A 71,117-nucleotide genomic window follows, 5' to 3' on the forward strand; every position below is an offset into this window, starting at 1 on the left:
GTCTTCACGGCGCTTCTCCTCTGTGTCTGGGTCTCTCCTCTTCTGTGTCTTGTAAGGACCCTGTCATTGGATTTAGGGCCAGCCTCATCCAGGAGGACCTCATCTCAGACCCTTCACTTCATCACGTCTGCAAAGACCCTGTTTCCAAATAAGGTGTTGTTCCCAGCAACCAGGGATTAGGACGTGGGCATGTCGTTTTTTTGGGGGGGTGGGGGGGAAGGGCACAATCCATCTCAGTCCAGCCCGTAAGCAGTGTTCTGGGTCGTCCTTCCTTCCACCTGGTTTTCGTGACCTCCCCTCTCTGCGTCCAGGAGCTGTGCTTGCCCGATGCATTCCACGAGCCACAGGACAGGATGGGGAGTCGCTAGCCTGGCCCCAGCCCTTCAGGATTATCGTGTTAGCGACTCCCCCATCCTGTTAGCGCCCCACCCAGATTGCATTAGCAGCGGCGGCCCTTGCAAATGTGATGAGAGACTCGTACATGCAGAATGCACACGGCTAATCCGATTTTGCAAATTATATTACTCGTTGGAGGAACAGGTTTTCCGGTGATAAAACAGATAAACACCGGATACAGTGCCTGCCAGGGCGAAATCATATCCCGTTCTGCCTCAGGGTGAGGCCGGGCCCAGGGCGCTGGCCCACGCCAGACGCTCGCCAGGGACAGGATGGACATGACAGCTCTGTAGGCACCTCTGTGCACAGGGTCACCTGTCAGAGGACAAGTAAGAGGGTCTCGGCTGTCTTTGCAAGGAGGAGACTTCGGGCTCACCCCGTGGAGATTCTGCTGGTAGCAGGGCCACCATTGGGTCACCACCTCCTGGGTCAGCGTGCAGTGGAGAATTTATCCTCACCCAAAGCACGGTGGCCTTTGCCCTCAGCTCCTAGGAGGTCACCTCCAAGCCCTTAGAATGCCCTGCCCTATGGGAATTTCTTTGGTCACCTGGCAAGGTAGACAGAGACAAAGTGATTCACCATCGGGGCTTCGGGTCATGTGGAATCTGAGGTCGTCTGGGACAGCTGGAGGCTGAGTTAGCTACGTAGATGGGCAACAAGGTTGAAGTGATGTAGCCTCAGTGAGGACGCTGGACACCAGGACTCAGGGTCTCCCCTGGGTGGCCTTAGTCGGCGAGCACTGTCGCATCACTATCAGGAGATGACGTCATCCCAACTCCACTGGGGGGCCTCCTGGATGGTCCAATCTCGGACGCCTCCTGAGCCCTCCCCATGCCCCCCTCCCCTTGGCTGGGTTTCCTCTGTATCCTTTCATCTTAACACGTGATAATTGCTTCTAGCGAATTCTGTGAGTCCTTCCTGTGCATTTTCAAACCTGAGGGTGATCTCTGGGACCTTGGACGTTGCAGCTGGTGTCAGAAACGTGGGCAGTGTGGTGTGGAGTCCTCCCTACCTTGGTGGTCAGCCCCCTGAGGACATCCCCGCCACCATCCAGCGCCCCTCTGATGGGGTCATTTTTCAGCCAACACGACCGTCCAAATAAAAACCAAACTTCAGAGCTCAAGAGTCAGGATGCCACCAAGCCTCCGGGGCTTCTCGGGGATGGGTTCACAGGCCCCAGAGGAGGTTGTCCCAATTCTTTGTAACTCTACTGCTCTGCACAGTGGGAGGGAGGGGGGACACGTTTCCACTGTGGCTGAGAGATGCCGAGACCCAGTTCCTAGTGGGGCCTGGTGGGTCCCAGTTCACGCACCTCAACGTGGAAGTGATGCTCACTGAAGTTATGGGAAGCCAAGGATTCGAGGGATAACCCACCTCCATAAAATGCTGGTACTCACAGCCGCCATGGATGGGGAATTTCTCTTCTCTTTCTTGGAGAGGAATCTCCGGTCGGTAGCCTTAGAAGCAATGGGACAGAGGCATGGAGGTGACACACCGGCCTCCTTGGGGTGCTGCTGTCTGCAAGGTTTGGGGGAGCAGGTCCTGTAAGACCCTGAACATGCCGCAAGAATAAACCCTTGAAGTTGTGTGTTTAGCAGGTGGGCATCTTTCGTGCCCCAGGTGCGTCCAGGAACTCACGTGCTCTCAGCGTAAACCAAACAGAGACACGTGAGCAGGAAAGGCCTCAGATGGTGCAGGGCAGGTTAAAGCCGTTATGGGGTGGGAGTTCCTAAGAAGCTTCTTAGGATGTAGAGGGTGGAGAAAGCCCCCCAGGAGACGTGACGAGTAAGCGAAGACACAGGTGCCCACCCTGAAGGAGCAGGAAGCCTTCGGGAGGGTGAGGAACAGAGGGAGACTGGAGGGGAAAGAGGCTGGGGGTGCTCCAGAGCTGGGGAACACCGTGGGGTGTGGGTGAGCTTGAGGAGAGGAGGTGGGGGTCACGGGCAGGTGGACGACCCTGTAACCCACCCAGAGGTTCGCGTCTTGTTACAGATGGAAACCTGGGAGGACGTCAGGGCAGGAAGTGACGTGTTCTGATGTCGTTGGCTGTAAAGCTTCGCTGGCCCCATCATGGGAGCCGTCAGCAGGTGGGAACAGGGCAGGTGGCCCCACAGTCCCGGACTGGGAGGCAGGCAGGTGCGGCCAAGTGGAGAGACTCGGATGGGGGTTCAGACGAAGGGGGATGCCTACTCATCCTCGGATCCTAGGATCTTGTCTGCAGAGCGAGAGGGTGCTGGATGCCAGTTCAACGATGGACCGGTAGGGAGAGACGCCTACTCGGGGGGCTGCAGGAAGTACCACTGGGCCATCTGGGGGGCCCCAGGCTCAACGATGACCCCCTGTACCTGACCATGAAGTTAAAGGGTACAAGGACACCCCAAGACTTGGGCTAGGTGTCCCCGAGGGCGGCTGGCAGAAGCACAGCTGGGAAAACAGACGGTATCAGGTGATCTCCCCATGCCGTCCATAAGCACAGCTCCACACAAGAGCCTGGAGACTCAGGCTGAGAGTCCAGTCTTGGGCCTGAGCAGATGGCCTGAGCTCTGGGTGCCTCTGGGGAGGGGGAAGCCCAGCTGGGGATCCGGAGCGGTCATGGTCTGAGCCGCACCAACAAAATGGGGGCCTGAGGCTGTGACACGTCCAGGGTCCCCTTGGGCACCTGCAGGAACTTGGGCAAAATGGAGCCAGCTCAGGGTGGGGAGAGGGGGGTCCAGGGGCCCCGGACCTGGAGGATGCAGCAGAGCCAGGCAGGTTAGACCAGCACCCTAGGGAGATCCCTTCTCACCCACATACACTGAGCCCCAATAAGGCCACATGTTCTGACACACACTTGTGAGGGGAAGCATATCTTCGAAGAATGCGACTCTGAGCCCCTGAGCACTGACCTGATATGGCCCAGACCCCTGCAGGGGTTTCATCTCCACCCCAGGGTTTTGTGGATGAAACTCTGGGACTCTGTACAGCCACCTGGACCACCCAGAGCCACCTGGGAGAACATGGGGACCCACCCGGAAGACGCAGATGCCACTCTGTTCCCTGTCAGAAAGCTCTTCTCAGCCGTGTGTGTGGTGAGGGTGTGCGTGCATGTGCGTGTGCAGGCATGTCTGTATAAGCGTGTGGGTGCATGTATAAAGTGTGTGTTGTGTGTATACATACGCATGTGTGTGCGTATGTCTATATATAAACCTGTGGAGGCATATGGAAACGTGTGTGTTTGTGCATGCCTGTATGTATGAGCCTATGACTGTGTGTAAGTGTGTGTTATGCGTGTAAGCATAAGGGCACATGAATAAGCGTGTTCATGTGTGGTCTGTGTGCACATGTGAACGCATGTACAAGCCGCTGGGTGTACATATAAGTGTGTGACTCGTGTGTGTGTGTGTGTGTGTGTGTGTGTGTGTGTGTGTGTGTGTGTGTGTGTGTGTGTAAAAACCTTGATGTGACTATTCCTCCTCCCGGGGCTGTGACTCTGAACCCCTTTGCATTTCAGAGCCAACAGGGGTGGACGCTCAGTGTGGGCAGCGCTCCCAGACTCGGCCACCATCGCTGTAGGTGTTCCCTGCAGCCATGGAGCCCGCAACAGAGGGTGGAGATTTTCCAACTGCGAAAACCTGAGCCGGGATGGGACCGTCTTCCCATCCCCTCCTTTCTAATGGACAGTCCCATCTGGGGGGCCTGGGGGGTGGGCAAAGCTCTGTCTCCCTGCTGGCTGACTTACAGCATCTACTGCAGATTTAGGACTGACCCCAAAACAGGGCAGCGTGAAGGGCCACACACGGCCCTCCAAAAACTCAAATGTGCAGCGTCCATAAAACAGTCCCTCGAGGAAGAGGCACGATCAGGGCCCGGCAGACGGGGGTCTCTGTTCAAATGTAAAAAGACCCTTAAACATGCAAATCTCGGAGGGCGGAGAGAAGCCTTTTCAGCTGGAGGAAGCCCTTGGGGGCTCAAGGCTCCCCTGCACCCCTTCCCGGGCACCGGGCAGACTCCCAGGTGCTGCCACGTCGGCCCCTCACGTGCTGGGGGGGCCTCAGCTCTACCCCGTGGCCACCCGCCGCGGCCACGGCCCACCGGAGGAGTCCACTCCCTAACGCGATGGTGACCTTTGGCACACTGGCCGCAGAGAAGTACATTTTCAGACCTTCATCCTGATGCCGTCAGAGAAGGTGAGAGGTCCCATCCTTCATTCGCTGCCGACGCACTGCGTTGCTCGGGGTCCAGACAGGGTTTCCTGAATTCCGTCCTTCGGCAGGGCAGCTGCGTGCGACCCTAGCGGGATCCATAACCCCCCTCGGCCTGCCCGGCCGGCCCTTGGGCGGGGACGGGGGGTGCGGCCGGAGACACAAGGGCAGGGCCCCCTGCCCCCCACTCAGGGTCCCATTCAAAGTCTCCCCGCTTCCAATTAATTTCCGCGTCATCCCCAAATTCAATTAGGTGGGGACCCCGTGTAAGGGAAGAAAGCGGCCGGCGTCCCATCTTGACAAATTGCTGTGCTTTGCGGAGCACATCCCGCTGTGGCGTTGAGACTTGTTAATCTTTCACTAATTCTCAATTACCGTAAAATGAAGCCATAGATCACGCGGACAGGGGATCGATGCAAACGTTGTTTTCTGGGTGATTGGCAGCTTCCCCAAAGGTTTTCTGTAAGTTGGTTTAAGGTTACCGGTTCTCCGAGGGGAGGGGACGGTGCTGGGTACAGAGGGGAGCAGGGGAGGAGAGATGCAGCTTCTCTCCGGGGACCGGACTTCCGCTCCCCAACCCGGGCCCCCGGCCTTGGGGGACCCAGCGGAGGGACAGTGACAATTTCAGACCATCAGACACCCAATCCTTCTCCCTTTCGTACCTGCTGTAGCAAATGAGAAACAAATTAAATTTCACTCCACTCTCTCCGCAGAAACCATTTAAATTTTTCATGGAAACTAAATTGTCCCCAGACAAATAGCCCCCGATTGTATGAAAATATACTGCAGCGCTGGGGACAGAAATAAATTTGTGTCACTCCGGATATGCCTTTCTCTGTAATGTCATTCACCGCGGCCGATAAATGAGGCGCCCTCGGAACACAATGGAGAGATGGGCTTCGGGGGGTGCGGACCCCGCCGTGTCCCCCTCCTCCACGGTAGGGGCAACCTCATGGCGTTCCTGTTATTAATTTGCAGCCCCGGTATTACATTCATGAGGCCAAGATTGAAATGTAAATGAGACGCACGCACACACACATGTCCTCGCCGGAGGAGACCCAAGAGGAACGTGAACATAGCTATCGTTCGCGGAGACGGGGCGCCCAGCGCATCAGTCGCCATGCAAGGGGTCCCCGGGGGGGATGGCTGCTACCTGTTGTCCCAGAGCAGTGTTCCCTGTCCCCCCTCCCTCTCTGGCCCCACCGATGCCTCTGGTATGTAAATGCCCTTGTTTCGGGGTTTCTCTGTCATTTCCATATATCTCACCCCAGATCCCTCCACTCCCCCATTTGAGGGTGAGGGGGTGACAGATGGAGGACGCCAAGTCTTCCTGCCTGGGTCTCCTGGAGAAACAGGGTACACATCTCACCTGCTTCCACCAGCCCCCAGGGGCTGCGAGCCTCACTGAGGACCTTCTGTTTTTTTTTTTTTTTTAATTTATTTTTGGTTGCATAGGGTCTTTGTTGCTGTGCGCGGGCTTTCTCTAGCTGCAGCCAGCGGGGGCTACTCTTGGTTGCGGTGCACGGGCTTCTCATTGCGGTGGCTTCTCTTATTGCAGAGCACGGGCTCTAGGTGCACAGGCTTCAGTAGTTGTGGCTCATGGGCTCTAGAGCGCAGGCTCAGTAGCTGTGACCCACGGGCTTAGTTGTCCCGTGGCATGTGGGACCTTTCCGGACCAGGGCTGGAACCCGTGTCCCCTTCATTGGCAGGTGGATTCTTAACCACTGCGCCACCAGGGAAGTCCTGACCTTCTGTTTTAATTCAGCAGCTCAGCCGACTGCCCCAGAGCAAACAAAGACGCACCGGGGTCCAGCGTGAGGACTGACTGCCGGCCAGCTCCACCCCATGGCAGGAAGGACCCCGGTGAGGGGTATGGCCCCCACCCGGGAGAGCCAGCCAGGGTCACCAGGACTCAGGAGCATAGGTGTTCCCTGCTAAGGTCACCGCCAGCTGTGGCCATGAAGCACAGTCTCCCGTTTTAGGGTTTCTGACCTGGGAGTCAGTTCTGTGGGTTTAGGGAATAGAGCAGCGGCGTTTGGAGTCCGGAGGCCAGGTGCTAACCCAGGGGCTCACCATCCTCGTGGGGAGGTGGGCAGGGAGTTTGGCTTGGAGGTCCGCACATGTCCCTCTGCTGAGGCTGAAGGTCCGCCTGGTGCCCACATGGGAATCCGGCTTCCCCCTCCCTGCACCCTCAGGACGGTGGCTCTCCGTGCTCCCGACTTGGCTTGGAGGGATCACAAAGAACCACCCCCCCCCGGCCCTGCCACCCACGGAGCCGGAGGGACCCCAGCCCAGCAGCCACAAACCCACACAGGAACTTTGCCACTTGCTGGATTCTCAGAACCACCCTCCAGGTGAGGTCCTGCCCGTTCAGAGTCAGGAAGTCAAGTCATGAAGACCTTGAGTCCCACGCCCGGGTTCCTGGAGTGACCACGGGAGGGACAGGAATCTAACCCAGGCCATCCTAGGCCATCTTGTCCTCTGCAGTGCAGCTCAGCTGCATATTCCTAAAACTCAGGTTCCACGGACAGGTAATCAATGGGGATCTGTCGGGACCGCAGTGTTTGTACAAACCCCACGGCCTCACGTGCACACAGACGCACAGACCTCTGCAGCAGGTACGCCTGAGCTGCACCTGGTACAGCAGCCTGCTGACCTTAGGACAGGTGGAGCCCTTAGGTGGCCCCTCTTAGGACTGGGTGGTGCAGGGGACCCCTCAGAGCCACGACCCTTTACTCTTGTAACAGTGGAAACGGAGTCACCCCCAAGAGGCACTCAGCCTGTGGTGCCTGCTCTCTCCCCAGCCACGCCCCACAAACCAATTGCTACAAAGGGTCAGCTCGAGGAACACATGGCCAAACCGATGGACAAACCTGGCTTCCAGGGGGATTTTGGAGGGTGGCACTGTTGGTTTTCCACCCCAGTGTGGATGCTCTGCTCCTCATGTGTTACCTGCATGGATATCCACGGTGGCTGTCATCAGCACACCTGTGCAGACACTACCCCGGTGTGTCTTAACCCCTCCACGTGCCTGCCTGGCAGTGACTACATGGAAAGGTGCCCCAGGCAGGGTTTGAAGGGTCTCAGGGTTGGAAGAAACAAATTCACACTGCGCCAAGGACACAAGGCAGGTGCAGGGGTGGGGAAGGGTCCCCTTCGGTGACAGGTGCTCTCAGCATCTCGTGGGGTAACCTGGTGGGGCTCTATGCAGGCATCCCCCCAAGGGGTGGTTTCTCTCAACAGCTCCCCCACTGCTTCCCAGGACCACGGTACGGGGCGGTCAGCTCTGCCTTTTCAAGGGGGCCCCTTGCCTTTTCTTCCTCTTTTGCCTTATCCGGAGGAGAGTAAGTTCAACTTGGCAGGACCAGTGTGGAAGCTTCACATGCTGCATGCAGCTGGATCAGGGAAAAACACGCAAATTTATTGGTTAAAAAAAGCTGAGATTTTCCCCCCACCATGCATTTGGCCCCTGAGATTTTATTTAGTTCTGAACTCTAGAGGCAAAGAGAAGGGTACCATTTATCACACTCTGAAAAAAAACCACAGTGTATTTTTTAGAGCTGTTTTAGGTTCATAGCAAAATTGCGGGGAAGGTACAGAGATTTCCCACCTACCCACAGCCTCCTCTTACCCACCAAAGAGATGCATTTGTAATCAATGAATCTACATGGACACATCACCATCACCCAAGGTCCAGAGTTTATAATAGGGTTCACTCTTGATGTTGGACATTCTATGGGTTTGGACAAATGTATAGAGACAGGGATCCACCATTAGAGCATCACACAGAGTAGTCTCACTGCCCTAAAAATCCTCTGCGCTCCACTGTCCATCCCTCCCTCCCCCAGCCCCTGGCGACCACTGATGCTTTTTCTGTCTCTATAGTTGTGCCCTTTCCAGGATGTCACAGAGGTGGAATCCCACGGTCTGTAGCCTTTGCTCATTGGCTGCTTTCACTTAATACTATGCATTTAAGGTTCCTCCCTGTTTTTCCATGGCTTCACAGCTCATGTCTTTTTAGTGCTGAATAGTATTGTACTGTCTGGATGGATCACGGTTTATCCATCGCAAACTGAAGCACATCTAGATTGTTTCCAAGCTTTGACAACTGTGAATAAAGCTGCTATAAACATTCGAGTGCAGGGTTTCATGTGGACGTAAGTTTTCAGCTCTTTCAGGTAAATACCAAGGAGCATGATTGCTGGATTGTATCACCCTCATTTTTAAGAGACACAATCAAACAAGAGTAACATGGACGCCCCAGAGAGATTTATGGGGGGATATAATGAAAAGTGTGTCCCAAAGTGATGAAATCACCGTGAGATGTCCTTCAGCCCCACACTAATTTAGGACCCCAGGTTATTCATATGAAGACAGAATAAAGGCTTCTATGGGGATGCCAGTTGGGGACGCCAAGATGGTCAGGATTCCTGGGGTTTCCAGCTGCTGCAGCCATAGGTAGGCTAGGAGGTGTCGATATGGTTCATTCTTAGACACAACTTAGGCAGCTCTGGACGTTCCAGGATCCTGGGGGACTCGCTCTCTCACCCAGATTTTGACCATTTCACCCCCAGCTGGACAGGAGAAAAATCTAAGGACTGCAAACCCACCCTCATGTATTTCATTTTTTTTTCTAGATTGATGTGGTACATTGTTAACCATTCGGGAAGTTTCTAGATTTTTCTGGAGCATCTCAGTTTTTTCCTGGCTTTGATGGGCTTGGATAATTACAACTGTGAGCCACCCTCCAAAAGCCAAGCTCAACGATTGCTGTGAGGATGTGGCAATTCTGCTCCTACGCAGGTACCCAAAAAGCGGAAAACTGGGATTCAAGCAGATACGTGCGTATGCGTTATTCAGAAAAGTCATGAAAGTGGCAACAGCCCACATGTGCGCCATACTGACAGCTTCTCCTCCAGAAAATCAGAGCCCGTGGAAAAGGGCAGAAGCCTTCTCACTGCTCATCAAAATGCTATTAGGCCCCCAGAGATGGAAACAACCCAAGCGTCCATGGATGGATGGATGGATGGACGGATAGATGGATGGATACACAGCATGGGGTCCATCCACACCACGGAATATGACTCAGCCGTGAAAAGGAGTGACGCTCTGACACAGGCGACCACGTGGACGGACCTTGAACACACGATGCTCAGTGAGAGAAGCAGACCTAGAAGGACACACAGTGTGTGATTCCATTGACAGGAAACATCCAGAACAGGCCAATCCACAGACAGAAAGTGGGTTCATGGTTACCAGGGGCTGGGGGAGGGGGAGGGGGAGGTGACAGCTCATGGGGTCAAGTGTTCTGTGTGGGGGGTGAGCAAAAAGCTTTGAAACTAGATCGTGGTAGTGGTTGCACAGCATTGTATGTGCATTTTAAGCCACAAAATTCGAGGTGGTGAAGGTGGACTTTTTATATATATGTATATATATATGTATATGCTTTACCCCCGTTTTTAAACCCTGTGATGTTCACTTGTCAAGGCCCATATCCAGGTCCAGGTAGTTGCTACGACTTCCCAGAAAAAGAATAAAGCTGGGACCATGGGACAAGTGGGGTGGCTGTGAGGTCACAGTTGTGTAGGTGGGAGAGAGAGGCAAGTTGGTAGCTTCTCACGCCGGGGCACCTCCATCCTTCGCCCCACTTCATGATTCCACTTGGGAAGCCCTACGTTAATCCCATAGCTTCTAGATAACCTGCCCATCTTCCTGGGGCAAAGAGGGTCTCACCCAGGGCGGAGACAGAAGGAGCCTCAACGAGTCGGTATAGCCAATTCACGGTAGAGACCCTGATCTGTCCCGGCACCACCACACTGCCCCACACAGACACCATTGTCTCCATTCTCCGTGTCTCCAAATATCTTTTTAATTGCTTATCAAATGGATAATTATTGTATCGTAAAATCTTCAAAGCCTCCCCCGTCGTTCCATCCAGTCAGGCGGACGAATTTTTATACGATGATGTATCACGATGGATTATGCTAATTGGCTTGTTAATAGCTCTTAAGAGCATTAAAATCCACCAGCCCCCTCGGATGGAACGGGGAACGTTTTTTTTTTTACCCAGCAGAGAGGCTGCAGCCGTCACGACAAGGCCAGTAAATAATGGCAGACTTTCCCAAGACTAAAGAAATACTCCGTTAAATTATTTATACGTTCATCAAAAATACAGTCGTGCCGACGTATCGGTAGCTCATCACTAATTGTTTTATGGATTTGTGATGAATCACCGATCTGGACGTTGACCCGCCTGCTTTCTTTTCCCTCAGCCTATTATGGGTCCCCCCCAAATCGTGTTTTCTCAGCCGGGTGCCGAGTGACTGACCATTGGAGGTTTGGCAAAGAGGCAGGAACGTGGGGCACACCTGGTGTCAATTTCCACGTTCAAACACAGCTCCGTTTCCGCAGAGTCCCACAGTGAGGATGGGGCTTTCCTTTTGGTGACATTTGCCGCTCTGAGTTATGCGGAAGTGCGTGTTTATACACAATTCTTCATGCCAAAGTGCTCCAAGTGATGTTCCATTGTTTTTGGTTTTTCTCCTTGAATTCACAGCCTTCCCGAGTTGAACAGCACGATGCCGTGAACGTGCCAGGTGGAGGATGTGAACGGGGGTGGCCCAGACGCTGCCTCTGATGGTCCACAGCCCAGAACCCTCTCCACCACCTTCTTCCCTACTTTTGCCACCTGCGAGTGAAAAGAAAAAAATTTCAGCACAAAGCAGCCTCCCGAAAGCTCACTCTGCCCGTCCTTCCCATGGGAGCTGGGGAACAGGCTGTCTTGGAGGTCTCCCATTCATCCCCTCGGTGAGGGAGGGATTCTCACCCTAGGTGACAGGAATGACGTGATGCAGGACGCCTGACACTGGCCAGATGTGGTTGGTGACCGTTTACTAGCTTCACATGCTCACAGCCCCGGGGGAGGACACCTGTGGCCACAGAGGGCCCCATAAAGGCCACACGTGAGAACAGAGTGAATCCCCAAAGACTTAGGAGGCAGGCTTTCCAGTAACAACAGGGTGGAGGTGACCCCTGGTTCCTGGCGGTGGCCGCTGGCTCCACTTGTTTGGATAATCCCCTGGGCTGGCAGAAAACAGAAACCCATCCATTTGAGATAAGCAAGCAGTGCGCTTGGTCCCCAAGACAAGCCAGGGTGCTCGGCTGACGGTCCTCCTCCAGGGGAGCTGTGTGGGGAGGGGACCTCACAAGTAGACCGCTGGGACCCTTCCGGTTTCGCCCAAATGTCAAGGCAGATCGTAAGAGAGGGGTCTATTTTAGGTGTCCGCTGACACACAGCCCAGCGCAAGGAGCAGTGAAGGTTCTCAGACCATGATGTTACAGGAAGACACACCTAGGCTCCATCTTCGTTTCTTTTTTTTAAACTTTTAATTTTCTATTGGAGTAGAGTTGATTTACCATGTTGTGTTAGTTTCAGGTGTGCCACAAAGGGATTCAGTTATACATGTACATGTGTCTATTCTTTTTCAAATTCTTTTCCCATTTAGGTTGTTACATAATATTGAGCAGCGTTCCCTGTGCTCTACGGTAGGTCCTTGTAGGCTCCACCTTCTTACCTCCCGGAGCCCAGCAGTGCCACGTGTTGTGGGCGTCGGGACCCACGTGGGGAGGACAGGGTGCCTCCACGAGGCTAATAGGAAGAGTTTTGACGATGAGGCAAAGATGTGGGTGGAGCTCAGGATGGAGGAGACCGTGGGGAACCCCCGGAAAGTAGCACGGGGCATGTTTCCATCTTGGACCGGAGGTGGCAGGTGAGGGCTTTGTTTCCAGTGGCTGGAGAGGGAGCTGTCTGGAGACGGCCCCCTGAAAGGATGGCCAGCTGTGGGGGGTTAACTGCCTGCCAGGTTGCAGGCAGCTCCTCCCTCCCTGCTGTCTTCTCTATGGCTCCCTAGTGACCACAGCCAACCAAAGCCAGGGTTGCCGAAGCCCCCAGCATGCTCCCCATATAGGTCAGCCCGAAGCACAGAGCAGGACAGGGAAGGTGGCCATGGGTCTGGAGCGGCCCCAGAAAGTGAGCTACACAAGGATGCTGAGTACCTGCTCCTGTTCATCCCTTATTATTGATTGACTGCTTGATCGATTGGTTGAATACAGGGCAAACGCTATTGCCAGTGATGTAAGGATGAGAAAACATGGGTGGCCTGGGTGACCAGGTCTAGGGAGTTTTAGGGCAGAGGCCATTCTGTAGGGAGCTACTCTGTATGATACTGTAATGATGGACCCATGCCATTATATATTTGCCCAAACCCATGGGATGGACACCACCAAGAGTGAGCCCTGATGTAAACTACGGGCTTTAGTTAATAATAATGCATCAATATCGGTGTGTCAACTGTAGCAAAAGAAGTAGCACACACACTCAAGATGTTAATAGTATGGGAACGCGTGGGCAGGGAGAAGGGATACTCAGGACTTTCTGCGTGAGTTGTCTATAAACCTAACAGTGCTCTAAATAGTAAAGGCTGAGCATTACAGAAACAAAGAAGCAGGCGTGGTAACCCCGCTGGGGGCACCTACAATCTGGTGGGGAGGTGGATAAAGAAGCAATCGAAATACGCCGTACAACCTGTCTTGTGTGTGTGTATGTGTGTGTGTGTGTGTGTGTGTGTGTGTGTGTGTGTTTTAGAATTACTCCTCTTTGTTTTTCAATGTCCAAAGCATGGCAGTCTTTTTGTAGGAGATAAGGTAAATCGTTACTGTAAAGCATTTTTGAAATCAATTCTGGGTTCCTGAGATCTATGCATAAAAAGATTTTGGACAGGGCTTCCCTGGTGGTGCAGTGGTTGAGAGTCCGCCTGCCGATGCAGGGGACACAGGTTCGTGCCCTGGAAAATACCATTATTGTCTACTAAAATGTACCCATGTGACTTAGGAATTGAATCCATATACTCTTTATCTCCTCTTATGAACTTTCATCAGGAAGATATTTTAATTTTTTTTAGTTTTGTATCTTTTGATTGGCTACAGCTAAGTTTATTCCTCTTTTAATTTTCAAAATTTTTATTGGAGTCTAGTTGATCTACAGTGTTGTGTCAGTTTCAGGTGTACAGCAAAGTCAATCTGTTATACGTATACATAAATATATCCAATGGAAACGGGCAAAGTTCAGGGAAAGAGCAAAGCTGTCCCAAGCGATGGGGAATTTCTCTACCGGAGATGCCCAGGAAAGGCGGAGTATCCACCTTAAAGAGAAGTTGGTCAACACGTCTCAGAGAAAAGGGAGATGACCAGCCAACATCCAAAGCAGAGCCCCCCACGGCACCTTCGTGAATCTGCCCCCGCACCGGGAAAGCAGACAACAGCTTCCCTTGCTCTGCAGCCGGGCTGGTCTCCACGCCCGGAGGTGAGGCACTCCACGCTGGGATATCCAAGGCACTTCCCACTGAGAAGCCTCGCAGAGGACCCCTGGCCGGGATGTAGAACAGGTACACTCCCATAGTAGACTTGAGCAGAGTGCCTCAAATTAGAACAGCAGCTCAGAGGAGAGGAGAAATTCTCCAAAGATCACAGCGTCTTCCCCATCATTATAATAATATCGCACTGCTCACCTTCAAAGCGCTCTGCAGACGCGGGCTAATCAATTAAACATGCTCTTATCTTTTCTGATTGGAGTCCTGCTATGTGGGTCAAAAAGGCAGGACAGCGTTCCCCCAGAATGAAGAATCTTAAAAGGAAATGCAGACGTGCATCTATTCTGAATTTCGCTGGATGTGAGTGCTGTCGGCGGACTAAAGTCTGTTATTAAAAAAAAAAAAAAAGATCCTGCAAGAGGGTTTTGGGCGGTGGTGGTGGTTTTATGATTTTATTTTGAGTTGTCTTTTTCCAAGAACCAAGGTGAGTTCTGGAGGAATATATCCCCGCAAAACGAAAATCTCTTTGGTCCGTGAATGGACCACGAGCCCTCTCAGTCTGAATAAGACTTTTCTCTGCTCCTTATATTTTTCTATTTGATTTAGAGTCTAAATCTCTTCATAATGTAAATATTCTCTGTTATTTTAAAGTACTGCGGAGGCCACTTCTTATGACAGGGACCAATGGACACAGAGACACTCTGCTGTTTTTCCAATAATTGCAAAGATGTTTGGTAGCCTGCCAACATAGACTTTAGCTTTGGTCCCCACCCCCATTCCCACCGTCGTGGCTTGTTTCTAAGAGAGCAGTTTTACACCAGGTCTGAGGACCCGGTTGGGGAGATTTCATGGATCTTCTGAAGTAAAGTGACCATAGTCTTTGCCAGGGATGCTCCAGCAACTCCAGAGAACACCAAGAAACCTCCAGGTAATGGTCCTTTCCTCCCCTGAAGCAAGTGGGTGCAACCATCCACGTGAGGGCTGGGCAAGCCATCAGGAGGAGACCCATGGAGTACCTGCAGAGTTCTCACTTTAGAAAACTTTGAGAGGTTCTGGAGATGTGAGTGTGTCCCCGGGAATATCCCGACTGGGTCTCCAATATCCTTCCCACTACCCTGTAAGATAGGCATCCTTGCCATCTCAATTGAATTGATCCTACCTCATGGATTGATGGAAATTTAATTTGTATGGACACTTTAAGGGGGACACGCCCTCCGAATAATCATCCAACCTTGACTGTGACCTTTTTTGTAATCCAGTGTTAACTGTGGGCAAGGAATATAGGGTAGCCAAGAATTGGAACCATGTCTCATCTATAGCAACTCTTTGTCTGATCTATACCTCCATTCTGGAGGTAGCCCTTGAGTATCGGTGTTCAAGACTCGCTCTCAAACGCATGTGGGGGAATCCTAAGTGGGAGGACCAGAAGGAGACCTAGAACACGCCCATGTTAGAATAAGCTGCTCTGTTGAGTACCGTACATCCAGAAGAGTACACAGGCCACAACCTTACATCCCAATGAATCACCACAAAGTAAGCACACCTGTGTAACCGTGTCCAGGACCAGGACACCTGTGTAACCGCGTCCAGGACCAGGACACCTGTGTAACTGTGTCCAGGACAGGACACCTGTGTAACCGCGTCCAGGACAGGACACCTGTGTAACCGCGTCCAGGACAGGACAACTGTGTAACTGCGTCCAGGACAGGACACCTGTGTAACCGCGTCCAGGACAGCACAACTGTGTAACCGCGTCCAGGACCAGGACACCTGTGTAACCGCGTCCAGGACCAGGACACCTGTGTAACCGCGTCCAGGACCAGGACACCTGTGTAACCACGTCCAGGACCAGGACACCTGTGTAACCGCGTCCAGGACAGGACACCTGTGTAACCGCGTCCAGGACCAGGACACCTGTGTAACCACGTCCAGGACCAGGACACCTGTGTAACCGCATCCAGGACCAGGACACACACCAGCTCCTGGTCCCGAGCCCTCCCTGAGGTAACCCCACTCCTGACTTTCAACACTGTAGACTCGTTTTGGCTGCTTTGGAACTTTCTAAATTTGCAGACTTGCCATCAGCATGCGATCTTTTGCATTTTGCTTCCCCTGTTATCAAGCCAGGCTGTGAGATTCACGCATGCTATCGTGCCCTGTGTGGGATTGTTCATTGCCAAGTAATATTCCACTGCAGGAATACATCATGATATATTTATCCATTCTACCATCGATTGAGGAGTTGGTTCCAGTTTGGGGCCATTACGAATTATTCTGCTATGAAATTTCTTGCACATGTTTCCAGGGCACTGGTGCATGCCTTTCCACTGTGTACACACCTAGGAGCTGGATTGCCAGGGCGCAGACCCTGTGTACACCCAACTTTAGTAGATATACTCGCATGGTTTCCCAAAATGATCAAACCAACCTACAGTCTCTCAGCAGCCCTGGAAAGTTCCAGTGGCTCCATAGCCCTGTCAACACATGCTACTGTCTGTCTTTTTCATTTTAGCCATTCTGGTGGAGTGCGTTGACTTTATCCTGTGGTTTTAGCCTGTCTCTCCTTGTTTACCACCAATGCTTTCGTTTGAAAGAGGTGAAATCCAATTTTCTAGTTCCATAGAAAATTTGTGACAAAGTCAAGAGCAATGTCCTAATTTTCCTAACTCGGCGACTTCTTCATGGCACCCACAAAGCCATCACTATGTTTGTATTTTCTTCTCTCTGCATTGTACACCCTGCCATTATTCCTCCTTGTGTCCAACAAATCTTTTTGCAAGACCCTCCATAAATCATCAGAATAAAACTGTGACCTAAAGAAACAAAGGCAGTGCCTACATGCCGTTAGATGGACAGAAATTGAAACGGTGGTTGAGTTTGTCCAATCCACACTATTTTTCTTCCATTTCCCAAATACCCTTTTTCTCCTTAATGGTAAAAGAAACTCTCTGCTGAGCTGGAGATGGGCAGAATTGAAAACTCCACGATGCACTAATCCACGGGTATACCGTTCCCCTAGAGTGGTCCAAGAGGGGAGTGACAACACCCCTCTTCACCTCAGGAAGACCAGCATTCATCACAGGGGTTGTAATGGGTTGAAAGGTGCCCCCCAAGATATATTCAAATTCTGACCCCCTGTGTCTGTGAATGGGACCTTATTTGGTAATAGGGTCTTTCTGTATTTAACTGTAGTTAACTGAAGGAACTTGGGATAAGGTCATCCTGAATTAGAGTGGCCCTAAATCCAAGGTGTCCTTATAATAAGAAAAGAGGACCCGTAGAAGCACACACAGGGGAGAAGCCCATGTGACAATTGAGGCAGAGACGGGGGTGATACTTCTACAAAACAAGGAATGCCAAGGATTGCTGGCAGCCTCCGGAAGCTGGGAGAGAGACCTGGGACGGATTCTCCCCTGGAGCCTCCAGAAGAACCGACCTTGCCCACACATTGATCTCAGATGTCTGGTCTCCAGAATGGTGAGAAGGTACGTTCCCATTGTTTCAAGCCCCTAGTTTGTGGTCACTTGTTATGGCTGCCCCAGGACACTCCTGCAGAGATCTTGGGTCTGGGTGTGCCAATACGGTGACAGGATGGTTCTGGGGGCAAACAGGGTCACGCACTGGTGAGGTACCAGCTTGCTCGTGGGAAAAGCAGAGACAGCTTCCACGAGGTTGTCAGGAGCTACTCAAGGCAAATCAGGCGGCGAGAGGGATGAAGCCCGCTGTCTCCTCTCATTACGGCCAGGAAACGGAGGCTGTGATATCTCCAGGAGCACCCTCCAAAGCAAGCCCCTTGCCTCTCATCTCTCCCACATTATGAATAAAAACATGAAATTAGTTTTATGTCAGAAGAACAACCCTTAAGACACTTGTAACTTATAATTATGATTTCTAAGCTGTTTGCCTTGTCAGTATCAAGAAATTCACAGCTCGAGACTTTCTGAGGTTTATGGGCTCAGACACTCTGCACTAGCTGCGGAAAATTAACCATGAGTCTCTCATCTACATTCTGATTTATTAACAACCGGGAGAAGCAGCAACGAAGAGATGGACTCCCAGCCAGGGGAGCCCATGGTCACATCCAGAAGCTGAGTCCAGCACAGAGAGTCCATGGAGTCTCCTCCGAGGGCCACGTCTACCCTTCAGCAAGGCACCCATCACGCTTCCCGAGGTGACCATCTTTCCAGTCTCGGAAAACAGAGACAGGCGATGGAGTCATACCTTTGGCGAAAGCATGCCAGCACACGTGAGATCTCGGTGGGTGTGCCTTGAAATCACTAAGTCTGCTTGTCTGAAAACAGAGGTGCAGTCAAGTTCTGTTCTGGGTGCTGGTGGTCCGGGTGTTCTTGTTTTGTAACAATCCCTGGAGAAGGGTGGCTGAGATGCCCTTTCTGGACGGAGGTGACACTACCTTTGAGGTTTCTTGCTGTCTCCACTTTATGGGATTGCTTGCTAATTGGGTGCTCAGCACACCATGGGATGTCAGGTGCCACGAGCACATGGAAGGTAAAGAAAAGCTGAGAACCACCATCCAGCATCCTCTCCTAACCACAGTGGGTGAAGACCACGGCGATGGATATTCTTGAGTGGCAGGGCAATCCTACACGACCGATGTTCACAGTCGTCCTTTTCTTATCTCATCTTGAGTGAATTAGGAATGAACTGTTGAATCGATTGACATTTCCTGGAACACCGCTGGCCAGAAGCTCAAATCTGGAGGCCAGACCATCGACTTCACTCATGCATTCAAATCTTCTTTGCAGACCCCAGATACACCAGGTCCTAAAAGCCCAGATCAGAAGAGAAACGCCATTCTGATCCCTGAGGACCTTACAGTGTTGGCAGGAAAAGAAAATATGCCACAACCTACAGTTTAGGGCTGAAAGGAATCATTGCTTCCCCACACACTGGGTTCGCTAAGACCGTTATTTCCAATCCAGTCAACCGTCCTAGGAGACGGGCACCCCCCGTCTACAGCTTATGACTGAGGAGAGTGAGATGAGGAGTTGAACTGCCCAGAGGCTTGAGCTGGGAAGTGACAGAACCACAGCATAAACTCACCCTGGAGATGGGAGCTGACCCTGTCGGAGCTGCCTTGCTGGGAATGGGTTGAACCAGGACAGAAAGCCAAGGGTCCCAGCCTCTCCACCCAACACTCCAAGGATCCTCAACTCTGGCTTACAGAGCCAAGCAACAGGCTACTCCTAGAGCAATCCCATTTCCCCTCATTGACCCCACACACATACAGCAGAGTGCTGGGACCTTGCTTTAAGTCTGAGATCTCTGTGTGTAATGAGTGAAGCCCAAGACCTGCCCTTGAGTGGCGCTGCACTGCAGACTGAGGCGGACACACAAGTGTGACCACAGAGGAGCCACCAGATGTCAGCTAGATCAGGAGGAAGTGGGTGCGTGGGCAATGGAAACCCAGACAGGGGGAAGGAGGCACAGATGGGGCGGGTGGAGGCTCAAGTCAGCCCTCCAGGCACTGCCCAGGCTGCCGTCCAGAGTCCCAGCAGATCCCTGGCCCCAAACCCTAACAGCAAATGTCCCTTCCCTGCTCAGGCCAGCATAGCTCGCTGTCTGCTCGCAGAATCAAATAAGATATTTCTAGGTAGATAGGAAGTAGCGAGTGGACATGGTGGCACTACATTGTGAACAGACTTTGGAGCACTGGCTTGGGGACTTCGGTTAAAATGGTAAATTTTATGTTATGCGTATGGTACCACAATCAAAGATAGATAGATAGATAGATAGATAGATAGATAGATAGATAGATAGATAGGATGGATGGAGGGATGGATGGATGGATAGATAAATAGGGAGAGAGATGCATAGAAGACAGATACATATGTACATACACAGATGATAGATGATAAATAAATAGATGATAGATAGACAGATTTTATATATATAGAGAGAGATGATAGATGATAAATAACTAAATACATAGATAGACGGATAGATGGATGGATAGACATAGATGATAGATACATACATACATAAATGTATAGATACATGGATATATAGATAGATGATGGATAGATAGACAGGTAGAGAGATGATAGATAATAGATATAGATAGATACATATACATGTATATGATAGATAACCAGGTAGGTGATAGATAAGTAGATAGTTAGATGATAGATAGATAGACAGATAGATACATAGATAATCAATGGAAAACCCCTACTGTCCACTATGTCAGTTCCCCCAAAGTTTCGACCTGGAGGTGCAGGCTGGAGGTCCTATATGTCCAGATCTTGAGGAGGACAAAGCCTGATTAGGACTGCCATATTTAAGCATATTTACCAACTAAAAATACAGGACACCCAGCTAAAATCTGAATTTCAGACATACAATAATTATTGTTTTACTATACATATGTCCCTTGCAAAATCTGGGGCATACTTATACTAAAAGAAAAAAATCCCACTGCTTATTTGAAGTTCAGCCCTAACTGAGCATCCTATTTTGTATCCAGTGGCCCCAAAGGTCACCTTTCACACGCCACTGACTTTGTCACTGACCCCTCTTGCCCTGAAGACATCAGGGCGACTCAGGCCAAATAACCAGCAAAGTGGCCCCTGTCCCAGCACCGCGGCCCCCGGGGAACATGCACCCCAAGGTAAAAACTGCTACACACATTCACAAACAAATCCGTGAACATGGTAGAGGGGGACCCGACTGCCCATAAGACAGCTCGGGACATCCCAGCAGCGATGGAAATGCATCCAAAGGGCTCTTGTGACTGTCCCCGTGTGTCATTCTTTTTCCTACAGAGAGCTCCCCTGGATAACAGAAGTGGCAGAGTCCGCGCAAAGCCGGCCCCGTGCAGCTGATGTGCATTAAGACAAAGCCGCGTGTCACGGGGCATGGCTGGGAGACAACAGCTGGAGCGAGGGAGTGACTGATGGCGTGGGCCTCGGGGAGAACGTGGGCTTGTGCGGGGCAGCAGGCTCCCCAGCTCGAGGAATACCTCCGTGTCCCCAGCGCAGGCGGGACCCACCTCTCCACCCAGGGCGCCCCTCCCCGTCTCCCCCAGCCAAGAGCCGCAGCGGACCTTTGGCTCTGAACACCTGGTGGTTAAGAGGAGCATGAAAACAGGACCCCCTCCAGCTGGCACTGCTCACATACACTTCCTGGGTCCCCTCAGGGGTCAAATTGTGGTGTCTCCAGAGAGGACCCCCGGAAGAGCCAGCAGTAATGTTCCGGGAGTCTGTGATTGCAGGCTGAGCTGGGAGGGATGCACGAGGGGACACCTGGACGTAAGCTCAGCCAGACAGAGGACTCGACCGTGGCGGTCTCCCTCAGGATTTTTACACCCCTGCTGGACAGCCACCCGCCAACCCCTCTGAACCCAGCAGTGTGGACAAGCGAGTCTGCAATGCATTCACGGCTGCAATCATGAAACGGTACCAATGGCATGTTTGGTACTTAGGGACACTTGCATGTGCCTGGCTCGTGATCCTAAAGGCGAGAATGGTGTGCAGTAAAAGGGGTTCCCTCTGATCCCATCCCTGTACCCCCCAGCCCCAGAGCATCCCTCCCGTGAGACACCCTGTTGGCAATCTCAGTGACCATTCAGGGTATGTGTTTAAAGCACAGTCTTAGATGTAGGAGTTTCCTGCGGTGGCTGTAACCACGGGAATCCATCCTCCCCCATTCTGAAGACCACACGTCTGAGATGTCCCAGGGCTGAGCTCCCTCCGGAGGCTCCAGGGGAGGGTCCTTCCCGCCTCTTCCAGCTTCTGGGGCTCCAGGCGTCCCTGGGCTTGTGGCCGCCTCCCTCCCGTCTCTGCCTCTGTCTTCTCAGGGCTTCTCCTCTGTGTCTGTGTCTCCCCTCTTCTGTGTCTTAGAAGCACCCTGTCATTGGATGTAGGGCCACCCTCCTCCAGTAGGACCTCATCTGAGACCTTCACTTTATCACATCTGCAGAGACCCTGTTTCCTAATAAGGTCCCGTTCCCAGGTTACGGGGTTCAGGACATGGACATAGCTTTCGGGGGAGAACCCCATTCTACCCACTACGGTATATATCCTTTTATTTTCTAAACACAAAACTTAGTCCACAGCACACACTCCCTGGCATTATGCTCTTTACCTGAACCAGTATCTTTATAACTTTTCCCATCCCCCAAACCCAAGTGTCGTGGGAAAACCTTAAAAAAGTCTCCGTCCCAGCGTGGCTGAAAATACACACCGTAGGTTTAAACAGAGTTAGCATATTTTTACCAACCTCCCACAGGGGCTTACATACGGCCTAAACTGGGGAAAAGATAAAGCAGAGAGGAAGTCTGAGCATACTTCCTGCCGGGCGTGTGCACGTACACACACAGTCTGGGCACGTGTGTGCACGGGTGTGTGCGTGTGCTTGCACACAGGAGGCTGCATGCGGAGAAGAGGGAGGACACAGAGGCAGCCTGAGGACGGTAGCCATTCCTCCCCCATCGCCTGGTGATCAACCCCGGGGATCAACCTCTTCTGCCAACCACACAAGGTCGAACGCTGTGTCCTCCTTTTGCCATAAATGCAATTTCCACTGGGCTGGCGCAAGCCCGGCCGGTCTAGTGAACACCTACCTACCTGACGTGTTTTCACAGCAGCGAGCGTCAGAACGTCCCGCACTCTAATCCACTGTCTGATTCAATCTCCCCGCAGGTGAGGTCGGTGGACGCCAGCCCTGGCACGCCACTCAGTCACTTTCCACGAAGGCGGGCGCCGCCGTGTGCATCGGTTTGCTGGCCGACCGCGAGGTCCCCTTCCTTCCAGCTGCCTCCCAGCCCCCATCTCCCCGCTGCTCTGCTTTGGAGAGTTCTCCCTACCTCTTTTCTCTCCGCCTTTCTTTCTCTCCTTTTCTCCCCAGAAACAGATGTCTTGCATTTTTGTTTGTTGTTTTGAATTTTTTCCTTTAAGCTTCTGAGGACAGCACTCACCACACTGTTCCTCCATATTAACTTGTATAAGACGTTTCCAGGCCGCCTCCAAAGACCCCAGACGAGGGACAGATGGCCTCGCCTCGCTGACGTCTGGCCATGGATTGGAGCCACATCCTGAAACGTGGTCCTCAGACCCGCGCACGTCCATCCTCATCTCCCGGCTGGAAATCCAATACAGAAGCGCAGCCGGGGAGAGGGGCTTCGCAGGGGCCCATGAAAACTGTGAATCCCATCTGGCACCTAATACTCTGGGATGCCACATGTAGGTTTTAAATAGGTGGGCACTGGATTAAGAGTTCTTGCAGGAAGGCTGAGCTGGTGCAGAGGTGAGGGTGCAGGCTCTCATTAAATGATTCAGACGACCTGGCTACGTGGGAACCAGAATTCACCGCTGGCAAAGGACCAGGCTCTGGACAGACCCAGGCAAGCTTGGGGACGTAGTGTTTATTTATTTTTCTGGCTTGTTTCTGAAAAATTATAAAAGGAAAGAAGAGCTTCTTTGCACAGCCATTCAGGACCACCATACGACCTCACCGTTATCACGGGATCCTTGTTTTCTGAGATATGCCCAGCTGTCTCGGTCTCTCCCCAAAGTTAATCTGTGAATGTTGCTTCAGATCCACTCTATGCTCGTCCTATAAACAGCTGAACCTCACTGGGCCTTCCTCCCCCTGACCTCAGTGGCATTGCTCTTCAGCCAACAGCCCGGCCAGAGGAATGATGTGAGCACTGCAAGGTAACGAGCTGTTCACAGCGCCCTGGAAACGCAGGGGGAAAACAAGACATAGCCCCATTCACCCACTGCTCTGCTTCTCTCCTTCTGCCCTCACTTCGCACTTCACTAAGGATTCAAGGTGTCCCAAGCCCTTCCTTTCTGCCCCCAGTGTGGTGATGGACAATGGTCACTGGTCACCCATCATCCCTTCTCCCCTCCTGAGAGCTCCCTGACTTCTTTAGGGGGAAATGCCTCTTCCCCCCTTTTTGCCATCTGCTGGGGCTGTGTCTGGGGGTATGGTCCACTTGGAGATGAGGCTGTGGTCCCAGATAAGCTAATATAATATGACGCCGTGGATCCCAAATCCTGCTCAGAGATGCTGGAAACCCTTGCAGTTCATTCAGTTCCGCCCCTTTTCTGGAGCTCCTGATAGCAGCCTCCTGAAGCAGTCACCCAATGCCAAGGTGATAATGTCAGCAGGTAGGGGCTTTGGGAGGTGATGAGGTCATGAGGATGGAGCCCCCATGAGGGGATTAGTGTCCTTAGAAAAGAGACCCCAGAGAGCTCCCTCACCAGCCCCTTCCACCATGTGAGGAGACAGCGAGAAGATGCCATCTATGAACCAGGAAGAGGGTCCTCCTCAGACACTAAATCTACCCACACCGGGGTCTTGGACTTCCAGCCTCCAGAACCATGGGAAATAAATGACGACGCCGTGGATCCCAAATCCTGCTCAGAGTTGCTGGAAACCCTTGGAAACCCTTGCAGTTCATTCAGTTCCGTCCCTTTTCTGGAGCTCCTGATACCAGCCTCCTGAAGCAGTCACCCAATGCCAAGGTGATAATGTCAGCAGGTAGGGGCTTTGGGAGGTGATGAGGTCATGAGGATGGAGCCCCCATGAGGGGATTAGTGTCCTTAGAAAAGAGACCCCAGAGAGCTCCCTCACCAGCCCCTTCCACCATGTGAGGAGACAGCGAGAAGATGCCATCTATGAACCAGGAAGAGGGTCCTCCTCAGACACTAAATCTACCCACACCGGGGTCTTGGACTTCCAGCCTCCAGAACCATGGGAAATAAATGTCTGTTGTTTATGAGCCCCCCAGTCTATGGAATTTTATTATGGCAGCCCAAGCTAAGACAGAGCATGAAGCCCCATGTTGTACACACTTTCAAGAATTCCATGCACTTAACGGATTACTGGATATGTCACCCTAACAAGTGCATGTGTCCAGTGAACCAATGGTTACCAATCATGTGTCCAGGCTGGTAGCAGCTGGTTCCTGCAACACCATCATCCATGCTCCCCCCACCCAATATTCCTGGAGGGAGTATTGGGCAGGAGAAGAGCACACCTTTCTCACCTACCCTTACCTGTGTCTCCAGGACCTCATCTTCCATTCTAGGGTTTCAGGCGGCTTCTTTACGTCTCAGTATCCTTCAGAACAGTGCATCCAACCTGTCACGTGTGCAGGAATCGCCTGGGATCTTGGTCGTACAGGTGATTCTGCGGGTCTGGAACAGGACAGTGATGGAGACTGGTCCTAGGTGACAATGATGCTGCAGGTGTGCAGACCCCTCCTTGAGTATTGTGGGGGGGTCTAACCCAGTAACCCTTGAACTTAGATGTTCAGTACAGTTCCCTGGTGAGCTTTGAAAAGGTCCCGTTGCCCAGACCTGCCCTCCTCACAAGTACCAGCAGGTGGGTGCATGGTGGTGGGGGTAGGGGTACCTCCCACCCGCCGTGATCTGCTCCCTGCCCCACTGTGATCTGATCTCTCCCCAACACCATGGGCTTCTCCTGCTGAGACATGACTTAGAAGCCACTTAGAGCAATTCTCCGAGCCTGCATCACTACTGCGACCACAGGGGCTCCCCCCACATCCAGCTCCCATGCTCGGCCGTGTTGGGTGAAGGGAAGGAGGTTCATTATCACTCATTACTGGTGTCTGTCGAGATGAGATGCTGAGAGCCACGGGGGGTGGGGTGCGGTGGGAGGTTCCCATCAGTGTGAGGGCCACCCGCCTCCTGACACACACACCTTATTACCCACCTCCTGAGACAGACGTCTCAGATCCAAAGAGCGTCTCACAGAACCAGGGCCTTTATCCAAAGAGACTGGAGTAATGCACAAAACAATTGCAGATGTGTTGTAGACAAAGGTGTGCCCATGGCGCCCCATCCTTTATACTTCAACCCTGATAGAGAGAGAGAGGGAGAGAGAGAGAGAGAGAGAGGGAGAGACGCCAAATCAAAGAAGAAAGAAGACTCGTTCTGATGTGGATCCGTGTGTCTTTCACTCCTCTGCTTTAGTTGCTGACAGCCCAGGTCTGTCTTCACCTCCCTGGGCCCCCGATCACCCCTCGGGAATCATGTGTTGTCAGCATAATGGCCACGAGCATTGTTAAAAAGCAGAGCTTGGGGAAACTTCCCCAAGAGAACATTGGTTGAGTTTGGAGGGACCCTCAAGGAAAAGCTGAGCAGGTGGAAATGGCCATGATCAAAGTTGGGGATAGCGAGGGTTCATTGTATGTGTCGACGTGACAGGGCCACAGGGGGCCCAGATATCTGGCGAAGCATTATTTCTGGGTGTGTCTGGGAGGGCGTCTCTGGATGAGATGAGCATGTGAATCAGTGGACTGAGTGAAGCAGACTGCCCTCCCCAGGGTGGGTGGGCCTCATCTAATCAGTTGAGGGTGTGAATAGAACCAGAGGTAGAGAAAGGGAGATTTGTCCACTCCCTGTCTAACTTCTGAGCAAGGACATTGGTCTTCTCCTGCCCTTGAACTGGAACTTATACCATCAGGTCTCCTGCTTCTCAAGCCTTCAGACTAGGACTGAACTACCACTGCCTCTCCTGGGTCTGCAGCTTGCTGATGGCAGATCAAGTCATTTCTCAGCCTCTGTCATTGTGTGAGCCAATGCCTTTTAACAAACTATCATCTATCTATCTATCTATCTATCTAACTACTATCTACTTATCATTTATCTATCATCTATCTACCTCTATAGCTACTTATTGATCTGTCATCTATCATTTATCTATCATCTATCCAACTATCTAGCTATCTGACTATAACCTATCTACCCATCTATCTAATACATCAGTCACTTACATATCATCTGTCTTATCTATCATCTATCATGTATCTATCATCTGTCTAATCTATTTACCTATCCATCATCCATCTATCTACCTATCGATCTATCATCTACCTATCATTTATGTATTTATTTTATCTATCCATTTATCTAATCTATCAATTATTTACATTTATCTATCATTTATTATTTATCTATCATCTATCTTTTTATAATCTGTCTATCCATCTATCTAATCTACTTATCTATCTACCTACCTATTTACTTATTTATCATCTGTCATCTGTGTACGTATATATGTGGCTATCATCTATCTATCCACCATTTATCTTATCTACGTATCCATCTATCTAATCTATCATCTGTCTAGGTTTATCTATTATCTATCTATCTATCTATCTATCACCTATCATTTGCCTAGTCTATCTATCAATCATCTATCTAGATATCCCATTGGTTTTGTTTCTCTGGAGAGCCCTAACTGACAGAGGGTGTTTCCTATTTGGGACCCCTGGGAGGAGCATAATATTGTCCCCTTTGTGGAGATGGAGATGCTGGCCCCCGCCTGGGAGAAGCTGGTTTTGGGATCAGAAGGCATGACTAACACATGCATCCCCTTTCCCCGGGAATCTTCAGCCCCCTGATTTAGTCCACCCTGGTATGAAACACAGCTTTCCATTTGCTGAGGTGGAGGGCCTCCCTTCCTGATGGACATGAGCTCACTGAAGCTTCGCCGCACTGCCCTTAGGATATCTAGGGCGCACAAGATGCTTTCTGCCGAATAAACCACCACACTGGAAATACACAGATGTTTCAGCTAATTCTGTCTTCCGGATAGCTTTCTCTTTCATTTGCCTCTCTCCTTTTCTGGCTATTTTCAGACCTCTAATGAGTCAGAAACTTCTAATGGCATTTATTTATCCTCAGATGTGATCCAAAAACCTAAAACAACTGGTATACCGCCAGGCTTATCAAAGGGAAGATATTCACACAGGGTTATACATTTTCCTTTTAATGGTTTGATAACAATTTATGGATTAAGATTCAAAAGGATGACAACAATAAAAACCTATTACAGAATTCTTCTTAATTATAGAAAAATTGCTTCATAAATATTGAAATATGTTCTTACCTGCTAATGCCCTGGTTTTCTATACTTGGACACACTCTGAACACAATTATTTGGTGATTAATCTATTTTTTTTTAAACTTTCTGTTCATTAGTCTTTTGATGAAAGTTTATCCAAGCAAAGATCACACTGAGTTGGAGCAAAAGAAATATGTAATATAGATCATCCCATGAATACAACAGGAAGACAAGAAAACACTTCATGATGTTGACTTACTAAGATTCTGTCCTCCTGGGGCAGGTGAAACATCAACTTTTCTCCTATTTCTCCATATTGATCAGCAGTCAGTAAAAATCAATACAACTGAGTCAATCCTAAAGTTACCTCGTTGAGTGCTTTAATCGTATAATATATGAAGAAAGTGTAATGGGTTGAATAATTGTCCCTCAACGACATGTTGGTCATAGCCCATAGAACTTGTATTCATGATCTTATTGGAAATAGGGTCTTCAGATTTGATCAAGATTTAAGATGAGGTCCCCCTGGATCAGGGTGCCCCTAAATCCAATGAGGACTGTCCTTATAAGAGACAGAATACGAGAGACAAAGACACAGAGGAGAAATCATGTGCAAACGAAGGCAGAGTTGGGAGGTCTTAGACTGGAAGACTCTCCTCACCTCCTTTATTCTTTATTGCAGGGAGGAAGGTAGAGTGTATTGAGGTCACACCTGTACAGTCCTGGGCTGGATGACCCCTTCACCTCCTTCATTCCTATGGAGGTCACATCTGGGGTCACCGAGTGGTATTGGCAGTGGTTGTCCATCCGTGGTAGAGGGAAAGGGGACCTGTCCACCCTGGAGGACCACCAGCGCTTTGTGCCAGCATCCCTGGAGCTCTCAGAGCCTGCTGGCCCTGCTGCTCTGTGTTGGCCTCCACGGTTCACTTACATCCCTTAGAATCAGGAGCGGGGGAGAAGGGGAAACTCATCCCACACCCTAAGTGAGCCTGGACCCCACGGGGTCAGCTCTCCCTCACTGGTCAGGGCCACACGCCTGCTACTGTTCACTCAGATGAGGACGGAACCACCGTCCATTTCCACAGCCTTCGCTCTTGGCAGGGGTCTCTCACGAGCCATGTCTCCATTCACCAAACTTTAGCAAGAGATCACAAAGACCATCTCTAGCCTCCTGGGAATGGGATGGGGATTCTACATTCCCACAGTTTTCAACTCCTAGTGCACGAGCCACTCAAAGGCACCCCTCCCTCGGCTGCTGGTCCCCAAGTCTTTGAGGAAGATCAGCCTGTCAACGGATATTTTCTGCTGTATTCTGGTCATCGTGTAGCCTGGGGGCTCCCGTCTGGCAACAGCAAGTATACCCCTGTCTTTCTGGACCTTACAGTTGAGGTCCCACAGCTCCAGGGATGGTCACTCCCCGCCCCCCACCACCGACAGGACCACAGGGACCCCAGTCAGGATGGAATTGACTGCCCCTTCCTTCTGTTTCTTACGCCAACACACAGCTCCTGTTCAGGCTCCCTCCATAGAAAAAATAGCCCATCTCTATGTGGGCAGGACCACTGAGAGAGAATTTCAGCCCTGAGCAGAGCCTCATGGTCAGCTCAGACCAGCCGGTGCTGGACGGTGCCCTCTGAGCCCTCAGGCAGCCGATTCACTGCTGGTAACGGAAAAGACTTGTTCAGCAAATTTGAACCGAAATGTAACCAGCCCTCACCCGTTCCCCTCGGCATCAGGCACAGGCACCTGGCCGGGGAAGAGTTAATTGCCCACAGGTTTACAATGTCCCTAATTGGAGTGGACATGTCCCGTGAGCTCTGACCCCCACCGGGCTGCCAAGATGCCCTGGACGCTGGACGGCCTGGGGGTTATTTAGTACGTGTGAGAAGCCAGCAGGCGCTTTCCCTCCATGTGAAAATCGTTAACCGCAGGGCAAGATCCCACCCCTCCACTTTGCAAGACGGTGAAATTAACTTTTCCACGTTACCGCTGCCGAGAGGCGGCCGTGAATTGCCCTGGAAACAGACTTTTCATTGATTCTGAAGAAAGCTCTTATCCATATGTAACAATGATGACCTTTTAGAAGGTTTGGGAAGCAAATCTGACACCCCATTAAAAGGCAAATGATTTTTTTCTCCACACAAGGAAAAGAAACTTTTAAAACACAGAAGGTTATTAATCAATAATGGGGCTTAAAAAAAAACATATAGGAAACACCGACATGAAAGTGAAGCCATAAACTTGATCAGAGAATGTGTGCTGAATGTTGTGGCTTAATTGTCAAGCCTGGGACGGTCTCGTTTTTTATTAGCTGTACAAAAGGTATTTTATGGAATGTCACATCGTAATTTGATTTTAAAAGGAATAGGAGAAAAAAGATGTTTTCTGGCGTTCATAATACTGAAAAAACAAACAAACACAAAAAACACCAACGCCGTATCCACGGTAAGCGCCGCGGCTACACAGAGGAATGTCCTTCCTCCCAAGAGCTGTTAAACGTCTGACACATCCAGATACTCCCCTTTGCTCATTGTCTGTGAAATGGTGGTGAGATTTTTGAAAACGAAAAGAAGGGCATAGTTCACACTCCAGAGGCGGGAAAATATCTAGAAAAAGTGGAAGAAAAAGTTGACATGCGTGACTTGAGGAGTTGTGCTTGTACACATCACTTATTCATAGGTTAGGGTTTTCTAGGATGAGAGGAATCGTCATTAAAAATTCATGGGCTGAAAGGGTAAGCTCGAAATAGGAAGTTGGCCTTTCTGAGTCCCCTGAAATACCTGGAACACCTCGATGGCATATGAATAATAATAATGAATAGGTGAATACAAGTCAGATCCAGCTCTCCGGAGACTTCTGCGTGTCAGCCATCGGGGCGGGGGGTAAAGAAATGGCATCTGTTGTTTGTTAATGACCCACGACTTTTCTGACTTGCATTCTGAAATGAAGAAGCATCCCAGCTCAGCTTCTGGAAGGCAGATGCTGAAAAAGAGCTTTCTGGCGGGAGGGTCCACATTGGGCTGCCTCTGGCGCTCTCCCCACAAAGGAGAGACCTGGTGTCCCCAACCCAGTGGCCTCTTTCCTATTTCTAACCTTCCTTCCACGGAGACTTGTAATCACTGCCCTGAGTCTACAATTAAAGTAAATACTTGTTGATGCTTTAACCCAATTCATGCTTTCCCAGATGTTCTAAAATGAGCTGTCTCTGCCCTTGGGTTGTTGCCACCAGGAAGACAAGACCAGAGAGACCCACAAATACCAAACCAGCAGACCCACGAGCTGACCATGGGCCACGGATGTGGATAATGACCTGCCCCAGTGGGTGACAACTACAAAAAATGCGGCTCTGGGAAGAGTTTCTTTTTTTCACATACCTCCCCTACTAGCAAATATCTGGGTGTATTTGCCTAGGGTTGAAGTTCTATCACTTCTCGGAAACATGAAAAAAAAAAAAAAAAGCTCCTCCCACATTCACTCTGCAGAGTTTTTAATAAATTGATAAATGGATTCTGGCAGCTTCCACTGGTCACGTCCCACTAAACGCAGATCCCGTTGGCCAGGAAATCTCTGGTGCCCTGTGGCAGAACCACTGTGTTAACATCCCCTTCCGTGGAGCTGAATCTGACAGCATGTAAAAGTTGTCTGGTGACTGCAAAGACATTCAACGGTGGGTTCATTTTGTTTATTTTTTCCTATTTCTCATGGCCTCGTGGGGGATTAGACACATAAGTATGAATTGTTCTTCAAAGACTGATTGATCAACAGTTCCCTCTGGCGCTCATGCTCATTGGTGGCCATGACAACACTTAAAAGCACAAAGGTCACTCTGGGATAGTGGCCCCAGCCCTCACACTGTCCTGTCAGGGGTGACCAGGCACTCCTGCCCTGTCCCCCAAGACGCGTGTCCCCACAGCTGCATCTCTCCTGAGTCCCTCAAAAAGTCTGCTCCCGATCCCTGCAGACGTCACAGCTGAAGTTTAAAGTAGCCCATTTAAATATGACACCAAAAGCACAGGCGACAAAAGGAAATATAGATAAATTGGACTTCATTAAAATTTAAAACATATGTGCATCAAAGGACACTATAAAGAGAATGAAAATAATAAAAAAGAAAGTGGAAAAAAAACAAACCCAGGAAATGGAAGAAAATATTTGCAAGTCACATACCTGATAAGAGTGCAGTATCCAGACTTTGTAAACAACTCCCACAATTCCACAACAGAAAAGACAAGCGACCCAATTTTAAAATGGGCAAAATATCAGAAGAAACTTTTCTCCAAAGAAAATATACAAATGGCTGATAAGCACATGCAAAGATGCTCGACATCGTTCATTGATGGGGAAATGCGTACCAAAACCACAGTGAGACACCATTCACACCCACTAGGACGGGTATAATTTTTAAAATGAAAAAACAACAGGAGTCAGTGAAGATTTGGAAAAATGGAAAAACTGGAACCTTTGAAGGCACGAAACATTGGGCAGCCTCTGGGGAAAACAGTTTGGCCGTCGCACAAAAGGGTAACCCTAGAACAACCACGTGATACAGCGATTCCACTCCTAGGTATAAACACCAAAGAATGGAAAATAGGAACAGATACTAGTACACCTGTGTTCATGGCAGGAATATTCAAAATAACTAAAAGGTGGAAATTGCCTAAACGCCCATCAACAAATGGATGGAGGGCTTCCCTGGTGGTGCAGTGGCTAGGAATCTGCCTGACGATGCAGGGGACATGGGTTCGAGCCCTGGTCTGGGAAGATCCTGCATGCCACGGAGCGACTAAGCCCATGAGCCACAACTACTGAGCTGGTGTGCCACAGCAACTGAAGCCTGTGCACCAGAGCCTGTGCTCCACAACAAGAGAAGCCACCGCAAGGAGATGCCCACGCACCACGATGAAGGGTAGCCCCCACTCGAGACAACTAGAGAGAGCCCACGCACAGCAATGAAGACCCAACGCAGCCAAAAACAAACAAACAAACAAATAAATTTATAAAACAAAACAAATGGATGGATAAACAGAATGGGTTTATCCATCCACCCAATGGAATATTATGCAGCCATGAAAAAGAATGAGGCACTGACATAGGCTTCATCCATGGTTGAAATTTGAGGACATAATGCTCAACGAAATAAGCCAGACACAGAAAAACAAACACTCTATGATTCCCTTTATATGAAATATCTGGAACAGGCAAATCCATAGAGACAGAAAGCAAATTAAAGGCTACCCGTAGCTGAGGCAGAGGAGGAAGGAATGGGGAGCATCTGCTGAATAGACGTAGGGCTTCTGATTGAGTTGCAGAAAAAGTTTTAGAAATAGAAAGGGGCGGTGATGGTTGCACAACATTGTCCATGTACTAATGCTACATCGGTTACAATGTAGCTACATGCTACAATGGTTAAAATGGCAACATTTACATACTATGTATTTCACCGCTATTGAAAGAAAAAAAAGAGTTGGGGAAGAAACGTAGCCCAAATCAGTGAATGCTGTGGGTTCAAAACAGCAGCAAACGGGATCTATTTCAAATAAGCCCAAAATGGAAAGTTCCGAGAAAATCTGTGAGCTGGAGATGCAGGGTCCCACGTTCACGTCTGGGAGCTGAAGGAAAGAGCAGTTTGGAAGATGAGACCTTGGGGAGGTGGGGTCCCCTTGAGGCTCTGCTCACGATGCCAAGTGAGATTTGTCTCCTGCAATCACTAAAGAATACAGCTCATCTGTCAATCGCCAGGAGGGCCATGAGCCCCAGAGCTCCATGCATGACATCATCACAAAAGGGCCCCCAAGAAGACCCACCCTCCCTTCTACACGCCTTTGTCCTGCAAAAGAGATGCTGAAATGCAACTCAGGTTTCCAAGGAACAGAGAGAGAATACTAGAATACACGGTCCCCTTTGTTTCAGGACATTTTCACTGCTCCACAAGGAAATGCTCCCCTTTTAACCAATAAATAAACTAAGAGTCGTTTAGTCACTATGAATGTTCATGAGCCACCATTTAGACCAGGGTGGGCAAGCTTTCTGGGTAAAGGGCTAGATGGGCAATATTTTCAACCATATAGCGTCTGCTACAGCTACTCAACCTGTGGGATGAAGCAGGAAAGCAGCCACAGGCTACATATAAACAAATGGACATGGTTGTGTGCTAATAAAACTTTATGGAAAATAACAAGCAGGGGGCCAGATTGGCCCAGGGCTGTGGTTTGCTGACCCCTGACTTTACAGCACCCACAGCAGACATTCACATCTGCTGCTGGGCTGCGCCCACCCCTGCATCATTCCCAAATTCTGTCTCTGACCCTGCCCCACACCCCTGGCCATATCTACTTCAACTTTGAATTTCCCCAGCCCTCGGTTCCCAATCCAGTGTCTGCTCAGAGTAAGATTTCAACAAATGTTTACCAGTTTAAAAGAACACATGCCTATTTCCCCTGCAACAAATGAATACATTTTCCCCCTTTTCCTGGTTCAGAAAGACCTCATTTTTCTAAACAATCCAAATCTGGGAGTTATATATTATCCTTATGACATATATGATCACATTATGTTCTGTCTCGGTGTTCTGTGCTAAAAATACTGCAGCTGACCCTATTTTATGATGAAATCCACTAATGATAAATAATGATGCATTCCTGAGATGCCCCATGGGGGGCCCTAATTGAGCCTGGTTAATTTTAGATGCTAACAATGGAATATAAAATGTCACAGTAAACTGGGTGGTGGTGGCCTAGACTGCATGGTTAAAGACACAGGATTGAAGATCATCGACATGTTTCTCTCTAAATCTTTGTACCTTCCACTCAATTTTGCTGTGAACCTAACACTGCTGTAAAAAAATAAAATTGATTTTTAAAGAGGATGTTTCCTTCTCACAACGCCAGTGAGAGGACTGGTGCATCTCTGGGAGACACGTTTAATCCAAAAAGCAAACGCATGAGGACAGATTCCACCACCTAAGTGGGCATTTGTGCCCAGAACATGGCAAGTCACAGGACGTCCCAGTGTACCCTTAACCCCATCTCCATGTCTTTCCAATGGTAAAATTTTAAAAAGGACACACCATTTTCCATAATCATTCTTTCTGGACTTAGAAAGAAAACAGAATCCGTCTTCCAACGTTCAACGGAACAGCCACCCTTGAAAATAGTTTGGCAGTTCCTTAAAAACAACTAAAGTTCTCTACATCTGTGGACACCAAGGGGGAGGAGAGGTGGGATGAATTGGGAGACTGGGATCGACATATACACACTACTATGTATAAAATAGATCACTAATGAGGACCTGCTGTAGAGCACAGGGAGCTCTACTCAGTGCTCTGTGGTGACCTAAATGGGAAGGAAATCCAAAATAGAGGGCGTAAATGTATACATACAGCTGACTCACTTTGCTGTACAGCAGACACTAACACAACATTGTAAAGCAGCTATACTCCAATAAAAATTAATAATATTATAAAACAAAACAAAAAACTAAAGGTGCAGCTATCCTATGTCTGAGCAATTACATTCTTGGGTGTTTATCCCAGAGAAAGTAAGAGTAATACAAAAATCTATACACGAATGTTTATAGCAGTTTTATTCATGACGAGCAAAAACTGTAAACAGCCCAGATGTCCTGCAGCGGATGCATAGTTCAACAAAATGAGACCCACCCATGCTATGGAATACTTACTACTCAGCCGTAATAAAGGACGACAAGGGGCTTCCCTGCTTCCCTGGTGGCGCAGTGGTTGAGAGCCCGTCTGCCGATGCAGGGGACGCGGGTTCGTGCCCCGGTCCGGGAAGATCCCACATGCTGCGGAGCGGCTGGACCCGTGAGCCATGGCCACTGAGCCTGCGCGTCCGGAGCCTGTGCTCCGCAACGGGAGAGGCCACAACAGTGAGAGGCCTAAACAACATGGGCGAATATCTGGGGAAAACGATTAGTGAAAAAACACTGATTCCCAAAGGTTACCCACTGTGTGATTTCATCTACGGCACGTTCTTGAAATAACAGAATTATAGGGAAAAGGAGTCTGTGAGTACTTTGCGGGGAGAAACAGGGCCCCCGGGCAGGAGGTAGTGGGTGTTATCTCCAGAAGCCCAGCAAGAGGGGTCTTTGTGATGGAATGTTGTGCATTTCGCTTAGGATCTCAGCGTCCCTCACGGATATTGTCCTATACTGTTTGCAAGACGGTACGCTTGGGAGAAACCCGGCACACGGTACACGGGATCTCTCTACATTATTTCTCACAACCGCATGTGAATCTACAATTATCTCAAAATTAAGAGTTTAATTTTTAAAAAAGAAAGAAATCTTCTGGGAGTATCTGCACACACTGTGGGCATTTTTAACATGTGGAAACATGGCGTTCTTGGTCCAAGCTGAGGTTCTATTTGAAACTCTTCAGGTCGGGGAGTTTGTGTAGCCCTTGATTGGATGGTCTTATGTTTTTCTCTTTTATTTCCATAGCTCTTATTTTAATTTCAGCCTGGAACCCTCTAATTGGAATGTTGTCCACATGCTGGGAGTCTCCATAATTCCCTCTTTGAAGCTGGAGTCCGTTCAAACTTGGGTATCCATCACTTTCTCGGCCATCACCTGCAGAGCTAGAAGCAGCCAGACACTCACCTGTGCGTGGATATGAACCAGGTGCATCTCCACCTGCCAACCATGTCATCACCAGAAATACTGTCTCCTCTTCTGCACCCAAACCCATGCTGGACACCTGCCGGGGAACTCATCACCCCCTCCCCCCGCCAGTGACACCAGTGTCCCTGACATCTCACCCTGGGGAAATTCTTCCTTGGCTACAGCCTTCCGTGGCCAAAGTTGACCAGGCCAGACCCCTCCTTGTCTTGAACTGACCAGAGGGTGGACGTTGACCTACACTGGCCCTGAACTTTCAGTCTGCAGGGATGCAAAGTGACAGAGAGACCAGATGTCTGAGGTCAAAGTGTCCCAGGGCTGAGCTCCCTCCAGAGGCTCCAGGGGAGGGTCCTTCCCACCTCTTCCAGCTTCTGGGGGCTCCAGGCGTCCCTGGGCTCGTGGCCACATCCCTCCCGTCTCTGCCTCTGTCTTCACGGGGCTTCTCCTCTGTGTCTGGGTCTCTCCTCTTCTGTCTCTTAGAAGGACCCTGTCATTGGATTTAGGGCCACCCTCCTCCAGGAGGACCTCATCTCAGACCCTTCACTTCATCACATCTGCAAAGACCCTTTATCCAAACAGGGTCCCGTTCTGCGGTCTCAGGTACTCATGACATTTTGCGGAGGATGTTACTCAACCCAGGATACCCTCCAAGTCTGGGAGGCCCAGAACTTTCCAGGGTATCCCCATCCTTGCTGCAGAAAACCAGTCTGTGTTTGTCTTGATTTCAACTGAAAGGGCTGCCTGATTGAAAACAAAAAAGCACAGTGGCTCCTCCCTGCCCCTAAGAAGGGACCACATAGACAATGAGCAAAGAGCTCACACAGGGGGCATCGCAGACCCCAGGGGAGGCGGAGGCACAGCCAAAGGGCAAGAAAGCACGAATATACCCCCCAGCTCCGTCTCTCCTCTCCCACCCCAGCCACCTTCCGTCTTACCTGGAACACAGTCTGCTGCCCGGTCGCCCACTGCTGCTCTCACCCCTTCCCCTCTGTTCCCCGCATGGCACACTTGAGGGATGCGGTCACCTCCCACCTCACCTTCTGCCTTAAAACCTGCAACATCCATTGCACATAAAAAGGAGCCGAGTCCTCGTCCCAGAGCAGAGGCGCTGTCTGTGCCATCTGTCCTGTGTGTGTCTCCTGCCATCTTTCCCAGAGCCCACATACCTGAGTGGCAGCAGCTGAAACCCAAATCCTTACCTGTCAGGACTTTTGCCCCCTGCCTGGAGTGCTCTCCCCCAACCCTGGCTGCTTCACCCTCATTCTGAAGGCAGGGAGCCCATGGGGCTGACCTCTCCTCCAGGTTTACCTCACTGATCCAAGATCTGTATTTCAACAATGGTATGGAAATCAAATTTTTATATATTTAAAAAAAAAACCAAAACCATCTAAAGCTATGCATTGGGAAAAAGAAGGGCTAGTGAAATTGTGCCTCAAATGTGAACAGTTACCTCTAGGTGGCTAGAGTGTGAAGAATCATTTTCCACCTTCTTTTCTCCGTTTGCCAAATTTTCCTTAGAAAGCATGTGGTACTTTTAGGAAGGGAAAATTAATAATAGACTCTTTTTATAAATTCAGTATTTAAAACTTCCAGGTAGCGCTTGATGGAGAAAGGCAGCCCGTGGAGAATTCTTCTGTAAAAATGAAGCACATCCTATTACTTCCCTATTTTCCAATGTAATCTTTCACTATGTCTGTCTCCTTTGAGAAAGCAGATACCCTATCTGGGGGAAAAGGGAGGGTACTTAAGTCATGTGCTTTTATTTTCACTGTACTTTACCTGGGAAGGGGACGTTGTAGTGTCTGTCAGCTCTTTGCTGCCCAGTGGGATGGGACATTGAGATTTATCATGTGAAATGGGCTCACTCAATTTTGGAGACTGAGAAGTCCCAGGATTTGCCATCTGCAAGCTGGAGACACAAGATGGTATGTGTTCCAGTCCAAGGGCAGGACAAGATGAGCTGAGATGCCCCAGCTCAAGCAGAGAGGCAGGAAAAAAGGGGGCAAGTTCCACCTTCTTGTAACTTTTGCTCTAATCTGACATTTAACTGATTAGACAAGGCTCACCCACCCCGGGGAGGGCAATCTGCTTTACTCAGTCCAGAGATTCAAATGCTAATCTATCCAGAAACACTCTCCCAGACACACCCAGAGTCACGTTTAGTCCAGGGGCCCTGTGACCAGACAGGCTGACACATAGAGTTAATCCAAGGACTGTTCATTCTGCCCTGGCTATTCCTTGAGACTGGGGGGTCCTTGATTTGATTTTCTTGTGAACACCAGTTGGGATTGGGTCCAGGGCATTTCCCTTCACAAATGCCCCCTGGATGCACCCCCAGGTCTCAGGGATCTCCACACGACTTGAGCATCTTTTGCATAAAGCTCTGTGGCTTCCACGTCCGTGTTGGGGTTTTTAACCATCTTCCCCACCATGGATTTACCTTGCCAGTCTCCAGGCTCGGAGACATGCCCTGTGGAGGATTAAGAGGGAAACCACTTTCAGATGAGTCTTCGCTACTAAGGGGGAAAAGCACTAAATTAAACCCACAGGGTCTGCTTCCTTTTTCTTCATTACTGTGCATCCAATAGACTCTTTATTTTGCAAAATATATCGATTGCATGCTGACTCCTGGATAATGGGCTTCTCTACTCTGTTACGAGGATTAAATTATTAGCGATCGATGGAGGCCCTCGTAGGGATGCAGAATGTGTAATGCGTATACAGATGTGCAAGCCCCCTCCCGCTCTGGCACTCTCTGAACCGCATCCGTTTGTTTAAAGGTGGCGAATCTCAAGCAAGAGGGGAGAGGGAAGCAGATAGACAGAGCGCCTCCGGGGAGAATGCTCAGGATGGAGACTAGCTTCCATGGTGACAGGAAGATGGGTTTTCTCAAGCCCATCATGGGAGAACCCCTCCGTGTCTCCCCTCTCTTCCTATTCCCTTGGTGAGCACCGACGGGCAGACCCTTGGCCACCAGCCAGTGGCATAAATACCAACGTCACGGACACTAGCCAACGTGGACCCAGGACAGCACGTGCTGGAGGTGTCTCTCTGAAAGCCCAGAGTCCCCTGCCTGCGTGGGGTGGAGTCTGGGCGTTGGGGTGCCCCGGAATGGGCCTTCCCAAGTGCCGGGAGGTGATTATGAGCTCAAGAGGAGCAGGTGATCCACAATCGTCCAAGCCGTTCACTCAGTGCCCACTACCCCCTGGGCACTGAGAAGGCCAGCTGGACACGACAGACAGTGTCTCGGGGGAGCACGTGGACAGATCCAGAACTTGGGAACGAGGCCAGTGGGGAGCGCCCGAGGGAGCCACTTCAGCTGGGAGGGGCTGTCCACGCACCTGTGGACTTTGGAGGTGAGAGAAGAGTGACGAGCCGGGTGTCCGTGGGGCAGCACAGGGAAGGGCCTGGCAGTGTGAGGAACCCCAGGGCCACAGAGGACGGTAAGCACGCACCTTACCGGAGGGCCGAGGACAGGCCCCAGGCACCCTGTGGGACACAGCATGGTCTTTGTTTCAGCGTGGGTGCCGTGGAGGGAGAGCTGGACAAATTGGGAAAGTCCTGGAAACGGGAACAGAGCCAGGACTAAAGACCAACAAGGAGGCCCCAGTGATGCAGACGCAGCAGCGGGGCGTGGATAGACCAGGATTATGCTCGGATGACGGGGACACCCTTCGCAAGGTCTCAAAGGACAGACGTGAGCACCAGGCTGTGAGGACACTGCCCACATAGACCTGCTTTGTCTCCACCAACGAATGAAGAGGGAACAACCTTAATCGGTGGCCCATCCCCTCCCAGAACCAAGCTCACCTCACGCCCAGGTATTAGGAGAGTCAGAACCAAGCTCACCGCACGCCCAGGTATTAGGAGAGTCAGAACCAAGCTCACCGCACGCCCAGGTATTAGGAGAGTCAGAACCAAGCTCACCTCACGCCCAGGTATTAGGAGAGTCAGAACCAAGCTCACCGCACGCCCAGGTATTAGGAGAGTCAGAACACCGAGCAGGTTTGTACACCTCTGCAGGTCAGTACCCATGAGTCTGGGTTATCTCGCTGCACCTGATTTCCTCTGCCGTACATCAGCCGTGGTGCGACTCCCCACTGGCTACGAGGCTTCAATTCAATGAAACATCCGACATCCAGGGATGTTCCAGAGACCCCGTGACCCTTCTGTCGTGGCTCAGGCACCCGTGTGCTGTCCCAGCTCCCCAGAGAGGAGCTTTCCTCCCACGTGAGCCTGAAGAGGCTAATCTCCCAGGTAGTTCTCTCTCCCACGTGGGTGCTCTCTCAGCCACTTGAAAGCGAAGCCATAGACAAATACCAAGCCATCATTAAGACACTCGTGCCCAGAATGAACAAACCAACAGGATCAAAGAGGACGTCTCCTGTAGGTGGCCGGGGCCCTGGCTGGGCCTCCAAGAGGGTCCTCGCCTCGCCGGGATCAGAGCATCTCAGTGACCAGCGGGACCGGGCACCCACGTGTCCGTCACAGCCCTGACCCGGCCACTCGGGATGCCAGGGCCTATTCTACATACATTTTTTCGCTTCCAACGTGGGCCGGTGCTCGTCTGTCTTTAATAGATCTAATTACCAGAAAATGCACTTTGCAATCAGCCCCACACGACACAGGCCTGATTTTTCCGGCGTGCCAGCCAGCTGTGTGGAAAGGCGCAGCTCTAATCTCTCTCCCTCCACATGGTCCAGCAGATGAAAGTAATTTTGTGCTCAACTGTCTATAAGTAATTAGGCTGCGATGTAAAGGGGTCTTTATGAATCCGTTCGGAATGAGGGTATTCGGAGTAATTATGAACAATCGTCCCCCTTACTAAGATACACCTTATGCATTTTACATGAGCCCCCATTATTAGCATAACCTGACTATCAAAGCTCCCCGGATCCACTGTCTTCCTTTTCATGTAACAGGCTGAAATTCCCCAGAAATATAATAATTTGAAAACAGGGGCGATGACGATGATCAGCTTCAGCTGTAATTTGTTACATTTCTCTCCTTTGTTTTTTGCCGGGTAGAGACGCCGGCCCGTGGAGGCCCCATTGTACACACAAGCGAGCGTTCCTCCTTCACCGTGAGGTGGGTTTCGGTGTGCAAGCGGGGTCTCGCGGCCATAACGCACGTCAGGCACACACAGGGAATGCCGTCATCTTACTCATTAGGAGGGCACAAGAAGAGAGCTCCATTTTGATAAGTAAGTCAGACTGACTCTGGGCCCTGTGATTTTGAAAGATGGGTCATAGTCACCTCCGACCAGACACTTCTTTAGGGTTCCTCCGTTCAGACCTTCTGGGGTCACGGTGAAGGGTCTGCATCGGAGCCCCCAGAATGTCTGCCCCCGATAAGTTGCATTGCACCCTCTGTGCGGAACTGGCTGCCCTGTGCCGGCCGGATGTTAGAAGGGGCTGCTTGAATCAGAGGGAGAGCGTGAGCCCTCACATCACGTGGACGTTCGGGGACCTAAAAGGAAATAGGTGAGACAGTATATTGAATATGCCTGAGACGTTTTATGGCTCTGGGTTTTTCACGGCCAAACAGCCTCCTGGGTCAGGCATAAACATCCTTGAATTTTCTCAAGATGCCCCCAACTTTCTTGCTCTGGAGTGTCCAGGAAGAGGTGGTCAGAGACGTTTGGGGTATGTAGAGATGGTGAGAAAAGGAAGAACCAACCCAATGCCCATCAACAGATGAATGGGGTCCATGCACCCAGTGGAATATGACTCAGCCATGAAAAGAAGCGAAGCTCTGACACAGGCTGCCACGTGGCTGGACCTTGAACACGATGCCCAGTGAGAGAAGCAGGCACAGAAGGACACACAGTGTGTGATTCCATTGACAGGAAACGTCCAGAACAGGCCAATCTAGAGACATAAAGTAGGGTTGTGGTGCCAGGGGCTGGGGAGGCGGAGTGACTGCTCACGAGGACGGGGTTTCCTCTTGGGGGGATGGAAATGTTTTAGAACCAGATAGAGGTGCTGCTTACACGACACTGTGAATGTGTGAAATGCCTCTGAATTGTTACTTTGAAACGGTTCATTTCCCACTATGGAAATGTCACCTCAACTTTTTAAAAGGAAGAGAGAAGCTATATAGATACATACATATATATATATACATGTAACTTATGTGAGACTAATTTCATGCTATAGAATCAGCACTGCAAGACAGAACAGGGTAAAATACCACATCCATACAACTCAGAGGTATTTGGACATTTTTATCCGTGCAACTCAGTGGTATTTGATAATTTTTAAATTGAAGTATGGTTGATTTACAATGTTGTGTTAGTTTCTGGTGTACAGCAAAGCGATTCAGTTATACAAATATATATCTATTCTTTTTCACATTCTTTTCCATTATGGTTTATTACAGGAGACTGTATATAGTTCCCTGTGCTATACATTAGCATAAATTGCTAATTTTTATTTATGAAACTCAGAGGTATTTGGATATTTTTATTTATGCAGCTCGGTGGTATTTGATCATTTTTATTTATGCAACTCAGAGGTCTTTGGTCACTTTTTCCGATGAAGAAAACTGTGTACATCTTTGCTTAGAAACGAAATGATCCAATTGATAACAAGGGACATAAACATTACCTCGCACACAGGACTCCCCTCAACACGTGTGACCTCAGAGTGGGTCCTTTGCCACCCGAGGTGTTTGCTGTTACCTCGAGTCCACGACTTGCTCCCTTCCTCCGGGAAGGCTGTTCTGGAAGCTTCCCTGCTCCAGTTTAGAGCAACTGCCACCACGTGATGCAGATGACATGAGATTATGCCGAAACCCTGTAAACCGTGAGGCCCCAGCCGGGCTGCACAATTCACAGGGAACCCACACCAGCTCTCCCAAGGTTCGCTCTGCTGGGGAAAATGGTGGTTCCTGCAGCTCCGTGGGGACCTCGCTGATTCCCCCCAAAACTCAGGCTTTATCTAGACAAAGACCAGCATTCCCCCAGGCGGCGTATGTCTGCTGCAACTCCAGCCATACGCCGATCTGAAAACTCTCTTGTTCTCTTTAGAATTTATGTCAGCAGAGACCATCCACCAGAAAAAAAAAAATTGATTTTTCATTCACACACGCGAGCGAGCATGGGCTCCCAGCTCTTAAAGACCATAATTACATTGTTTTCAAACATCCCCCATCACACCAGCTCCATTAGGATCCAAATTGCTTTCCCACAGTTTGAAAGGAAAATATTTCTCTGCGGAGATGACGGCAGATGTTACATTTTCCGCGGCCGTAATGTCCACTCCGTGCAGAGGGCCGTTAGGACCACCTCCAGGCTGACGGATAACCATGATGGGATTTCACTCATCCTGACCTGGTGATAAATAAGCGGTCCAGAGGCAGCGATGTACTGGGTTGGTGATGCTTGTTACGCGCTGCTTCCAATGATGATGGAGTGGACGCCCGATTGCCTCGTAATTGCTGGCTTGGTAAACATCCAAGTTTTCGTCCTCAGTGTTCCGCTAAAGCGGTTAAGAGGTCTAACTCCTTAATAGCCGCGAAGGAATAAAAAAGCAGCCGCGGGGGCTGGTGGGGTGACGGGGAAGACTATTCCTTTGGACACGTAAATGCTCTTGGGCCGCTGGCTAATTGCACTGGTCCAAAATATCCTCGAGGAAAGCCAGGTCAGAGTTTTGTTTTTCTTACCTCATCTGCATTGCTTTTTTTTTTTTTTTTTTTTTTTTTTTTCCTCCCTCAGCATCATAACTGGACCATCAAGCATTTCTCTAAGGTTTCAGGATTCTGTTTACAAGAGAGACACTGGTTTGGGAACCAAGGGGCCTTTGGCCATGTCCCGTGCTGCCACTGAGAAGCTAATATTAAAAAGATAATGCTGGCCACTGACACCAATCCCTTCCCAGAAAGAACCGTTCCTGGAATGTAAAGAAGAATATCACTTCAGAAAAAGTACCACTAACTGTGGTGTCTTAGCAATTCCCTGCACCTCCAATAGGGGGGAGGGAAGTATAATTCACTGTATTTCCAAATAACATTAAATTGTAGTCAAAATATTTAGTGCTCCAGGCGATTTGGTCCAAAGAAGCCAACTGGTTGGAAAGAGTTTGTGGAATAAACACAAAAATACAACGTAGCAACGATTAGACAAGACCCATCCCAAATTTTATCAGCCTTCTTAAAACCAAAGAGTCATCAGTAAAATTTTTCAATGGGATCCAGGTTCGATTTCAATGCTGCATGTCACTGGGGTCAGGTAAAAAAGGTTTTTTGTTTGGGTTTTTTTTTTTTTTGGCCACAGGAGGTTCAAGCTGCCCTTTAACACCAAGATGGTTCGAGGCATTTATGGACTCGTCAGCCCTATTTTCAGATTAAGGTTCCGTAAGGGTGTAACCATGCATTTTCCCATCTTCATCCCCAGGTGAGTTCTGCAGTTCATCATGGCATCCATCTGAGGTCCCTGGATGCAGGTGACATCGTAGATATCCCAGAGGTTGACTTTCTGGGTTTGAGATCTCAGCCGGACGCCCAGATGTGGTGTCTTATTCCTCTTGCCTGTTCCTCCAAAGCTCACTGCAAATTTTAAAAGGCATAAACCTTTAAGCAATGGTATTTTGAGCACCCGTTTCCCCATGAGAAGGGACCTGACATCACAGCAAATGTGTGAAAATGGACTCCCCTGATTTTGTTGGCCAGAAGCACACAGACCTGGCATAGAGAAGCAGTGACATCAGGTGAGGTTTGGGGTTTAGCAAAAAAAAAAAAAAAAAAAGTGTTCAACTATTTTTTTCAAATATTTTGGTCTTGGCAAAGCCTACTTTTTAAAATGTGTTTTCCTTCATTTTAAGACCCGTGAGTATTTCGAGGGAAATGTAATCCATCTGACAGAAGCATTTTTTTTTTTTAGCTCACCACAGACAAAGTGAGAATTTCAGATTGTTTAGGCCCACTTCCACTGGTACTTAGAAACCATGGAACTGCTGGGGGAAATTTGGTCATTTCCCAAACTGAAATATCGTGCAAGGTATGAATGATAAGAAGAAGATGAAGAATGCAGTGACTTACCCAGAAGCAACAGATTCGGAAAGGAAATTCAACAAGGGAACCAGAAGTAACTCCCGCTACATGATAACTTTATTTGCAACCAGACTATATCTAGAACACATCCTGGGCACGGCAGGGAGAAAAGAAATAGAATAAAACACAAGCCCTGTGTCCTCTCACAAGTAGCATGGTTCATAAAGACAGAGAAAGAATTGGAGAGCAGTGAAAATGCAGCAGACACAGCTACAGGAGAGACTCAGTTCTGCAAACTCACTGGCCACGTGGCCACAAGTGCCTGCCTCTTGTGGTTGTTATGTCTTTCCGTGAGCAGTTACTGGGCTCCAGCGAAGAGACAGAGATGGACAGACGTACCAGGAGGAGAGCTGGATAAAAGTGCACTCGTTGCAGGAAACAGAACTGGGTGAGTACTCCTCAACCACCTTTTTATTTTGTCTATTTATAGAGAAATAAAAGCCCCAAAGGTAAAGAGTTCATTAGAGGAAAGCAGAACAGAATCTCTGCCAGGGAGGAGTCCCCAGTCCATGGTGAAGGAGCCCTCAGTCCATCCAGAGAGAGGGGAGAAATCTTCAATCCATGGCAGAAGAGCCCTCGGTCTAGTCATTGTAAGCCAATACTGCAGAACCAAGAAATGAACCATGGCTCAAGTCACTGGGACCTCTGATCTCCTTGGACCTCAGGGAGCTGTGCCCACAACACGGGGTAGCTGAGCTGGGTCCCAGGGGCCACCCACTTATCTCATCCCCAAGAGGGACAGAGGCAGGGGCAGGAGTGGAGGGTGTGGATATCCCAACGAACAGATACTCAGGCATTCCTGAAGCATCACAGAAAATTTAGCCAATAGGGTTAACACTGCCTTAAAGGGCTTTTCCACAGGGAACATCCGATTAGTTACCAGGGACAAATCTTTCCTGCTTAACAAAGCTGCAAAACACTCTAATGTACTCCTCTATACGATCCTAAGGATCTGCTTTAGAACATCAGCTAGCAGAGTCAACGTTGCTGTTTCTGTAACGATGGAATCCTCTTACGTGGTGGTTAATTTTGTGTCTGCTTGGCTGCACCTTGGTGCCCAGATGTGTGGCCAGACATTCCTGTGGATGTGTCTGTGAGGGTGTATCAGGATGGGATTCACATTTAAATCGGTGGACTTTGAGTAATGCACATTGCTCTCCATAACGTGGGTGGGCCTCATCTAATCAGTCGATGGCCTCACTGGAGCAAAAACATTGATATCCTAGAGCAAGAGAGAATTCTGCACAGATGGCCTTCAGACGTCGGCTACGACATCGGCTCTTCCCTGGGTCTCGAGCCTGAGGTACTACCCCAGAGATTTTGGACTTCCAGCCCTCACAATCATGTGAGTCAGTTCCTTATAACAATCTCTTTCCCTCTCTCTAGGCTATGGATATAGACAGATAAACAGCAGATAGATAGGTGAGAGATAGATAGATAAAAGATAGATACATAGATACACAGATAGATACATAGATGATAGATAGACAGACAGATAGATACATAGTCAGGTTCTGTTGGCTGTCTTTCCCAGGAGTACCCTGGCTAATACACCTGTCTTCCCTTTTGCTCCTACCCTGTATTTTCTGGCAATGTGATTCCTGTGCAGCATTGTAGGTGGCAGTGAGACAACAGCTAGAAATGTACAAATAAGTGTTATGCCGTAATTATCATCAATAGGAAGCCTTGGTGGAAGAAAATATTGACATCCTCAGCTGGCCCAAGGAAGTGTGAATTGGATGTATCCTTGTCACCTACTTCAACCACCGGGAAACTCCAAGACAGGAAAATACAATAAATAACCTGAATTCTTTTTCCAGGTGAGTTCTATTTAGACGTTTCACCATGTTTTAATTCCATAAAATTGCCTACTTGTGTGAGAGAGGAAAACTTGGATATCTACCTGGAAATTTCAGAGCATGTTTGGAAACACAGAGACATATGTTATAGCCCACAAAAGGGCTGGAGCCCAAGGACCCCCACAGCTACGGTCCTTGCCATAAAAACAAAGAATTGAATAATCTGTAGGAAAGGCGTGTTTGATTTAATTTCCTGATCTCTGCAACACGGCCTCCCTGTACTTGGCGAGGGTGGCGGGCAAGGCTCCCAGCCCAAGTGCCCGTGAATATTCCATTAGAAATCAATTAACCCACGTCTGCTCAGAAACACTCCAATCATCCGAGTTTATACGCTGTGCCTGATGCATTCGTAGCCCCCACGTAAGTAGTCCCCGGAGACCCCCTAATGTGTAAAGAGCATAAAAAGTGATCCTTTATTCCTGCGAGCTTCACCTGCCACCTTAACTGAATAAATGGGGCTGTGATCCAGGAACACTTCTGCACACACGCATCACAGTGACTCATCCACCACACGTGGACACACGCCCACCTCCCCGCTCTCCCCTCACTGAAGAGATAGTCCAGGACGATTCTCTTTTATTAAATGCACATTCTGCTCCCAATACGGCAGGTCTACACTTTTTTCCTCTCCCCATCCCCAGCCTGCAGAAGGAATAGAAATTAAAGTTTAAGGCAACCATGTCTTATGTCCTACATATTTAATCGTATAGAAAGGACACATCCAATTGTGAGGACCATGCCCCAGATGTAAGCTGGTTTTACCTTAAACAAAACCCTACCTGCCGGTCAGGGAACCACCTGTCATGACCCAGTTTTGCCAATCTGTGGGATGTGGCCCAGGCTTGCCCTTTTAGAAAGAAAAGGAATGACAAGTGTTTTGGAAAATGCCCCCAAAGCTGCACAAATCAACACCAGGCACAGTCCCCACATCTCCCTTAAAATGAGCTCCATGTCTCCGCGATGGCCCTGGGGCTCTGCCCCGCCCAGAGCCTGCCTGCCCTCAACGCCACCCCCCTACGCTGTCTCAACACCAGTGTGTTTCCTAGGCACACCCCACCCCACCACTACCCCCGACCACTGGTCACTTTCCCTATTTGATGCCCTTAAGAATTCTCAACAGTGCCTGGGTTGTCTCGTGGATGAACTAGGTTCCACTTTTGTTATCTTTCTCCCTCTCCTGGAATGCATGCTTTTCCCCCCTGATAATTTTTAACTGTGATAAAACAACACAACATACAATTTACCACCTTCGCCTTTTTTAAGTGTACAGTTGAGTGGCATTAAGTCCATTCACATGCCACCATCCCCACCATCTTTCTCCAGAACTTTATCATTGCCCCAGACTGAAACTCTGTGCCCATTGCATCCTAAATCTCCGTCCCCCTCCCCTACCCCTTAGCACCACCATCCTACTTCTGGTGAATTCAGGAATCACCTGAATGAGGAGTGGCGAGTGGAATTCTACAGGAGTTATCCTTTCCTCTCTGGCTTATATCACCGAGCACCATGTCCTCGGGGTTCATCCACATTGTAGCAGGTGTCAGAATGTCCCTCCTTTTCATGGCTGAGTCACATCCCACTGTTTAGATATATCCCATCCTGTCTGTCTAATCATTCATCGATGGACTTGCTTCCACATTTTAGCTACTGTGACCAGTGCTGTTGCAAACGTGTGTGTCCTGGAAATGATGATACTTGAGTCCCTGAATCTGCCTGACATGTGCCTGGGCTGCAGTGGGTCCCCTAAATGTACGTGCCAACTAAATTCCAGCGCTCTTCCCTTTTATTATTTATTGGAAGCCACTCAATAACTGCACTTCGTAGAATGATAATCCCTCTTTCAGAGATGGAGAAAGTGAGACGTGGCACGGTAATTTTCCCACTCTCTCATAGCTGGGAAGTGGCACATTTGGGGTTCACGCCGAGAGCTGACCACTTTGGGGCTGGAGGTATGATGCCATGTGGACCATCGAGGCAGCTCCAGTTCAGACACTGCAGTGGGTCCCCAAAACTCCAGGAACCAGTTAACCACTGTCAAATATCGAGTCCTCCCTCGGGCCGTGGTTCCAATTCATGACAGAAGGCAGGCAGAGCTACTTGGGGTTAAACACACAAGAGGTCAAAGAGACAGTAGCCATGATGTAGTTCCCCAGAGTCTAAAAGACAAAGGGTCCCTGGTAAAGACATGAGCAGCTTGCTGACCTGCGGGGGCTCGAGCTGATGGAGGGCATGAGAGATGGGGAGAGATTTCCCAGGAATCAATCCCTAAAGGACGGAGCCTATAGGAACCAGAAGGTGGGTATGACGAGCTGAATAATAACCCCCAAATGCTCACGTTCTAATCCTGTAAACTGTGAATGTGACCTTATATGGCAAAGTCTTTGCAGATGTGATTACACATCTCAAGATGTTTAATACATTACCCTGGATTATCCAGATGGACCCTAAATCCAATGACAGAGTCCCTCTAAGAGACAGAAGAGGAGAGACACAGACACAGAGGAGAAACCACAGGAAGACAGAGGCAGAGACGGGAGGGACGCGGCCACAAGCCCAGGGACGCCTGGAGCCCCCAGAAGCTGGAAGAGGCGGGAAGGACCCTCCCCTGGAGCCTCTGGAGGGAGCGCGGTCCTGGGACACCTTGACCTCGGACGTCTGGTCCCCAGGATGGGGGAGGGTGAATATACAACGTTTTAAGCCCCTGGTTTGTGGTCATATATCACAGCAGCTCCAGGACAATAATACTGAATGATTTTGAAGTCTCCTCTCCAGCTGAAACTTCACATCAATGCATTTACGTGTCTCTCTCGCTTTGTGTTTGTCCACTCAGGCTGCCAATAACAACATGCCACAGATGGGGCAGCTAAAACAACACCCTTATTTCCCACAGTCCTGGAGGCTGGGAGTCTGAGATCATGGCGTGGGCACATTAGTTCCTGGTGATGTTCTCTTCCTGGCTTGCAGGTGGCCACCTTCTCTATGTGTCCTCACACGATGAAGAGAGAGCTCTGATCTCTTCCTCTTCTTATAAGGATGCTGAATCCATCATGGGGTCCCCACCCTCATGACCTCATCAAAACCCAACCACCTCCCAAAGGCTCTACCTCCTAACATCATCCCACTGACAGTCAGGGATTCTACATATGAAGGACACACATTCCGTTCACAGCATCACATGTACGTTGGACTCTTTTGATGGGAAAATATGTATGTAACCAATTTAACAGGCTCTGGAAGTAGTTTTTACTGGAGAATCCTTGAGATGTATCTGTCCCTACCAGTGTCCCCAGGGTGCCCTGGAGGAGGCTGTACACAGAGCTCTCTGATGTGGACATCGTGGGTCCACAAGCATAGCTTTTTAGGGTGATACCTTAATTGTCACTCATAGTCTGCCACCCACATGAAGATGATGACTATGAATCCCAGTCTCCCACCAGGACACCAAGCCCATCAGGCACAAGTTACCTGAACTTAGGTACAAGGTCACAAGGAAAGAAGCAATTACCAGAGGACAGGCATGGCCAGAGCAACATAAACCCACACGGGTCTGGTCCTACAGCCTTAGGGCTGTACCCTGAGAGTTCACCACAAGATGACAGTCCTGGTGGCGCGGCTCCCACCCCCTTCAAATAAAGAGAATAATGTTAAATTATGATCAACATACTATTCTGTGTCCTTAATTCTCAGGCACTCTCTTTATCTAAATATTACTGAAATGAAAACATCTTTCAAAAAGAAATGGACATGTGAACCACGGTGGATTTTATTTTTCCAACAAGTCCTTTCCTTTCAAATCACTTTCCTTTCAAATCACTAGTTTATTAGCTCATGTCGTCATTAGATTGAGAAAATACGGTGCGTGCTCCAAGGAATGAAGGTGAATATTTTAAAACATTCTTTGCATTTATGGACTGAATATGTGTATCCTCCCAAATTTTATATATTGAAACCCCATCCTCCAAGGTGATGGTGTCAGGAGGTGGGGCGTTTGGGAGGTGACGAGGTCATGAGGGTGGAGCCCCCATGGATGGGATTAGTGTCCTTATAAAAGAGACCCCAGAGAGCTCCCACACCTCTCCCACCAGGTGAGGACACAGAGAGGACGTCCATCTATGAACCAAGAACAGAGTCCTCACCAGATATTAAGTGTGCCCTCGGCAGGAACTTAGACATCCAGCCTCCAGCACCATGAGAAATAAATATCTGTGGTTTAAGCCCCCGAGTCTGTGGTATTTTTTTTGATAGCAGCCCAAAGAAATTAAGACATCCACCAAAAGGATTTTCTGCTTAACATTTACGTAAGTGGGAAAAAAAATAACGTCAACTAATTGCATACAAATGAGCATTCTGTTTAAACAAAGTGTTACCCACTCACCAATTCCTGCTGGTTTCTGTAAACACTTCTCCTTAATGCTACATCGTTTCTACTTAAAGCCAATTTAAATTAATTTCATTTCTTAAATTTCCTAGAGGGCTGACAGCAGGGTTTGGGTTTATAGGAAGAGCATGAGGTGAAGCGGGAAGTAAGATTAGAAATCTTTGGCATATGACAAACTTGATCAAGTTCTCGGGGTCCACTCAGAAGGGACACAGCAGAAGAACATGTTTAACTTTGATTTTTCACTTGCCTTAGCCAAGGGAAAAAATGTTAAAAGAGGGGAAAAGAGATGCTATGAATAATTATTACACACACACACACACACGCACACACACACGCGCGCGCGCACACATGCATTGCATGAACACAGAACACCTACAATTGCCAGACAGAACAGCTGGAAGATAGATGTGCAATTTTGGTAAGGTTGTGTTATTAATACAATTGCTTATTTTAGAACAAGCAGTCTGAGGACCGTTGTAAAACTTATTAAAAGTGGATTTTTCCATGAGTCTATATATATTTTAAAGCACACCCCGTGAGGTAACTGACATGTTGTTCTGAGCCGAACGTAAGCAAGTCACTTGTTTAAAGGAAATTTCTGGTTCCACTAGAGAGTTCTAGGTTAGAGGTTTCTGCTGAGGCTTTTATGTGCTAACTCTCATAAAAAGTCCTTCCAATCTGGGCAGTTTTCTCACCATTGCCCTCTCTCTGTTCCTAATTGTGACTTTCTCTGGGAATAAATACCACTTGGAGGTCAGCACCGCCAACCCAATCTCCTCCTTATTGGGCATTTAGAATGGCTCCTCAGTTTCATCTGTCCTTGAAATACTCCCCTTTTGTCTTGGGCAAGAAGCGGAAACAAAGACTTCATGAAATTAACAACTGAATAAAACTGCTAGAGGCGATGTGAAGGTCGGCGAGTTGGGCGGCGCTGGTGTGGATTCCTCCTCGTCTTCCTCCACAGCAGGTTTGGGCTCGGTTGACCCGCAGCTGCAGCATTTCGAGGTGGAGACTCAGAAGCAGTGCTTCCAGGAGATGGTGCACCAGATGACGGAACCTTGTTGGGAAAAGTGCACGGACAAGCCTGGGCCAAAGTTGGACAGTTGGGCTGAGGCCTGTTTTGTGAACTGCATTGAGCGCTTCATTGATACAAGCCAATTCATCTTGAATGGACTGGAACAGACCCAGAAATCCAAGCCAGGCTTCTCAGAAAGCCTTTCTGACTGACCTCAGCATTACCTCTTTGGAAAAGGGAGGTAGTTCAAGAAATGAAGAGCAGTTGATGGGACGGTTGAAGAAAAGGTGGGGGATCGGCTCCCACCTCTGTCACTCTTGGGACATCCTGTCATCTGAGAATGAACAAAGACCGATTTTTGTGTGTGTGTGGGTTTGAGGGTCAGATGTGCTTGGGGTTGTGTTTTTTAATGCTAATTAATTGTGGGAAAACAATTGACAGATGAATGGAAGACTCCACTAGATGTGTATTACTGTATGTGGGAGGATGCTTTCTTCATAGTCCCAGGAACTGCTCCCTACAATTTTAGTAGTGGAACTGCTCTATAATTTGACAGTGGGACCACATAGGTAATAATCTGTTATTTGTGTGGGTTCCTTTCAGATTTCTGGAGAGATCGATATACATCTTTGTGTCTCAGAAAGGGCAGCAGTGGGAGAAAGAGTAGTTTGGTACTTGGCTGTAGGCCTCCTTATCTAGTGTTTGACTATCAGTGCTGGAAAAAAAATGTATGGAGTACTCATACAATGCATTTCACCTTTCTAGATTATCTCCCTCCTTTATACTGTGATTCACTTAAATATCTATATAAAGTACAGTCTCGAGCTAGTACAGGTACCTTAGCGTCTAGAGGCCTTTAGTTAAAGGAACCTAGCCAGCGAACATAATTCTCATACTAGACCGCCACAAGGAAGAAGTTAACTTACCCTGTATGTCAGGGCCCCCCCCAAAATATGAAGACGTGCCTAAATGAGAAAATAAGTTATAAAGATTTAGGCCAGTCAAAAACTAACAGCTCTTCCAGACAGAGGTAAATCGGCGTAGTTTCTGTTTACTGTGTTCTTTTAATCACCGAAATAAAAGCTTCCACAGGAACAAACAAACAAACAAGTACACTAGAGGCACTGAAAGAGGGTGGAGGTAAAGCAAGCATCCCCCTGGAAACTGTGCAGCCACTGCCTCCTTCATCCATGTCCATCTGCCTGGTTCCTTGTCCTTGATCCAAGATAATTGTTCAAAACAGGAAGCTTAACCAGAAAGACTGAGCTGGTCCTGTGAGCATTTCCAGGAGGACACGGACCCACCGTCTCTTGGGAGAGGGGTCTGAACAAGCCTGCGATGGGGCAGAGTCACGCCAGGGGTCAGGATGGGTACTCCCACATTCTCTTCTTGAGAGTTAGCAGGTGACACACAGCCTGCCATCTCACATATATAATTTGGTTTATTTTCCCCAAATGCATGCTCTTCACACTGGGCCCTTCCCGGGTCCCTCCAGAGGGTCCCTTTACATAGTTCTCCACTGTTCATCCCCTTTAGAATCAGCTCCCAGGTCTCCTGTGGAGGCGGTCTGGCACACAGCTCTCTCCCCTCCCCTTATCCCACATCACACCATCCTGCTGGCCCCAGTACCAGCTCCCCTTCTTGGGCCCCATGGACACCCCCAGAAGAAGTGACTGATGGGCAACCCAAGTGGTTTCCCCAGACCCACCTCAATTCCAGCATCCCCGCCGGTCACACGCAAGGGCTCAGCTTAGCTATCACAACCTGTTTCAGAAAACACGCGCCGTTCCCACACAACTCTCCCTTCTGCTCCCTCTGACGTGTGTATGCGTGTCAGCCTGACCACTACAGATTCCATGAGAGCGAGGACCACTCCCGATTCTTCAGGCACCCAGCACGGACTTGTGCTGCTGAGGCCGGGTGTTGGAGACCTTCCCCAGGGCTGCTTCAGCTCCTCTCTCTGGTGTCCTACCTGCTCCACCTTCTCATCAGACTCACTGGGAACCCTGCAAGGACTGTGGACCTGGAGGAAGCAGCTGCCCACGAGGCCATAGAGAAAGGGGCATATTGTGCCTCCGACTCATGACCCCTGCAGTGCCATGCCCATCAGCTGCTGTGATTTCACTTCCAGGAGAAAGGGAAGGCAGGGAGAAGATAGATGGATGGATAGGTAGAGAGATAGCAGATAAATAGGTAGATACATAGATAAATGATGGAATAGATAGCTAGATAGGTAGATGAATGGATGGATGGATAGTTAGATAGATGGTAGATATAATGAATGGATAGATTATAGAATAGATAGACATAGATAGATAGATAGCAGATAAATATGTAGATACATAGATAAATGATAGAATAGATAGATGAATAAATGGATGGATGGATAGATAGATGGTAGATATAATGGATGGGTAGATAGATTATAGAATAGATAGACATGGATAGATAAGTAGACACAGAGAGAGAAGGGAGAGAAAGAAAAAGAAAGAAAGAAAAAAAGAATGAAGGAAAAAGAAAGAAAAAAGAAAGAAAAGAAAGAAAGAAAAGAAAGAAAGAAAGAAAGAGAACGAAAGAAAAAGAAAGAAAGAAAGAAAGGGAGGGAGGGAGGGAGGGAGGGAGGAAGGAAGGAAGGAAGGAAGGAAGGAAGGAAGGAAGGAAGGAAGAAAAATTAATTCACCCAGCGCAGAGAGGGGATGCTGCTGGGGTCAGGGACCATGGAGGCATCAACTTATCACAGCCTCCAAGGACAAGATGGATTTTGTAAATGCCTTATGGAAATTAGTCCTTGGCCCTCAAGGCATAAATCTTGATATTGAAATGATTTACCCCGACTCTACTACTATTAGTGCTCTGTAAATTAGGGCCATAAATGCCATTTGCATTGCCATTAGCAGAAGGCAGTCCAGCCGGCTCCCCTCGGCACGCACAGACACTCTCGGCCCTCCTTTCCTTCCCTCTGTCTTCCCTCTCCCCACGTCCTTTGTCAGGGCTGCCAGCCAACCCTTCCACCCACACGGGTACCACCACTCACTGGCCGCGTCCACCCAGCATGTGTGCCCGGTCTGAGACTGCATTACAGTCTCCTTGAGACCTCCATTCCTGAGATCTAGGGGGAAAAAATTCATTATTTATGAGTGCAGAGAAACCTCTACCTTTGCTGTTCAATTTGAAACACGTGTTCTGTAGAATCTCCAGCCTTTTGCTGAATATTATTAGTCAAAGCGGAGGGTTCACTACAAATAAAGCTGATGGCCAGTGTCTTGGATCTGGCGGGATTTATATCTCGAGAGTAAAGGAAGGCGTGTGCCTGGTGTGAGAGGGAAACAGAGGACGAACAGGAAGACTCGGTTTGGACAGGAGCTTTCCAAGGAGCTGGAGAAAAGAGCAGGGGCTGTGAGGTGGGAAGGCTTTCTTTTTTAATGTTTCTGCACATCTTTTCTGAGATGCCCTGGGTTGATAATTCAGCACTCAGCACCCATACACAAAGAGAAAGGAGGAGATGGGGTCCCTGCGGCCTCACAAAGAATGGGCTTGTTCCTCCATTCCTGACACCCTGACACCCACTGTACACCCTTAACAACCAGGAGAGCTCCTCACCCTGGTCTCTGGGATTTCTGTTTCCTGATCCTTTCATCGAATATTTTGTCTTTGGGAGGCTCCTAGTCTTGGGGTGAGAGTCACCATCTTCATCTTGCCCACTGCCATAGATTGAATGTCTGTGTCCCCACCCCTGCCAAATTCATGTGTGGAATCCTAACTCCCAGTGGAATGGTGTCAGGAGGTGGGGCCTCAGGGAGGTGATGAGGTCATGAGGGTGCAGCCCCCGTGGATGGGATTAGTGTCCTTCTAAAAGAGACCCCAGGGATCTCCCTGGCCCCTTCCTCCGGGTGATGACACAGCGAGGAGTCACCATCTATGAACCAGGAAGCAGCCTCACCAGACGCTAAATCTGGCCCCGCCAGGATCTCAGACTTCCAGCCTCCAGAACTGTGAAGAATAAATGTCTGTTGTTTATATGCCCCCCTGTCTACCATAATTTGTGATGGCAGCCCCAGTCGACTAAGGCACCCCTCCTTTCCTTGGCGGGGTGGTCCACTAGCTAGCTCCTGACTCTTGGTTTCTAATCCCTCCCCCATTTTCCCTTAACTTGGAGAGCTAAGTTTCTTTTCTGACCGCTTCTCACCGATTCCTAAGCTGCCTTCAATGTTGGATGATAGTCAATCACTCCCTTCCCTCAAACGTTTTTACCTCTGCTTTTCTCACTCTGTTAATCCCTTTGCTCTCCCTAATCACTGGTCTTTCGTGCTCACATCTTTTCTTGAAAAAAAAAATACAAGAAAGGGAAAGCCACAATATATTTCTAAGTTCTCTGTTGCTCTGGTGGTGACCCATCTATTCCTCCTGCCAGCTCATGTTTGTGCTTCCTTCTCTCAGCACGTTTTACTTACCTGTAATTCTTTATCTGTGATTCCCTTTTTCTCAAACTCCTGTTATTTACAATTTCCTCTCCTTCCTTGATGGTCGAAACACTCCCATGGACACTAGTACCCAGAAGGGAGCCTGTGCCCTAAATGGGTTTTAGAGTTGCCATGAAGCCACTGCCATCTGTCTCCAGCCTGTCTGCTCAAGCCCCTGCCCCAAACTTAGAGTCTGGGGGCTGAGGAAGGACTGTGTGACCCCGTACTTTTCTGTTGCCCACTGTGTGCTTAAACTTTTCGTCCTTCAAAACAAAATATTCTCAAATACCATGAGACTCTGTTTGCCCTTCCAAACACCTATCTTTTTTTTTGAAAGCCAATGGTAACTTCTCTTTTATAGTTAGAAATATACTTATTGCTCTGTGCCAAAGACATACTGAAGATTGAGTTTCATGATTCCTTTCTTCAGAAGGGACCCTCTAAATTCCACATTGTGATACAAAAACCCTCCATCCATTTCTTATAAGCTCTACAGCAGGTCCCTGTGGGGCTGGCGACATGCAGCCTCACCCAGGGCCACCACCAGTGCTCCTTGATTTCCAAACACGTGGGGAGCAACCCTGTGTCTTGGTCATGTTCCTCCTCTATTTTCTCCACGAGGTCCCCAACTTTCCCTGACTTCTCTCCTCTTAGTGCCTAGGATGGGTCATTCATCCATCACCCTCTGTCAGAGTCCTAGAACTTGGGGGCTTGGAGTTGAAGTGTCCTCTCCTCCTATAATTTCAGGTTAGAAATGATGCCCAAGAGGTGAGACATTCCATGAGCATGGAAACCAGGTCGCAAATGCCAGGCTGCCTTCCTGGTTCTCTTTAGACAGTCTCTGAGGGCACACACAGGACCGCCAAAGTGGAGGTTTCCCTTTCTTCTTTAGCACTCCTTCAGCAGGCAGAGTTGTTGGAAGAAACTCGTTAACTGAAGACAAATAGAATCTTGTATTTCTCCCCCCTGAGTGGCAAAGAGTTTATTTTTTTTAAAAATAAAAGATTATACAAAATAGAAAATTAAATTAGCAATGATTTTCCGATGAAATGAGCAGATCCTTTGAGGCAAAGGAGATTTAAAAGAGGATTTAGACATCCATTCCTGCCTCTAAAACCCACACATGGTTTGGGTGAAATTAATTTTGTCCTTGACTCTGTGAGATGCGGGGACACACAGCCTCGCCGGACAGCCCCAAAACCAGGAAGGTTTGTCCTCTCCCCAAGAGTCTGAGCTCCACAACGCCTGTGAAATCCTTGGTTGACATGGGACTTATGTGTCTAAGCAATATGGATACAGGGGTTTTGGACTGATGGTCTATGGGTAAACTTTTTTTTTAAAATTGAGGAAAGATTCACATAACGTAAAATTAACCTTTCACCATTTTCAAGTGGACAATTCATTCCACCGGCGTTTACTTCATTCAGCATGTGGTACAACCACCACCTCTATCTAGTTCCGAAACATTTTCATTCCCCCAAAGGAGGTCCCAGACTTGTTGACAGTCCTTTCCCATTCCAATCCTGGTTATATACCCCAAAGAACTGAAGACAGGTGTTTAAACAGATGCTTGGACCCACACATCCATAGCAGCTTTATTAACAGTAGTCAAAGAGTGGAAACAACCCAAGGGTCCATGGATGGATGGAGAGATAAACAAAATCTGGTTCACCCATACAGTGGAATATTACTCAGCCGTAAAAAAGGATGAAGTTCTGTTACATGCCATAATGTGGATCAATCCGGATGAGCTTTTTCTCAGGTTTTCTTTGCCCTTGGGTATCGGTATGCATAAGCTATCACCTTTCCTGCTTCTTATCCTGCTCCTTGCATGGGAAGGCTTGAACAGCTTCCTTGGCTGAGAATGGGCAGACCATAGGGTACAAGGACACACACATGCAGAAGACACAACATACCCACAAGCATAACCACACAGACACAACACACACACACAGATGAACGCAACTGCATACACCCAACACCAGTGATATTCTCGCGGCTGAAGGGGAGAGAAACCCTCTCTTTAGAAGGACCAAAGTGAGTCTCCCCAGGAAGAGAAAACGGAAGCTTTCAGCTTTAGATACGTTACAGTAGGACAGCAGAAACTAACACAACATTGTAAATCAACTATACTTCAACAAAAATTAAGATTGGGATATATATATATATATACACTATTGATACTATGTATAAAATACATAACTAATGAGGACCTACTGTGTAGCACAGGGAACTCTACTCAGTGCTCTGTGGTGACCTAAATGGGAAGGAAATCCAAAAAAGAAGGGATATATGTATACGTATAACTGATTCACCTTGCTGTACAGCAGAAACGAACACAACATCGTAAAGCAACTGTACTCCAATAAAAATTTAAAAAATAAAAAACTTTCTAAATTAATGAAAAAAATACTTTGTCAATAACATGGCAATCAATGACTTCAATGTCTATGGTTCTGCCATTACATTCCCACGCCTATATTTCTGTTAACTGTTCTTAAATGTCAGCTTATACACAAACGCAATCTTTTAAATATAACTGTCATTGGTTAAACCACATTGGCTCTGACAATAAACCGTTGGATAATGCCAAAGGGGGGGGGGAAAGAAACCAAATACCCACCAAATCCTACGCATTGTGATGTCAAAACCACATGTGGAACCACGTTGAGTCAGAACAACATGATTTATCCTGCACCAGCCCCTCCCACCGAGGAGACCGAGGGTGGTAGGTGCCGTTGCCATCAAGAGGAATAAGTCCTGCACTCAGGCTCCTGAAAAGTAGCCTACACACACAATAAAAACACATCTGCAGGTTGGAAGACCCAACGGCCATCTGTCAAGTTTGGCGAGAAAGCTCGTCCTGCATTCTCTTCGGTTCTAAATACAAAGTCAAGAGAGCTTGGAAAGGGAAGATTGGGAGAAGGAGAATCCAGTCTCTCTTTCCCTCCATCTCTGGCTTCATTGCCTGTTATCTCCAATCCCAGGAGATGCTTCACAGTGGAAGAAACCTCCCGGCTCTATTACGAGCCTGTAGACCAGCACGAGGACCTGAAGTTTTGAGAATCAAGCAACCTTCTGTCGAGTCACCAACACGTCATTGAAGAGACATTCATATTTAAGAGGCTCCTGAGGTGAGAAATGACTTAGGTCCAACATATTTCATTATCAGGAGGCGGCAGGTTGTATTAATCAGGGTTCTCCAGAGACGCGCGGCAACAGGGTGTGGGTGGTGATGCGAGGGCAAGTAGGTAGATAGGCAGGTAATGGATGGACAGGTAGATGACAGATGAATGGATGGATAGAGAGATAATACAGAGAGAGAGAGAGAGACAGAGACAGAGACAGAGAGAGAGACAGAGAGAGATAGATATATACATAGTTACATAGATACATAGATATATAGATACATAGATAGATACATAGATACATAGATACATAGATATATAGATACATAGATACATAGTTATATAGATACATAGATACATAGATAATTAATGGACAGATATAGATGATAGATGAATGGATGGATAGAGAGATGATAGGTACATAGATACGTAGATAGATACATATATAGATACACAGATACATAGATAATTAGTGGACAGATAGACAATAGATGAATGGATGGATTGATAGATGATAGATAGAGATAGATAATAGAGGGAGAGAGATGGAGATTTATTTTAAGGAATATTGATGCACATGATCATGGGACCTGGCAAGTCTGAACATCTGCAGGGTAGACCAGCAGGCTGAGACCCAGGGAAGAAGTGATGCTGCAGGCCACGTCCAAAGACCACCTCGAGGCAGCCTTCCCTCTTCCTCAAGGGAGGTCAGTCTGTTTCCTTGTAAAGCCTTCAACTGATGAGACGAGGCCCACCCATATTGTGGAGGGCCATCTGCTTTCTTTAAAATCCACCAATTTAAACGTTAGTCCCAGGCTTCCCTGGTGGCGCAGTGGTTGAGAGTCCGCCTGCCGATGAAGGCGACACGGGTTCGTGCCCCAGTCTGGGAGGATCCCACATGCCGCGGAGCGGCTGGGCCTGTGAGCCATGGCCGCTGAGCCTGCGTGTCCGGAGCCTGTGCTCCGCAACGGGAGAGGACACAACAGTGAGAGGCCCGCGTACTGCCAAAAAAAAAAAAAAAAAAAAAAAGGAAAAAAAAAAACGTTAGTCCCATATACCTTCACAAAAACATCTATCCTGGTGTTTGACCAAATATCCGGGGTCAGGGAAGTTGGCACATCAATTTAATCACCAGACAGGACAATTCCTTTTGGAACAGAAAGGACCCCAAAATAAACTGCTGAGAGTTGGAGAACAGCTTGTCTACAGTTTCCTTGACTCTATTGGACCCCCATATGGACAAGTGATGGCCAACATCTTGTAACATTTTCCATCTTCTGTAGAGGTTTCCCACGGAATCTTCTCAGAGCCCCATACCCTGGTGGGAAAGGCATCATCATCTCGTCGTACAAGTGGGACACATACTGATGCACCAAAGATCGTTCACCTGATCGTAACCTGTTCAGAAAAGAATCAGGTGTTCTGACTCCTGCTTCAGACTCTGCACCCACAGCTCAAGCACACGTCTCCATGCCTGGCCTTTATATGCGTCACCGGTCGGACGGAGTAAAGGACACACGGGAGTTGTTGAGAACGGAACTCCACATAAATTACCTGTTTTTGCCACCTTTTACAGTTACAAATGAAAATCTCAAGTGCTCCTACTCTCTTCGTTTATACGAGTGTGGTTGGTACGTTGGGGTGATGGGGGGAGGGCTGGATGTTTATCCACTAGCCCCTACCCCTGGCCGCATTGGTGCTCATCCCCAGAGGACATTGCAAACCAAGTTTTGCTTCTCTCCCCAACACCTGACACATTCTGATTATGAAACATTGGCCGTTGTGCATGATTTATTGTAAACAATCCCTCCTATAATATTCACAGCTCCGTAATTCCCAGCCCCGAGGCCAGCGAGCTCCTTGGAAACGATATGACAGCCAAGATCACTTCTCTGCATTTACCATGGGTGCCTCATGTTGAGAATGTATAACACAAGTAAAAAGGCACACGTGGCATTTGTCAATGCTCCCCACCCCCCTGCCTTTAGTTTACATTTTTCCTTCCTATTGCTTTGTGGGGTTTTGAATAAAACGGTACACAGAGCTCGTGCCAGCCGCACGGCTAATATCTTCAGGAGCAAGGTAAGCATGGCAGCTCAGGGGGAAACGGGGACTAAGGAGGATGTACCGCTAAGGAAAGGAGCATCACTGTGATGGCGGACATGGCGGACGGTCCCCCATTCCTGGAAAGACAATTCCGGGGGGGTCAGTCTGGATTTGGGGTGGAGGGATGGGAAAGGGCTGGCGCATGGGTCAACAGAATGGTTTGAGCACAGAAGCGTTCATGTGGCTGCAATGAACGTCTCTTTCTCTCGGCACCTCCAGAGTCAGAGAATAATTTCCCGGCCCTCACCTGTCCATCCCCCACCCCAGCTCTGTGCCGCCCATGTAACCTCTTGGCTGTTCCTGAACACAGTTACCTGTGTCCCTGTGTCGTGGTTACTGCTTTATTTTGACATTTAACCAAGAAAGCACCCAGGTGGTCCCCCAAGAACGGTCTTCCTCTTTCCCCAACCACATGTGGCGCTCCGTAGCCAACGAGCCGCTTAACCACATGGGCTGCAGCTTCGTCCCCCAAGCACAGAGAGTGCAACGGGTCGAATTTTTTCTTCCCTAAGAAAAGAGGTGCTTTCTTAAGTCCTAACCCCAGGTACCTCAGCAGGTGGCCTTACATGGAAATAGAGTGTATTATTCATAACGTTTAATTTTCTGTATCTCTTTCTTTTTTATTGATGAATAATTGAGGTACAATATTACATAAGTTTCAGCTATACAACAGTGATTCCGAAGTTTTATAGGTATGCTCCATTTATAGTTGTTATGAAATATTGGCTGCATTCCCTGTGCTGTACAATATATCCTTGTAGCTTATTTATTTTATACATAATAGTTAGTACCTCTTACTCCCCTCCCCCTGTCTTGCCCCTCCCCCTTCCCTCTCCCCACTGGGAACCACTAGTTTGTTCTTTATATCTGTGAGTCTCCTTCTTTTTTGTTATATTCACTAGTTTATGGTTTTTTTAGGTCTCACATATAAGTGAAAATATAGAATATTTGTGCTCCTCTGTGTGAATTATTTCAGTTAGCATAATACCCGCTGGGTCCACCCATGTTTTTGCAAATGGCAGAATTTCATTTTCTGTGTTTCTGATGCTTTGACATCTTGGGGTCTTCCTGACTCTGGAATATGCGGCCCGGACTAGCAAATCCCTAGACAAAGCAAACAACACAAGCTTTTCAAATGCAAATAAACCCATCTGGAGGCCACATCACACCTCCCCCTCTAAGGGCTCTCACCACCCCTTCCCGGCACCATCTACCTGCCCTCCTCGTCCCAGGGCAGGAACCAGACAGCTAGAGGCAGCCCTAGGACCCACACACTCTATCCTCTCAGCTTGCTGCACAGAATCACCACTCTCCGAACCATTTTCCTTCCTGAAGCCAAGCCCCATGACCATTTCCCACATAAAAAAGGTTCTACAGAGGTTGGCAGTGCAATTCTTTCATTCACACGTAAGATTGGGTTCTCATCGTGCAAGAGAAACTCATTGGCATGTGCAAACCTGGCAACACTTGGCTCTGGGTCAGCCAAGGGAGAAGCCTGCAGACAAGCATTCTTTTTTTTTTTTTTAACATCTTTATTGGAGTATAATCGCTTTACAATGGTGTGTTAATTTCTGCTGTATAACAAAGAATCAGCTATACATATACATATATCCCCATATCCCCTCCCTCTTGCGTCTCCCTCCCACCCTCCCTATCCCACCCCTCCAGGCGGTCACAAAGCACCGAGCTGCTCTCCCTGTGCTATGCGGCTGCTTCCCACTAGCTACCTATTTTACATTTGGTAGTGTACATATGTACACAGGCATTCATTAATTCATGCACTCATCGTTTTTTTTTTAATAAATTTATTTATTTATTTTTGGCTGTGCTGGGTCTTCGTTGCTGGGCACAGGCTTTCTCTAGTTGCGGCGAGCGGGGGCTACTCTTCGTTGCAGAGTGCAGGCTTCTCCTTGCGGTGGCTTCCCTTGTTGTGGAGCATGGGCTCTAGGCATGCGGGCTTCACGTGGGCTCGGTAGCTGTGGCTCGCGGGCTCTAGAGCGCAGGCTCAGTAGTTGTGGTGCACTGACTTAGATGCTCCACGGCATGTGGGATCTTCCCGGACCAGGGCTCGAACCCGTGTCCCCTGCATTGACAGGTGGATTCATAACCACTGCACTACCAGGGAAGCCCCCATGCATTCATTCTTTCACCAATAGGCCGTTACTGTGAGACCGATGTGCTGAGACATCTCAAAGAACTTGGGACATTAAGTCGACCTTGAACTATGAGAGCTTCCAATCCAGGGGACCCCACACATTTCTTCTGAGTGACCGAGCCTCACCTGGCAGGGGGCTGGGGCTGTCAAGGCTCAGAACTACAGCGAGCCACGCCATCGAGCTCAGGTTCCTTACAGGAAAGCAGTTCCAGACAGTTCTGGCCTCTAGGTACATGCTTATTCGGGAAACTTCTGCCCGCCACGGTTTCACAGGGGAGTTCACGCAACCCTCAGCTTTCCCTGAGGACCCACCTAGGTCTACACCACCCATTCCATTGCCGTGCTTTCCTCCAGGCTGGCCGTCCCAAGGAGAAGAGGGTACGGGTGTCGTTTAGCTGGTGTTTCGAATCTGCAGCAGCGACGTCTTGTCAAATGCTGGGTGCACCTTTCCTCCGGCAGGACTTTTCCCCACCTCCCCCCACACCCAGCCAAGACTTGCTAACATGGGTGAAAGAAACCATTCCTTACCCACCTCCACCCCTGGCCCCAGTTCTGCTGAAACAGTTTGAGTTGAAAGAGCTGGGCTGGAATTCACTTCAAACACAAAAATAGGGCTTGGTGTAGAAGAATGTTGGGCTCCTGTCCTAAACAGACACAGAAAATACCCAAAGCATCTTTCTGTGTCTCTGTCCATGGCCCCAAGGGAGCTGTCCGGGGTGCCAGGTGTCTGCTCCACGCGGCCACCCGGGAACCCAGGCTACTCGCTCCATACCCCGGGCCCTACACACTTGTCATGGTCTTTATGGTTGGAACTCGGTCACCAGGCGTTCCAGCTGGTGAGCAGGGCACAGTGCACGGAGAGGACCCTGACTTAAAGTCCAGATAAAGACCGGGCCATAGTCACGTCCACCCCTGTTTTATGACCAAGAACCCAGCCACAGGACTAAACCCAACACAAAGGGGGCTGCAAAACATAGCTTAATCTTGTGCTCAGAAAAAAAAAAAATGGATCGATTTTGGTGAGCAACCATTAGCTCTGCAAACAGGAATGAATAGTCAGACCGCAAAAAGACTGTTTTGAAAAGGAAAAGAAAGTATCATTTCTATCGCGCTGATTCTGTTTGCAAAATGGCACTAAATACCAAATGCCACTTTATCGTAACCAGGGGATGCTGCAGACACACTACCTCTGTCACGTGTCTCAGGGCAAGAGCGTCTGCCCTTCGGCAGAGGGAATTTACCCCAGCCTGCATCAAACCCTGTCCTTTTAAAGGTAAACTGGCACAGAGCTGTAAGTACACGGGAAGATTAATGAGATCTTGACCCCCTGGAAATCAGAGACACATGGTCCGGGGCTGTGAGCATTCTTTCACCATTATTACCAGTCGTATTTAATCAATGCAAGCAAGATCCTTGCCTGGAGTCTGTGTACCTGGGATTCCCCCAAGTACTGCGGGGCCGGGAGGCTGCTTGGCAATATTTGTCAGGCTCTAACTGAGGAGTTCTCTGCCCGTGTGCTCTGCCCGGGCTCTCAGCCCCTCCACTGGCCAAGCCCACACCTTGAGCGGAGCTCCCACATCCTTTCGCCTCTCCAAACCACCTGGGGACTCTGCCCCTCATCCCCAGGGCATTTCTGAGAGCTCTCTGTCCCTCTGGCATTTTGTCCCCTCACCCCAAGTGCTCCAGGGTTGGGGGGAAGCCAGAAAGGAACCGATTGACGTTCGCACGTCACACCCATCGGCTGTGACTTTTGGGACGCCCCTGAACTCTTCATATACACCCACCTTCACGTTCAAAGGCACAGCATGCCCTGCGTATAAAATGATTCGTTAAATTCGGCATGTGTTGGAGATGGGTCGGAGCCCCTTAAATGATGACAGTCACTGAGGGTGTTGGATCATGGTCCACAGGTGCTGTGTGAGATGCTGCCCAGATGTTATAAGGAGGATGAGATGCGATCAGGATTGTTTGGGGTCACCCAGTGGAGGATGGGTGTAGCCCCCATTGAATTGAATGTTAAAATATTCTACTTAATATGTAACACCTCCACCTTACAAGGAGTGGATTTTATTCAGGATTTTGCAGGAGGAAATGGGATTACCATGATTCACAGAATAAAGAGCAAGACCCCAACCTGGCCAGTAGGGCTCTGACACCCTCTGTCCTCCCCTGCTGCCCAGCAGCCTTCGGAGAAGTTGTGATCGGTGCAGACAGACTCAGGATCCCTTCTCACCCTGCCTCGGGGGACCTGAGTCCGCACCCCAGATCCTGTGCACCAGACCCCAACACTGGAGTCCAGCCTCCTCTCTTCCATGAACTCAAAAGATGTCCAACGGGGAACCACCGGTTACCACAGGGGGTGGCCAGAGAGTAAGCCCAGTCGGATGGAATGAGTCAGTGATGGTCAGAGGTCATCAACACTGGTGAGGTTTCCAGAGGACGAAGAGGAAACAGGGGCAACTCCACTCCAGAAAATGGGTCCCAGCCCGTCAATCTGGCCTGGGGTCCACCTTACACCCTGACCGGTAACAGGGCTACAGAGAAAGCCTGCTTCCCGCAGGCAGGGCCAAGCACAGACTCACCAAGAGAAACGGAAATTGGCAAAGATGTGGCCATGGAAGAAGGTGAACAGCTTCCAGGCTGTTTCTGGAAGCTGCTGGAATCCAGGTCTCCGTCTTCGGGCCAAGGACCAGCCCTCTAAGCTCCCGTTTCCATCCTCCCCCACTAGACCTCACTATCCCTTCTCCTATGACAGGAAGTGGTTTGGTTGTACAATCTGTCATTTGAGATAGAAGCTTTGTCCCAGTCCCAGAATCAAACCGTCTATTCCAGGGTGACTAAAGGTCTTGGTGAAGCATGGTAGAACGGGGTGTCCATGCATCGCTCAGGCACCTGTGCGAATGCCCCAACCCTGGGACTGGCCGTGAAGGCAGCCTGAGTGCCCAGAGCCCATGACCCCACAAACCCAGAGCCCGGAAGAATAAGCGCCATCCGAGAAGGAACAGAGAAGACGGCAAAGTGGGTCCGTTGACGGCAAACACCTGCGACCCCAGAGCCTCTGTTTAATAACTGGCTTTCTTAATACTTCTTTCTCAATAATGGACTTTCTTTTCATGCATTGAGTGATAATTGGGGCTGCAGAAGAAAAACAGGGGGACATTTATGGAAAGGACGGATGCCCCCGATGCAGTTACCCCTCTCCCCGTGGAGGGTTTGGTTTCCCGACCCCTCGTCTCAGTAGTTTGTAGGCTTCTGTCTTCTAACCAGGAGTAGAAATGGGCAAATCCACCTACGAACAAAGACACGCAGGTACAAACCCACAAACACACATTTGCATCCGTTTTGAAATAAGGCCCTTTTCCTTTTCATCAACTGAATGCTCTCAACGGGCCATAGAGGAGAGTTCCCAGTAAATTACGTTTCAAAGGCTCGAAATTCCAACTGTGACACACAGGCAGAGCACAGGTGATTTTAGGGCAGTGAAACTACTCTGTAGGATCCTGTCGTGGGGGACACATCGCACTGTGCATTTGTCAACACACACGGGCTGTCCAACCCCAAGCAAGAACCCAAATGGAAACTGTAGACCTTAATTAATAATAACGTAGCAATCCTGCTTTAGCCGTTGCAGCACCTACACCACCCCGGGTGGGATGCTTCTCTTCTAAACTGTTCAATTTTATATCCAAGTAGAGTCGAGTAACGATGTTGTGTGAGTTTCAGGTGTACAGCAAAGTGATTCACTTCTACATATACATGTACCTCTTCTTTTCCAAATTCTTTTTTAGGTTGTTACAGAATATAGAGCAGAGTGCCTTGTGAGGGAACTCTGGTAGGAGGTAAGAGGTCCTTACCAGTGTAGGATGTTAATAATCGGGGTACCTGAGGGTGAGATGGGAGGAAATACACCGGAAATCCCTGACCTTTCTGCTCAGTTTTTCCGTAAACTTGAAACTGCTCTAAAAAAATGGTCTATTAATTTTTTTTTCATAGGAGAATATGGCCAGTTACAGAAAATCAAAGGGATGGCTCTGTCTTATATTTTAGAATGAACAAAGGTTTATACTTCCTTTATCAAATCCCTTCAGTGTTGCAGTTATTTCCCTCTTGAAAAAAATAAAAAATGAATAAACCTACCAGGCGCTCACACTCACTGCCGTCTGCCGCATCGCTGGATTCCACATCCCCCCAAACGCGGACAGATCTGTTCAGGCACCCCTGGCACAATCTCCTGTCGAATGAAATGACAACATAAAAGCGTGTGCGCGACATCCTCGGAGGTTACCGCCAACCTAATCTTTTTTCAGTGCAGAGAGGTGATTCCACACAGTTTCAGCAACATGTGAATCCCATCGGCACCCAGAGGCGGTTTCACAGGAAAAGCCACAGAGAACGGGTACCCGTTCCACCTTATCTGTGCATCCAATCCCGCCCCGCAACAACCAAAATGGCCGCAGGTGTCTGACTCCGCGTGAACCATTAGGAAGTCAAACTTCATAAGCAACATGCTTTCTGCAATGCATTTGCCCCGAGAATTGTTCCATTCGTCTTCTTTTCTGGAAGCATTATGAAGCCGGGACTTTGAATAAAACTCATTTTGTTAGGGCACCTGGCTGGGGTGTGTCTGTGTCGGGGGGAGACAGGACATCCACGCTCGACAAAACCCCTCGGCAGCCGTTACAACCTCACCCGGGGAAGCACACGACCAGGGGCCGGAGAAAATGGCCGGCAGAATTCTGTCATGTTCCTAAAGGAACACGTTAGCAAAGGCTCAGAGATACTCAGACAGCACTGCCCACGGTGACTTTCTCCACACCTCTGCCCAGAGGAAAGCGTTACCAAGTTTCACCCACTTTGCACCGGTTTATCACCAAATCTCCAAAACACAGCCAACTCTTATCCCTGATCGCAGCCTGAACCAGGAGGCCACAGTGTCAAAAAATAAAATAAAAAACTAACGTGTATTGAAACAAGGGGCAGGATTTCAACCACAATGCCGGGGTGCAGAGCCCAACACCCCGTGTTTGAAGAAGCCCAGTCGGGCCCCAAATGCCAGGGCTTCTGCTAGAATCCATTTCAAAGCCCAGGGCTCCTGTTCCAATGACTCCTTTGGTCTGAATTTACCATTGTTGAAGGAAATCACATGTACACACTTTGTAAATCAATTACCTGCTGCCTGATGTCCAAGCTTTTCCAAGCGCCTAGGTAATTAATCAAATCCAGGGTGGAACAGAGCCGGAGTCACAGACAATTTACAGCCTAAGTCAAAAAGAAAAAACAAGTGCGAGGGTCACTTGGCATTAAGGTCTGGGGGTCTCAGTGGGTCTGCTTGGTGACAGTACCACCAAGAGTCACAACCTTCGTGGGCCCTTCTGAACCGGGGCGGGCCAGGGGAGTAGGGTGAGAAAATTAGGGTGGAGGGTCCCCCCACCCCAGGCCAGCTGCCCCCTCTCTGGGGCCTGTCATGGGTTGTGTGTAGGTTTTTCCATAAATCTCCGTGGAGACTGGTCTTCACACAAGGGGTAGCATGAAGCCCTTTGTGGGGTCTGTGTTCAGCTTTCACCCCTGCCTAGAGCTTGGAGCAATGCTGGCTTTGAACGATTCTACCAGCTCTGCATTCCACAGGGACTTGGTCACAACAGCCATTCCCCTGGACCCCAAGGGAGCAAACGTCCCCCTGGCCGACTCCTATGCTATCTGTGCAGTCAAATCCGGCCGCTCCGCTGCGGGCCATGGAGTTGCACCTTCCGGTCCCCCCGCTCCCACAAATCCTTCTCCTGCATAGATGGCGTGCCTCTTGCTTCCAAGGGGACCTCCCTCTCCCCAAACCTGCTGCTCCTCCAACCTAATCTAACCACACTGCATCCTGAGCAATGTTCCCAGATATAACCTGTTCTCATCCCACTTCCACTGAAAGCCCTGCTTTGCCCCCAACTCCTGTGGCCCGAGGAAAAAATCCGCCTCCCTCCTGGTCCGGGCTCACCAGCTGGTGTCCATCCCAGTCACCTCTTCTCCATCCCTCCTTCTTTGACCTCCCCCTGCCTCCCTGAGGGTCCCATTTCTCAGGAGGTCCACTTGTACCACATCTGCACACCTCCCCCAGGAAGCCATCTCTGACTGCTTGAGGTCTGCCTGTCCTTTCAGGACCCAAAACTGTCAGGTAACCCTTCTGCCTTCCCCCTCCCCCAGCTCCGGGGGACCACCGCTCCCAACAGCAGGGACCTCTGTGACTGTCTTGTGGAGGTGGGCCCCTGGTGCCGAGCACAGCACCTGGCACATAGTAAGTGCTCAAGAAACGTTTTTGAGATGAATGACTGTGGGAAAATGCATCCGTGTGTGTAAACCAACAGGGAGTCCCCCACCCCACAGCCATGGGTCTGCTTTATTCCAAACAAGTGTTTCAAAGGCAGGGCGAGGGGCCTGGGGTCACCCACGCTCCCCAGAACCACGGGGCTGCTTGTCGGACACCGTCTCCCTGCCCATGCGGATGGCAGCAGCCCACACTCCCCTCCCGCCCACCCGCCAAGGCCACTGGTTGCGGAGA

The 71,117-nt window shown here is 49.2% G+C and overlaps 1 pseudogene; it reads left to right on the top strand.

The window, feature by feature from the left end:
- Positions 1-44,787: 44,787 nt before the first annotated feature.
- LOC112415225 (mitochondrial import inner membrane translocase subunit Tim8 A pseudogene) lies at positions 44,788-52,936 on the top strand (annotated as a pseudogene).
- Positions 52,937-71,117: the final 18,181 nt, after the last annotated feature.

The sequence above is a fragment of the Neophocaena asiaeorientalis genome, unplaced genomic scaffold (genome assembly GCF_003031525.2).
Source record: "Neophocaena asiaeorientalis asiaeorientalis breed wild unplaced genomic scaffold, Neophocaena_asiaeorientalis_V1.1 scaffold871, whole genome shotgun sequence".
Taxonomy (NCBI): Eukaryota; Metazoa; Chordata; class Mammalia; order Artiodactyla; family Phocoenidae; genus Neophocaena; species Neophocaena asiaeorientalis.